Below are 68,777 nucleotides of genomic sequence, written 5' to 3'. Positions count from 1 at the left end.
GGGGCTGGCCACCCAGGTCTCCAGGCCTGGTGACAGGCTGCGTCCCTTAGGCACAGGCCAGTGCTCAGCCTCTCCATCATGCATGACTATGGAACCGCTCTGGCACATTGCCAGGTTGCCTTTTTCCTTATCTTCCCTCAGCCTGGCTGGGCTAGTCTGGGTCTCTGGGAGCCAGGGTGGTGCTGAGGAGTGGGCAGACTCCAGCTGGAACTTCAACAGGCCCAGGGTCTAGAGAAGGGCTGAGAGGAGAAGCCCAGCACCCCGCAGACCTTGGTTCAGCATCCTCAGCAACCTGCCTATCACCCCCAGTCTGCTATCCTCAACTGCTTGGTTTCCCCACACTGCCACTGTCCATTCTCATCCCTAGGAGCTTTACACATGCTGTGCCTTCTGCTGGCATATTCTGTCTCCCTTTCTTCCACTCAGTTAACTCCTTATCTTTCAGATTTCACCTGAGATGTCACCTCCCCCAGGACTCCTTCATGGCATGCCCCACTGTGGTAGGCTGAATAATGGTCGTCCAAAAGTTATCCACTTCCTGATCTCCGGAACCTGTGAATGTTCACTTATGTGGCAAAAAAGGACTTTGCAGATGTGATTAAGTTAATGACCTGGAGGTGGGGAGATTATCTTGATTATCTGGGTGGGCCCTAAATGTAACCACAAGTGTTTTTATAAGAGGGAGGCTGAAGGAGATTGGAACAGAAGAGGAGAAGACACACACGCAGAGGAGGCGGCAGTGTGACCATGGAGACGGAGATTGGAGTGATGTGGCCACAAGTCAAGGAATGCCAGTAGCCACTAGAAGCTGGAAGAACCATCAAATAGATTCTCCCCTGGAACCTCTGGAGAGAGTACAGCCCTGCTCACACCTTGATCTCAGACTTCTGGCCTCCAGAACTGTGAGACGATGCATTTCTGATGTTTAAGCCTCCTGGTTTGCGGTACCTCGTTACAACAGCCCTAGGAAACGAATACACCCCCTTTGGCTCTGTTGGTTGGTGCCCATCTGTGCTCCCCTTTTAGAACACTCCTGATGAGGAATATTAATTGTGTGTGTAACTGCAGACTCACCCAGCAGATTCTGATCTCCAGGAGAACAGAAGCAGGTCTGCTGTGTTCTCTGTCATATCCCCAGCACCTGGCACCAATGCACCAAGCCTGGCACACAGTGGGTGCTCACTACATAATAAAAAGGAAAGAAAGGGAGAGAGAGAGGGAAGGAGGGAGGGGTGGGCCATCCACCAAAGTTCTGGGTTTGCTTGGAGGAAAGGTATGGGAACAAACCCTAATGGCCCCCAGACTGGAAGAACAGTATTGACTGAGCCCTGCTTGCAGGTGGCAGTGAAACACCTGGAAGGTCACCAGAGGATCTGCCCTTGCCCCAAGGACTCCAAGGCAGGGGTAGGGGCTCTGAGCGGCATCAGCGTCAAGGCTTCGGCTGCAGTCGGGGTGTTACCACCGAAGGCAGCTCCAGCTCCCTTCATAAAAGAGGAGCCCTCTGTCTGTCACTGGCACTTCCTAACTTCCCCATCACCTGCCTCCAAGGCCCTCCCCGGGTCCCAGGAATGCAGACCTCACCTTTCTCTTTTATCCTTCTTGACCCCACTCAGCCTCAGCAGTTTAGGGCTATAAAGTCCAGCAGAGACCATCTTGTCTAACCTTCTCACTGAACAAATGGGGAAATTGAGGCACAGAGAGGGCCAGGGACCTGTTCAAGTTCACCCAGCATGAGATCAGCAACAGAGCTGAGGCTGGAAACTGGAAACCGGATCCAGATGTGGGCCTCTGCTCTGCCACAGGAGTCCCTTATAAACACTCAGAGTGACCTCTTCAAGGACAACCAGAATGACTTTGACTGCAGAGGGAGAAGGGATCCTTAGCCCCGCAGGGTGGTAGGAGCACAAGCCAAGTGGCCTCCGGACTTTCCCTATTCAAGACTCAGTGGGCTTTCTCTGCCATGTGGTAGATTCCACAGCCCAGCCCTCACATCCAGGTCAAGGCCACAGGGCCACTAACACATGGAGTGTCCTTTAAAACCACTGAGCTCAACTCCTCTTGTACAGAAGAGGAAACTGGGGCCCAGAAAGGGCAAAGAACAGAACCCAAGCCAAACAATGACTCCAATGCAGAACTAAAGCTAGAACTCGGCTCGCTTTGCCTCCCACTCTGGCTTCTACGGCAGGTGCTTTCCACTGCCTCCCCTACGGTCTTCACCCATTCCCTCCCTCTCCGCTACCCCACCCCGACTCTCTTCAGACGCAGGTGGAGAGCCCCTGTTCTTAAGGAGGAGAAGTTCCTCCCCCAGACCAAGAGGATGGATTATGATTGGTCTAAACCAGTCAGAGCAATTTTGCTTCCTTTGGACAGTGATAACTTGGGGGCAGGGGTGGCATTTGATGCAGCTTTGGCAAATGAAATGTAAGAGAGAATCTATCGGGAAGGCTATTCATCCCAAGTAAAAAGACAACGCTTCACTGGGAGAAAGCTTTTGTCCAGACTCCTTTTTCCTGCACTGGATACAGATGTCTAGAAGCACAACAGCCATCTTGGGACCACAAGGCAATAAGCATGAAGACAAAAGTCAGCATGCTTAAAGATGGTCGAGATGAGAGAGAGAAGTAAACTTTGACCACGCTTACAGTATCACTGAGCCTAAGACTGACAACCTCAAACTTTCTGGTAATGGGAGGAAATAAACCCCTCCCACTTGAAGGCACTCTAATAGGGCTTTCTGTTAGGTTCAGGCGGAAGAATGCCTAACTGAGAAAGACCCTTTTCACAGAATCCCTCAACTGCCTCTTGACATGGCCATGCTAGGTTCTAGCCTGCCTATTTTTTTTTTAAAGATTTTATTTTTTTCCTTTTTCTCCCCAAAGCCCCCCGGTACATAGTTGTGTATTCTTCGTTGTGGGTCCTTCTAGTTGTGGCATGTGGGACGCTACCTCAGCGTGGCTTGATGAGCAGTGCCATGTCTGCGCCCAGGATTCGAACCAACGAAACACTGGGCTGCCTGCAGCGGAGCACGTGAACTTAACCACTCGGCCACGGGGCCAGCCCCTCTAGCCTGCCTATTTTATGGACAGGTAAACTGAGCTACAGAGCCCATGTGGTTTAAATGTCCTCCCTCTAGTCCTCACAAACTCTGGACCCGGTGGAAAAGCAGGAATTTCCTTTAAAGTAGAAATACACTCTCTAAACAAGGACCGTCCCAGCACATTGCATGGGCCTGTGTTTGTAGGAAGATCAAATAGTCCTGAAGGTGGCCGTGGTTTGGGAAGCCCTGGCTGCTGCCCCACTGGTTCTTCTGGGCTTTGTTCTGGGAGAAGTGTTTCGGCCAGTGGTGGACAGGGAGGGAGCACGGTGGGTCTCGGTTACGTAACAGAAAACGCCTCCATTCAAAGTAGAAAAAAAAAATCCACTGTTGGAGACATTTACCGAAATCAAAGCTATCTTTAAGCTATCAGTGGAAAGCTGTGGCTGAATTCTACCAACTCTAGATGTACCCTGAAGCCCATTATTAAAGCCAAGCCACGCTATAGAGCACTAGAGCCTCATTCACCTCTGGGAGACTGAAGAACAGGGTCCCACGTCCAGGGCACCCTGCAGTGCAGCCAGTGTCGGCTTGGAGGTGCAGATGCCCTCTCAACCCCTCACCCTAGCAGGACCTCTATCTGCTGTAAAGGAAAGACAAGGCAGCTCCTGGAAGCCAGGAGGCTCTCCTGGAAGGAGGCTCCCCTGTCCATGAGCTTCTCAGCTTGCAGAGCCCATCACCACACGGGATCTGATCCACACAACGCTGTGTATTCAGGAATTAATTCTCCTGCAGTAACAAACCAACCCCACAATGTCAGTGGTTTCACATCATAATAAAAGTTCATTTCTTGCTCTCATCACAGACTAATGTGGGTGTTCCTGGTTGATAGGCAGATTTTCATGCGGTGGCTGAGGACCCCAGGCTTCTTGTACACCGTGGCTTCACCCTCTGCTGGGGCTCTAGACCTCCAAAAGATGGACAAAGAGCAAACGGACAAAGCACCACCGTTTCTTAAGACACACCTCATTTTAACTCAAGTTTCATTCAGAAGGACTGTCATATGGCCCAACCCCGGTGCAAGGGAGGGTGGGAAATGTCATTTCCAGCTGGGCAGCCATTTTGCAATAGCTCAACGTTAGGGCAGACGAAGCATGATTTTGGGGGACAGCTAACTGTCACTGTGACACCCTGTCAGATGGGCGTTATCCCCAGGAACCTGAGGCTCACTGCAGGCAAGTGACTTACTCGAGGTCTCACAGTTGGATCCATGATTACAAACTAGGTATCCACTCTCCCAGCTCCTTGCCCCATTCCACCTTGACCAGCCAGCTCATTACTTTGAATTTTAGGAAGAGTCTTAGGCCTGGTGCTTTATTTTCCAAAGCAGTTTTAACTTAAGAGCTTCACTTCATCCTCAAAATGTCCTAGCAAAAGAGGCAGGAAACAAGTAATCCCCGTTTCGCAGATAAAGAAACTGAAGTAGATCAGCTCTGAAGAGAAGTGAGAAGCCCAAGGGCACAGACACTGCAGACCTTCCGAGCAACAGATTGTAGATATTTCTCTTCCTCAGGCATCCCCAAGAACCACAAAAAGAGTCAGTCTGTGGGTCTTACATGGCGATTAAAAGTGAAGCCCACATTCTGGAGCTTGTCTGTCATGTGCATGCCTTAGGTGTATTAAAAGATAAACTGAGGCACATTTAAATTTTCAGGAGTTTATTTGAGCAAATATCAATTAGAGTTGGGCAGCACCAGACTGGAAGTGGTTAGGAGCCCTCTGCGGACAGGAACTCGGGGCAAGGCTTTTATAGGGCAGACGCAGAAGCAGGGCAAGGAGAATATTTGATTGGCTGTAACTGAAGAGGTTGCTTATTTGGGAAAGCCTGGTTGGCTGTTTGTGATTGGTTGGTCTTAAATTTCGATTTCTCAGCTACCAGTGCATTGACTCTGGCTCAGGTTTCCGTTTGCTCAGGTAGGCTACCAAGGCATCAGAGCCGCCTCAGTCTAACGACCTCCTTGTTGAATTAATTTAACAGGTGGTATTCGAACTTTCCCTTCTTAATTGGTGGTCTCCAAATGCATACCTCCAGCACCACTCCCTCCCCAACCTGTGTGACCCAAGGAGCGTCCTCTCCCCATTCAGTGTGACACCATGAGCATGCACGCTGCTGTGTGTGATGCCAGAGGTGTCCCCATCCCAGTGTGTGATTCCAGGAGTATCCAAACCCCAATCTGTGTGACCATGGTTGTATCCAAATACCAGTATGTGTGACCTCAGGAGTGCCCACCCCCAAGCTGTGTCACATCAGCAGGATCCACTCCCCAGCCCACGTGGTCGTGAATGTTCAAACCCCCATGTGAGTGACTCCAGGAGTGTTGATTCCCCAATGTGTGTGATCCCACAGGTGTCCACTCCCCAATGTGTGTGACCCCATGAGTGTCCAAACACCCATTTGTGTGAGCCCAGGGCCACCCATACTGCAGTCTGTGACCTCAGCAGCGTCCACTCCCAAATCTGTACTGAAGAGTGTTCATCAACTACTCTGTGTGATCACAGGAGTGTCCACACCTCAATCTCTGATCCCCGGAGTGCCAGCTCATCATTTCTTTGACCACAGGAATGTCCATTCCCCTGTCACTGAAATCACAGGAGTGTCCACAACACTGTCTATGTGACCATGGGACTATTCCCACCTCAGTCATTATGACCCCAGGAGTGTCCCCTCTTCTGTGTAACACCAAGGATGTTCACACCTCGGTGTGTGCGACACAAAGAATGTCCAGTCCACAATGTGTGTGATTTCAGGAGTGTCCAGTTCCCATTGTGTTTAACTTCAAGAGTGTCCCAAACTCCCTCTGTGTGACCCCAGGAATGTTTACTATCCAGTAAGTGTGACCTTTGGAGTATTCACACCTCTATCTGAGTGACCTCATGCCTGTCCACACTCCAGCCTGAGTGACTCCAGGAGGGTCCAAATTCCCATCTTTGTGACCCCATATCTGTCCATACCCATTCTGTGTGACTTCATAGTTGCCCACACCTTAGGCTCTCTGAGCCCAGGATGCCCACATCCCAGTCTGAGTGACGCCAAGAGGTTCCACATTCCAATCTGTGTGAACTCAGGGGTGTCTACATTCCAGGCTATCTGACTCCTGGGATGTCCACACCCCAGTATATGTGACCCTACGAATGTCCACTAGCCAGTCTGGGTGAGTCAGGAGTGTCCACTCCTTAGCGTATGTCAGCCCAGAAGCATCCATATAGAAATCTGTCTGACCCCCGGATTGCCCACACTCCAGTTTGCTTGACTACAATAGTGTCAACATGCTAGTCTATCTGGCCCCAGAAGTGTTTACAGCCCACTCTGTGTGACCCCAAGAGTGCAGTCTCGAGTGTGTGTGATTCCAAGAGTGTCCATTCCACAGTGGGTATGAATTCTGGAATGCCCAGACCCCCGTCTGAGTAATCCAAGGCTGTCCACACCCCAGCATGTGCTACCTCATGGGTGTATACCCCTGTCTATGTGGCCCCAGGAGTGTTCACACCCCATACTGTGTGACTCTAGGATTATTCACACCCCTGTCTCTGTGACCCGAAGGATGTCCAAACATCAGTCCGTGTGGTCCCAGGAATGTCCACACAGCAACTGCACAATGGCATGTTCCGAGACAGTACTAGATTCCTCAGTGCCGCCGCTCTCGCCCACCCTGGGTATGACCTGGGAGAGGCTGTTCATGCCTAATTCAGTGGATCATTTTGTCCCTCACTCCCTCCAACTCCAGTAAGTGATTTCTTCTATTCCTATTTCCCCTCACTCTCCCCAGTGGACCATTCAGCTTCCATATTCCCCTCCCCAACCACACACACGCACACACATGCACACACACATACACATCCATGTCCCCAAATAGACCAGCCCAGCCCAAGGCCCTGCAGATCTTGTAGAGAGCGAAGGCCAAGGCAGCCAGCCTCCTGATGCGGACCCTGCCCCGCAAAGAGTGGTGAAGAAGAAGCCAGGAAATGCACCACTGATGGGAGCAAAACCTTCCAGGACCTTGTGAAACAGCTCAATAGAAATTGGACACGCTTCTCCTCCCCCACTAGCATGCCAGCTCCACATGGGCAGACCATTTGTCTGTTTTCTTCTCTGATGTCTCCCCAGCAGCTAGAATAGTGTTCGGTACACAGAACATGTCCATTAGGTGTTGACTGAATGCATGAACTCTGACTCAGCAATTCTACCTCTAACTCAAACACTCACACACACGCACAGAGCTGTGTGCACAAGGCTGGTAGGAGCAATCAACTGGGAAAACCTTGTAAATGTCCATTTATACCCAATGACTGTTGCAGAGTGAAATGAACGGTGGGGGTTCAAGTTATACCACAGAGCCCCCACCGGACGTGACACAGAATGAGTGGGACCTGTGTGTACCTGTGGGGATGGGGGGCGCCTTCCACAGGACATGGCTGTTGACAAGGAAAAGCAGGTGGGAGCTGGTTATGGTGACTGTGTATGTGTGTGTGTGTGACCTCAGTGGTCATTTTTTTTTTTTGAGGCAGATTAGCCCTGAGCTAATTACTGCCAATCCTCCTCTTTTTGCTGAGAAAGACTGGCCCTGAGCTAACATCCATGCCCATCTTCCTCTACTTTATATGTGGGACACCTGCCACAGCATGGCTTGCCAAGCGGTGCCATGTCTGCATCCGAGATCCGAACCGGCGAACCCCTGGCCGCCGAGAAGCAGAACGTGCGAACTTAACCACTGCGCCACCAGGCCGGCCCCCTCAGTGTTCATTTTTGGAGAGTGGAGGTGGGGATGACCTGTGTAGTCCAGATACTTGATGTACTGTTGAAACCTTTTATACAAACCTATATTCATGTATTATTTGTGTAACTCTTTATAAAGGAAAATCACATGCTAAAAACAATATGCATAACACAAAGCATTTGAGTGTGTGTGTGGGGGGGTCTGGGGTGTGTCTAGGAACAAGAATCTGAAACTCACAAGCCCCAGGACCCAGACAGGTAACCCACTAGAGAGGGGGCTCAGATCAGGGTAAAGTGAACAACAATGAGGCTGATGAATGTTCCCTGACTCTCAGCGGAGTTGGGGGAGGGTGGGGTGAGGGATGGGTGGGGATGGGGAAGACCCCAGAGCTCACATCCCAAAAGAATTCAGAAGGATTGAACCCTGGGGATCTTGGCTTAGAAACAGACCCATAATAAGTCAGAGTGGTTATACCCTAACTCAGACAGCTCCCAACTTCACACCCTGGGCACAGACTCCCAAACAGATCAGAGATCTCACACTCTGGAGATACACCCCTAAGTTGATCAGAGGCCTCATATCCTAGAATAAAGGTCCCCCCGATACTTCGGGATGGGTGTTTTTTCTGTGTTCTTACAAGGTAATCCTTTACATATATACAGCTTGTTATGGACTGAATGTTTATGTCCCCCTCCCCAAATCCACATGTTGAAGCCCTAACCTGGAAGGCAGGGCCTTTGGGAGGCGATTAGGATTCAATGTGGTCATGAGGGTGGGGTCCTCATGATGGAATTAGTGCCCTGATAAGAAGAGACCAGAAAGCTTGCTCTTTCTTTCCACCACGTAAGGACAACGTGAGAAGGTGGCCGTCTGCGAGCCAGGAAGAGAGCCACCACTAGAACCTGATCATGCTGGCACCCTGATCTTGGACTTCTGGCCTCCAGAATTGTGAGAAAATAAATTTCTATTATTTAAGCCACCGTGTCTACAGTACTTTATCGTGGTGGTCTGAGCTGGCTAAGACACACCTTAAGCTTTTACTTTCAAGGCCCTGAACTTTATGTCAGAGTCCTTGTACTTGCACCGCCTACTTCTGTCACCACTAGCAGTCCTCAGTCCATGGCCCTCCCATTCCTGCCCCTTGATCTCCAGGCACAGAGCCAGAAGGTTGTCTACAGGCTCGAGGGCAAGGACACTTAGTCTGCCATGCTGTGCCGTCTGATATCCAGGCTGCCAGCCAGGATGTGGGGCAGGACTTCAGAGAAGCAGGTAAAAGGGGTGGCCCCTGGGGGCCTGGGGCACGGATGTTGGCACCTAGGCTGGGGATTCCCAGCAGGGGCCTGGTGACCTGCTTCCCTTCTATGTGGGTTATCCTGGGGTGCTGACATCCATTTTCCTATCCTTCTCTCTCTTTCTTCCTCTTTCATAGACAAGCAGAGGGCAGCAGAGGGACACGGAAATTCCCTGTGCTAACACACGGTCAGCCGTCAACATGTCTGCAGGAGTGGGCCTGGGCTGAGGGCTGGCTGCTCTGCTCCCTCAGGGTGGCTCAGGGGTGCCAGTTCAGCCAGGGACATCAGGATGGGGCCGTGTGGGGAGAGGCCAGGAAACACAGCATTGACCTTGAGGTTTGCCAGAAAAATTCCAGGGTTCCCTGGCACCTTGAAGAGGACATTGTAGAAAGATAGAAGCCTTCCTTGTGAAGGAGGCAGGAAGGAGGGTATTATCTTCTGGGTATTCCATGATATATATAGGGCTATTGTGAGGAATAAAATGGATTCTATTTTATATAGTGCTTAGAACAGGGCTTGGCACACAGTAAGCCCTATATGATTACTATGTCTTGATCATCATTTTATAAACCAGCCTCCCTAACTTGCCTCTGTACCATCTGGCCCTTGCCTTCCCCTCCTGCTCATGCCTCACTCACTCTTGAATTCTAAGGCACACTGGCCTTCTTCCTGTTCCTTAAGAAAGCCAGCCCTGTTCACCCTTGAATTTGCAAGGCTGGAGCTCCCCATCTGCAAAACAGGATCTGGGGAGTGAATCTGAGCCAGCAGGGTATTGGAAAATGGAAGGAATAGGTTGAGCTGGTTTCCAATAAACTATCAAAATGGGGGGTTCGAGTAAAGCAGTGCTTAGGGGAAATCTATAGCTCTAAATGCATAGATCAGAAAAGTTGAGGGGCCAGCCCCGTGGCCGAGTGGTTAAGTTCGTGCGCTCCGCTTTGGTGGCCCAGGGTTTCCGCGGTTCGGATCCTGGGCGCGGACATGGCACCACTCACTCATCAGGCCATGCTGAGGTGGCATCCCACATGCCACAACTAGAAGGACGCACAACTAAAGATACACAACTATGCACTGGGGGGCTTTGGGGAGATAAAGGAAAAATAAAAAAATCTTTAAAAAAAAAAAAAGAAAAGTTGAAAATCAATGACCTGAGCTTCCCTATCAAGAAGCTGGAAAAGGGACAGCAAATTGAATCCTAAGAAAGTAAAAGGAAAGAAATTACAAAGATAAGAGCAGAAACTGGTGAAAGAGAAAGCATTGGAGAAAATTGACAATGTCAAAAATTGGTTCTTCGAACAGATTAATAAAATATTAATTTCCTCTCAAGCAACTAAGAAGAAAAATATAAATTGCCAATACCAGGAATTAAAAGGCGGTGCTATTACAGATCCTATAGACGCTAAAAGGTTAATAAGATTTTTTTTAACATACAACTATATTTTCAATGGAGCACAAATGTCAGTCATTTTCTCATTCTACTGCCTCTGTGTCCCTGTAGATCTTCTGTATCCATGAGGACAGCAGAACTCAGCAACTTTGCTAATGCCTCCTCCACTCATGAAAATAGAACAGCACAGGATTTTTTTTAGCTGGGGCTCAGTGAAATCAATTGTTCAAAATATAATGGTTTGAATGGAATTGAACACAGAGGAATGGAACAGAATAAAATAGTATAGGGTGAAATGGAATGGAATAGAATGGAATGGAATGGAATAGAATAGAATAGAATAGAACAGAATAGAATAGGATAGAAGTTAGACTGTGTGCCAGGCACAGGGCCTAATCGTTGTAGTAGATATCCGCTAATTGAACAAATATTATTGAACATCTACTAGTTGTTTGGGACATAGTGGGGAACAAAACAGAGAGAAATCTCTGTCCTCATGAAGCTTATATTCTAGTCAGATATTAGCATGTGCAAAAGGCCCTGAGGCTAAAGGTACAAGGATGGCCCTTATGAGGAATAGGCAAAAGGACAATGTGGCTTGGAGTTCAAGACCAATTGATGAGGCTATAGAGATTGGGGATCATGGTAGGGAGTCTGGATTTTAACAGGATGACCACAACATCATCATCATCAACTCTTATAGCACTTGCTATGTGTCGGGTATTGTTCTAAGCCCTTAAAAATACAACTCTTTTTTTAAAAAATACAACTCTTTTTTAAAAAATGTTCACAAAAGTCCTATAAGATATATATAAAATCATGCCCATTTTACAGAAGGGGAAACCAAGGCACAGAGAGATTAATTAAATGTCAGTCTGGCTCCAGAGTCTGTTGTTTCAACCACTCTGCTACCTGTAGTGCCAGATCACAGGCACCTTATAATCCTGTGGTAGATGTAATGTAAATATACAAATTACCGTAGAATGCAAATCAAGAGAAAGATCTCATGGGAAGTGTGCTGAGGCCAGGAAATGGGTGGGGTGCCCTCTCACTGGGTGTCAAGGTGGATCTGTAAACACACATGCCCAGAAACATTTATTTCATCTGAGATGCTCCCTTCTTATCCTGTCCTCTGTGATCATAGCTTCAGAGTGGGAAAGGAGGGAACTGGGTTAAACTGGCCAAAGGAGGGCTTGTACTCCTAGGGCTGAGACTCCTCTGCGTCTTGTCATTTCTTGCAAAAGAGATGAATTCCAGCTTGGGGAGAACAAAGGAGGGTTCTGTCTTGGTCTCCATTTCCCTTATCTTCATCTCTATCCCTCTGGAAGGAGAAATAGAACAAGACAACAGTGGAGAGTGGTCATGGCAGATACACAGACTCTTGTGAATCCACACATGGGCAATAAGACTCTACTGAAGAGTCCTCCCAGAACTTCCCCTTTGAAATGGGGGTGAGGAGGAAGTATACTCATTGAGAAGGTGAAGAGAGGTGAGGAGAAAGAAACACAGGAAACATGGGTGCGACCAATGGCAACGTGATCTCTTCTAACTTTTTTTTTTAGTCATGGAGGGACACCAGTCAGACCCCTTCCCCATGTCTTATCCATAGACTTGACCACATCGTGATGACAGTAAAGAGCATCAAAGATACCACCATGTTTTATTCCAAGATCCTGGGCATGGAGGTCATGACTTTCAAGGTAATCACTTCCCCAAATGCCAAACTGCAGGTGGAATAAAATTTGATTATAATACTTTAAAAAATAACCTAACTCCAAAAGAAAAAAAAAAAAACTACAGGAAACCTGTGAGAAAAATTAAAAGGATTAAGGGAGGGGTTTCCAAACTCTGAATAGTGGAACTTCCAGAGAGAGAATGGAGAAAATTACCATAGAAATAATGCAAGAGAACTTTCTAGTTTTTATATGGAAAGGGTTGACTGAGTATCTAGCACATCAATACTTAGGTATGTTCTTGTGAAATGATAAAACATGAAAGTGAAAATGAAGATCCTAAGGTCTTTTAGAGAGGATAAAAAGAAAAGTAGTTCAACTACAAAGGGAAAAGAAATATGCAGCTATCAGATTTCCCAAGAGTCACATTAGAGACTAGAAGACAATAGAAGAACACCTTCAAGATTCTGAGGAAAAAAATTCAATCTAGAATTCTATGTCCAACCAAACTATTAATCAAGGTGAGTGCAGAATAAAACATTCTTAGACATAAAAAGGCTCAGAAATTCTGCCCACTTGCTTTGAAAGTTAAGAGTATGCTACATCAAAATGAATGATTAAGCCAGGAATAAGGAAGACATTGACATTAGGACACAGTGGATCCCAAGAGGAAGATCCTAGAAAGATACCTAGAAAACAATCAGTCCAGTTTGGAATAGGAGAAAGAAAGGTCCCAAACAAGAGAGATCCAAGGAAAAAAGGAGGTTTCCAGAGATTGAATACTTTCCTTGAGAATTGGAATAACTTCAAAAGTGGAAAAAGCAGAGACATTTAATATGTCTTAAATTGAAAGGGCCCATGAAATGGCAAACAGGGTAAAAATTTAAAAACTAATATGGAATGCTATGCACAACAATAGAATTATGCAACATCAGATTGGATGTATACACAGCAAGACGATCAGGTCTTAAAAAGATCATACTGAGTGAAAAGTGAAGAAATAGGACCAGGTCTACAGCATGGTAGCGTTAACAACTTACGTACACAAAACAATAATACACTTTCTATGATAACTTACGAAAACCAAAGGATGCACATCATACATGTTATAATGGTTGCCTAGGGAGGGGATAGGAATGGAGAATGGAGATAAAAAGAATAAATACACAAATAAAACTAGAGAGGGGCCTTGCATGGGCCAATGGTGACAATGAGGCATATGATGCCTCAATTCTCTGTCCCTGGACACATTGGAGTGAAATTGCAGTACATCTAGGATCAAGAAAAGTCCTAAAAGCTTCAGGAGTGGAGGGTGGATGTATCACCTGCAAAAGGATGAAAAACAAATTAACATCAGATTTCTTATCAGCAACACCAGATTCAGGAAGACAACGAAGCAACATATTTAAAAAGCTGTCGGAAAATAACCTGCAACCTCAAGTTCTATACTCAGCCCCACTATCATTCAAGTGAAATAAAGTTGTTTTCTGATAGAATGGATGTGGTATCAACCATGGTAATATAAAAAAAATATAAAAATGATGAAAGCAATGGCGGAAGTTGAGAGGCACAGGAGACGGAGGCAACATGAAGAGAAGGAGAGTAGGGCCAATGAAATACTAGCTGTAGTTCATCTATCGAAACATAAAGATGCAAGTGGGTTATTTAAAAATTGTAAAGGAACCAAAAGAGGAACTAAAAATGATGTGGAATTCTATTGGGAGGGGTAGTCATGTGGATAAGCTAAATTCTCATTTATCCTAGCAGAGAGAGGAGAGAAAATGTCTAAAGTTGCTAAATCAAGAAATAGTGGCACATCATTTAGGGACTGTGTTGGGAAGCACATAGGAGAAAACTCAACTACCAGTGGGTTAAATAAGATAGTTTTCTTTTTCTCTCATTTATCAACCAGTCCAGAGGAAGGCTGTCAGGGTTGGGGCAATGGCTGGGAAGAAGGAGGAAGTGAATGGGCAAAAAGTGCCAGCTCAGTGGGGCGGGGAGGTTCCCAGAAGCCCCACCCACAACCTCCACTGACATCTCATTGTCCAGTCAGTCTTCTCTGGCCTCCCAGCAAGGAACGCTGGGAAATGTAGGTTTTTAAAGCTGGGTGCACAATTGACCCCACTGAAATTTGGATTGTGTTTATAAGAAAAAAGGAAGAAATGTATATTAAGTAGACAAATTGCTGTCTCTGCCATAGATAGTATAAACATATTCTTTGGAGATATGGAAATAATTTCCAGAAGAAATAAACACAAACACACACACTGAAACCAGTTGCCTCTAGGGAATGAGACTGGAGTGGAGCAAGAGGCTGTTGTTTTTCATCAAAAGCCCTGTTCTTTTTCTTAACCTTGTTGAGGTAAGTAGGGGGTGGGGGGATTGCCTCACAGTCATCTTGGAGGTTGAGTTCTAGGTTGTCTTCTCTTCGTCAATAGGGAGACCGGAAAGCACTGTGTTTTGGAGACCAGAAGTTTAACCTCCACGAGGTGGGAAAGGAATTTGAACCCAAAGCTGCTCACCCAGTTCCTGGTTCCCTAGACATATGTCTGATCACAGAGGCACCCTTGGAGGAAGTAGTCCGGCACCTCCAGGTGAGCTGGACCTCCAGTCTTTTGGAGACAGCTGCTGCGGACGCAGTGGAAACAGAAGCATGAGCCAGGGAGGTCTTCCTCAAACTTCAGACACAACAGGTTTTGTCATAGCTAGATAATGCCTATATACAATTGTTTACTTATTATTTTTATTGACATAGTTTTTTTCACATAAACAAATGTATTTTAAGTTTTTTTAAAGATTGGCACCTGAGCTAACATCTGTTGCCAATCTTCTTTTTTTCTTCTTCTTCTCCTCAAGACCCCCACTACATAGTTGTATATCCTAGTTGTAGGTCCTTCTGGCTCTGCTATGTGGGACGCTGCCTCAGCATGGCCTGATGTGTGGTGCTAGGTCTGCACCCAGGATTCCAATCGGCAAAACCCTGGGCTGCTGCAGCAAAGTGCATGAACTTAGGCACTTGGTCACAGGGCCAGCCCCAAACAAATGTATTTCAAAAGGAAACTTTAGGGCCGGCCCCGTGGCCGAGCGGTTAAGTTCTCGCGCTCTGCTTCGGTGGCCCAGGGTTTCGCCAATTCTAATCCTGGGCCCGGACATGGCACCACTCATCAGGCCATGCTGAGGTGGTGTCCCACGTACCACAACTAGAAGGACTCACAACTAAAATATATACAACTATGTACTGGGGTGCTTTGGGGAGAAAAAGGAAAAATAAAATCTTCAAAAAAATTTTTAAAAAAGGAAACTTTACATCACCCTTATAAAAAAATTATACCTGAATTCTTTTTACATATATACACTTATATAAAAAGAAAATGTTCAACCAAGTAAATGAAAAACCCATTATATCTTGGCACAAAGGGAAGGTAACTGTAAAAACAAACAGCTATAAAAGCATCACAATGTCATTAGATTCTAGTCACTTCCGTTCCCCGAACTCTCTGGGCCTGACATTCCAAAGTGAGAGTTGGCAAGTGGTTAAGGAGGTACTAAGGACTTCTTAGCATCCACCAGAGACTTTCCTCTTGGTATAATCAGAAGGATTGAAAGAGGAACGAAGAGGGAATGATTTCTGATTCACTCTTATTTAATTTTATGTCCCTGTAACACTTAAAATGATTTCATGTAAAGAGGTCATCAGGTCTCCTTTTGGAAAAACAGATCGAGGTCTTGAATATATTCTGTGTAAATATCCTAGACTCCTTCTTTGGAAAGTATCAGTGAAAAAGTCTGGTTTAGAAGTAAAGTGGGGAAAGCATAGGGGTTAAGAGTGTGGACTTTGGCTCAGACTGCCTGGGTTTGTATTCTGACTCTGTCACTTACTAGATAATACTAGGTACTTTTATTGTCCCCATTTTACAGATGAGGAAACTGAGGTACAGAGCAGTTAGGTACTCTGCCCAAGGCCATACAGTTAGTAAGTGGCTGGAGCACAATAAGGGAGGGGAGAATGGTAGGAGATGAGGTCAGAAAGATACAGGGGTCTTCCAGGCCACTGTAAGGAATTAAATTTTGGTCTCACACATGGACTGTGATGAGTGACTTTTGCCTTCTCCTCCCACTTCAGGCTTGTGATGTCCCCATTGAGGAGGGTCCAGTCCCCAGAACGGGGGCAAAAGGGCCTATTATGTCCATCTACTTCCGAGACCCTGACAGAAACCTGATTGAAGTGTCCAACTATATCTCTCCCTGATTGAGGCTAGCCCTCCTCCATTCTCTTCCCTGTGATGTTGCCCTCTCCCTTCCTTCCTGAAAACCCTTGCCCAGGCCCACAGACCTCCAAGGACTGAGGATGTAGGCACTTCAAACATTGTGCTGGGGAGACCTGAGATGGGTTTGGGACCAAACCTACATGTCTGAATGTCCTCCATTAAAGCTGCCCCAATAAATTAATAACCTCTCAATATGAGCGCTTCGTTATTATTGTCTTGGCATTATGCATGAGTGTTGGTCTAGGGTGTGAGGTCTCAGAGCTGCTTGGGGGTCAGTGACCAGAGTATGATACCTCTAAGAACCAAATCAAGGGTCATCCCCTTGGGATTCAAGGCCCTTGACAGATTTCTCCTTGTCAGTGAGCCTACCTTTTTTCATCCTTTTGGAACTCGCCTCACTCCTTCCAAGTGCTGTCTGCTGTTTCCTCCACCCCATAGGCTTCACTGAACCCCAAGATCTCTATGATTCACATGGGACCTTCAAGGATTAGCCCAGATGATACTACCTCCTTCTGGAGTGCCTTTTCTGGTCTTACACCCAGGGCATGTGACACTTTCTACCTTTGGATCTGGTAGGTCCAGACTCATCTCAACTGAGGCTCAGCTCCTGACAGAATAGACGGGACAAGGACAAATTTTCTCTGTTTCTGTCCTCTCCTCTCACCACACCTTTCACTCATTCAGTCAACTAATAAACATATATTGAGCACCCACTGTGTGCTTGCCCCCGTGCCAAGCATTGGAGAGACAGTGTTGAACAGAAGAGATAAGCATATTTATGTTTGTGGAGCTGCCATTCTAAAGGGAGAGATACAAAATAAATAAAATTAAGTAAGGAAAAATTAAGTATGTCAGAGGATGATATATGCTTTGGAGAAAAAGAAAACATGGAAAAAGAGAGAACACAGATAAAAATTGCTGAGATGATTTCCAATGTGTAATGGGATGGTCAGGGAAAACCTCACTGAGGAAGAGACATTTGAGCACAGATCTGAAGCGATGAGGGAGGGAGCCGCACTGATAGCTGGAGGAAGAGCATTCCAGGCTGAGAGAACAGCTAACGCAAAGGCCCTGAAGCATGAATGTGCCTGGTGCGTGTGAGGAACAGCGAGGAGGCCAGTGCTGCAGGAGCAGAGTGAGTGAGAGGGAGCAGGAGGAGGTGAGATGGGAGAGGAGGTGGAGACACATTGTGTAGGGCCTCCTGGACCATGGAGAGGGCTCTGGCTTTTACTCTGTGTGAGAGGGGAGCCATGGGAGGGTCAGGGTCATGAACAGAGGAGGGCTGTGATCTGCATAGGATTTAACAGGTTCCCTCTGGCTGCTGGGAGGAAAATAGGCCATAGGGGTGAGGGTGGAAGCAGGAGGACCGTGAGGAGGAGGCTATTGCAGTGGTCCAGGCCAGCCGATGCTGGCAGGGGAGGTGACAAAAAGTGCTTAGATTCCAGAGAGACTTTGAAAACAGAGAGTTCACCATGAGAGAAAGTGTCAACTAGAGAAGAGGCTCATAGGCATTTAGAGTTCTGAAACAAGAGGAAGAACCAGCAAATGAGGCAGGCAAAGAGGGAGAGAAGGGTACAGCTTCCTGAGTGAATGAGTGATGGATGAAGGAGCATGTGTGAGAGTCTCTTTGAGGTGATGGAGCCCCTAGTCTTGCGGACGCTGTCTCTAAACGGTCTCCAGATGGTAGTTCAGCCATTCCCTCTGAGTGAACCCCAGGGAGCCCCCAAAATGCTGGGAATAGAGGATGTGTAAGGATGTGAGTTTCAGCATGTGAAAGGCTTTGCCAAAAGCTGTAGCAGGTTTTCTGCTTATTTTTAAAAGAGCTTGCCTTGGGCCCAGATGTTATATGCCTGGAGATAAATGATTTACAGAAAGAAGGAAGGGAGGGAGGAAGGGAGGGAGGGAGGGAGGAAGGAAGGGAGGAAGGAAGGAAGCAAGGAAGGAAGGAAGGGAGGGAGGGAGGGAGGAAGAGAGGGCAGCAGATGGGTGGATGAATGAATGGGTAGGTGGATGGGTGGATGGACAGATGGGTGGATGGGTAGATAGATAGGTAGATGGACTGATATCCCCTGCCCCCAGAGAAACTCTTTCATGTAGGTGCACAGAGAGAAGAATATGAATTTGTAAATTGCAGTTTTGCTATAATAGGGAAAAGACTGGAAATAACCCAAATGTCCATCAACAGATAAATGGTTAAACAAACTATAGTATATCCATTACATGGAATACTACTCAACAATAAAAGGAATGAATTTATGAGGCCAGCACTGCTTGACATCAAAACCAAAGACATTACAACAAAAGAAAACTACAGACCGATATCTCTTATGAATATAGATGCAAAAATCTTCAACGAAATACTAGTAAATAGAATTCAGCAACATATAAAAGGATTATATGCCATGACCAAGTGGAATTTATTCTAAGATTGCAAGATTGGCTCAACGTACAAAAATCAATCAACGTAACATACCATATTAATGAAACAAAGGACAAAAATCACATGACCTTCTCAAAAGATGCAGAGAAAGCATTTGACAAAATTCAACAGCCTTTCCTGATAAAAACACACAACGAACTAGGAATAGAAGAGAACTTCCTCAACCTGATAAAGGGCAACTACAAAAATCTACAGCTAACATCATATTTAATGGTGAAAGACTGAAAACTTTCTCTCAAAGATCAGGAACAAGTCAAGGATGTCCCCTCTCACCACTTCTATTCAATATTGTACTGGAGGTTCTAGCCAGTGTACGTAGGCAAGAAAAAAAATAAAAGGCATCCATATTGGAAAGAAAGAAGTAAAACTATTTCTATTTGCAGATGACATGATCTTGTACACAGAAAACTTTAAGGAACCCACAACAAAGTAATTTGTATAAGCTCAGCAAGGCTTCAAGATACAAGATCATAGAAAACCTAACTGTATTTCTATACACTAACAATGAAAAACCCAAACATGAAAGAAAAAATTCCACTTATAATAGCATCAAAAAAAGTACTTAGTAATAAATTTAACAAAAGATGGGCAAGACTTGTACACTGAAAACTACAAAACATTGTTCAAAGAAATTAAAGATCTAAATAAATGAAAAGACATCACATGTTCATGGATTGAAGACTTTATGGTGTCAAGATGTCAATATTCTCCACATTGATCTACAGATTTAATGCAATCTTTATCAGAATCCTAGCTTGCTTCTTTTCAGAAATGGACAAACTGTTCCTAAAATTCATATGGAAATTCTAGGGACCCAGAATAGTTACAACAATCTTGAAAAAGAAATACAGAGTTGGAGGACTCATACTTCTCAATTTAAAAACTTACAACATAGCTACAGTAATCAAGACTGTGTGGTACTGGCATAAAAACAGATATACAGATCAATGGAATAGAATTGAGAGTCCAGAAATAAACCCATACATTATGGGCAGTTGATTTTTGACAAGTGTGCCAAGACAATTCAATGGGGGAAAGAACAGTCTTTTCAATAAATGGTGCTGAGACAGCTGGATATACACACGCAAAAGAATTAAATTGAACCTCTACTTCATACCATATACAAAAGTTAACTCAAAATGAATCAAAGACCTAAATGTAAGAGCTAAAACAATAAAACTTTCAGTAGAAAATATAGGCAGAAATCTTCATGACCTTGGATGAGGCAATGGTTTCTTAGATATGACATCTAAAACATAAGCAAACAAATAAAAAAAAAGATAAATTGGACTTCATCAAAACTAAAAGCTTTTGCGCTTTAAAAGACATTCTCAAGAAAATGAAGAGACAGCTCACAAATAGGAGAAAAAATTCGCAAATCACATATCTATACAAGTCTAGCATAGCGAATATATGAAGAACTCTTACAACAATAAAAACACAAATAAGGGAATCAAAAAAGGGTAAAGGATTTGAATAGACATTTCTCTAAAGAAGATATACAAATGGCCACAAAAGCACATGAAAAGATGTTCAACATTAGCAGTCATTAGGGGAATGCAGATCAAAACCACAATGAGACACCACATCACACCCACTAGGATGGCTAGAATCGAAAAGAGGGACAACATCAAGTGTTGGAGAGAATGTGCATAAATTGGAAGGCTTATACAGCTGCTGTGGAGAACACTTTTGCAGTTCCTCAAAAAGTTAAACACAGAATTACCATATGACCCCACAATTCCATTTCTAAATATATATCCAAGAGAACTGAAAACATAGGTCCACATAAAAACTTTTACATGAATGTTCATAGCAGCATTATTCATGATAGCCAAAAATGTTCATTAATCGAATGGATGGACAAGCATAATGTAGAATGTTCATACACTGGAATATTATTCAGCCATAAAAAGGAATGAAGTACTTAGATCCATGCTACAACATGAATAAACCTTGAAAACTTTATGTAAAGTGGAAGAAGCCAGTCACAAAAGGCCACGTATTGTATGACTCCATTTATATGAAATGTCCAGAATAGCCAAATCTATGAGACAGAAAGTAGATTAGCAGTTGCCAGGGATTTGGGGGAGGCAGAAATGCAATGGGGACTGACTATTAATGGGTACAGGGCTTCTTTTTGGGGCAATGAAAATGTTCTGGAATTGGATAGTGGTGATGGTTGCACAACCTTGTGAATAGAGTAACCACTGAAATGTACACTTTAAAAAGGCAAATTTTATGGTATGTGAATTACATCTCAATAAAAAAAGGATGAACTATTGAACACACAACAACCTGGTTGAATATCACAGACTGTATGTGGAACAAAAGAGGCATACACTATATGATTCCATTTATATTAAATTCAAAAACAGGTCCAAAACCCCCAGTATCATGTGTTGTTTGTGGGTACACATATATGTAGCAATGAAATAAAAATACTCATGAAAAAGATAAACACCAAACTCAAGGTAGTGGAAAGAGAGAAGGGAATGGAATTGGTGCAAGGACTACAACTGTACCTGTAATATTACATTTCTTTTAAAAAGAATCTGAAGTAAATAAGGCAAAATATGTGTTTTGACAAAGGGGAATACTCATCATAGTATCCTTTATACTTTTCTTTTAAAAAACAAAACAATTTGGTTCTGAGGCACATGTTTGACTCCTTAGCCGGGTTTGGTGGACGTTTCTCTCAGGGCTATTGACACTGAGGGAACTCGGGCTCCTTCCCAGACCTGGTGGACTCCATAGTCTGGTACAGGCACAAACAGTCCAAATACCATGGGCTTGGACCAAGCTCTGGAACACCAGAAGATGCTGGGAGGGAGGGAACCAGTCAGGGAAGGCTTCCCGGAAGAGAGGACTGTCGGGGCTGAGTCTCAAATGGAGGCCTGACAGAGAGGACGCTGACCCAGACACCCCACCCCCACCCCTCCCGTGCCCTCGTCGGTCTCCCCCAAAGCCTGGCCTGGCCCCGCCGATTCCCTTATCTGCCCACTCCCAGCTGCCTCCCTGCTGGCTGAACTGTCGCCGCAGACTTCTGGGCCTGTGCCCCCTCCACCGGGATGGGGGAGGGAATGGGGTGAGGCCTGGCCTCAGAGCCTCAGGGTTTTGGCTCTTGATGGAGGCAGGGTTCTGAGGCCCCCACTCCCCCTCCACTCTTTACTTCCCTTCCTGAGCCCTCTCTCTGCTCTAGTTATGAAGAAATGGCCTGTGAGTCCAGCGGCCAAACCCTTGTCTGAGATATGCCTCCAGCCTGCCCTTGCAGAGGAGGACAGATTTCTCTACCTCGCTCCGACATTGCACCCGTGGTTTCTAATAATAACAATGAGGAGGGTTACCATTACAGAGTTCACCATTTATGGTGTGCCAGGCACGCCCTGTGTTCAGTGGCTGCTCAACAACATTCGATGTAGGTTCTGTGCTTGTACCCATTTTCCAGGCAAAGAAACCAAGGTTCAGAGGGTGGCTTGCCTAGGAATCACGCAGCAAATCAGTGTCAGAGCTGAGACAAGAACCCAGGGCCTTGGACGAACATCTTCATTTCTCTGCGCCTACACCCAGCCTGGGAGATGGGGGCAATTATGCACACTTACATCACAAGGACCTGGTGAGAATGGGATAAAATCACGCATGGAGAGCACTTAGCACAGTGCCTGGGGTGGCTCAGCAAACAATGCTGCTGTTGCTACTAATGTAATATTAGTGCTGGTTAAAGTATCAGTATCAGAATTAGTATCAGCACTGTCATCATTATTGTTGTTGACAGAATTCAATGAACAATTCTTAGTTTTAGAATTGGTATCACTATTAATAATAGTTCTGGTGTTAGATTAGAATTAGTTATTAGCATGACTATCACTATTAAAATTATATTGGTGCTAGTATCTAATAATATTAGAACTAATATTAGTATTAGTACCTAGACTTAGTATTGGTGTTGGTGTCAGCATGTTATAAGCATTAGTACTAGAATTAGTAGTAGTGCTAGTAAAAAAGGGCCAGTACTAGCCCTCGTATACAGTAGGCACTCAGTAAATAAATAACAATACATAACATTTATTGAGATTTCAGATTCAAGTGAGTTAAAATCACTTACTGGATTAAATCTCATTTAGTCACCCCAATCACCCTATGGAGTAGCCACTATTATTACCCCAACTTTACAGATGAGGAACTGAGGTCCAGAGGGGAATGTAACTTGCCCAAAGCCACATGGTCACAGGGTGGTTAGGGCGGTCTATAAATGAGGGTGGGCTAGCTCCAGAGTGGATGTCCTGAAACCACTGCCACTGAAGTTGGAAGTCTTTGTCCTTGTTCTTACTGATGAGAGCTTGGCAGTGGGTGTGGCACACAGCAGGAGCTCAATAATTGCAAAGTCATGGCCTTGCTCTCTTCCCTCCTCAAATCTCCCATTTTGTATATAAGGACACTGAGGCCCAAGGAGGGTAAGAGGAGGATGGTAAACTCCCTCTGGAGTGGGTCCGTGGGTGAGCAGACTCCACTGACTCAGGGCCTCATCCTGGCCCTCTGCCCTTGGTGGGTCTCTGTCTTCCCATCTGTAGAATGGGTGGTCAGGAGAGCTCCCTATCCCAGGGAGTCCTGGGGCCAAGACTGGGTAGTCTTACACCTGCCTTATGGGATCCCAAGTTGGACACCTTCTGTGTGCGTGTACGTCCAATGATTTCACACAGAGAAAGTGCTCAGAACAGGCCTGGTATGGTCTATGGCAGCATCAGACACTGGTTGTTGTCACTGTTGTTACTATGCGGGGGAGGCAGGACAGGGAAAGAAGGTGGGGACTGAGGTGCAGAGGCCCAGCAACTCTCTGGAGGTCCCTCTCAGCAGGTTGAGGGCAGAGCCACAGGCCACATGGGTCCACATCAATCCAAACCCCCCCATTCCACCCACCCCAGCACCACCTCCCACCTGGGGTCTCATGGACTTCCTCTTGGACTCTGAATATCTGTCTCTGTCCCCCTCTCTACAACATCATCTTTGTTTCCCTCCTCAGTTTCTCCACACCTGTCCTTGGCTTCTGTCATTTTCAGGCTTTATCTTTCCCCTTCTGTCCATCTCCGTCTGTCTCCATTCTCTTTGCCTCTCTCTGTATCTGTCTTTAACTGTGTCTCTCTTTTCTTTCTGTGCCCTCTGCCTCCTTCCAGCTCTGTGTCTCTTTCTGTCTCTGTTTATCTCTTTGTATCTCTCCATTTCCATCTATCTCTGTTTCTGTCTGTCTCTCTGCCTCTCTCCCTTCTCTATCCCTTCAATTCTCCTTCCCTTCCCTGACTCTATCCCACTCCTCAAGGACCCACAGAGGAACCAACCCCCGGTCCCATCTGTTTCCCGCCTCCAAAGAAGCATGGCGGGCAAGAAGTTGAGGCCACTGTCCCTGGGTGCCCCCCAGCCCCGCCCCCCATCCCAAGACAGCCAGTTACCGCGGAGCCAACAGCCACCGTGGCCTCCATCTGATAAGACTTATCTGCTGCCCCAGGGCAGGCCGGAGCTGGCGTAAGCCCCAGTGGGGTGCTGAGTGACTGTGCCCCTGCCTTTTCGCGCCAGCCCTGGCCTGGCCCTGGGGCTGAGCCTGGGTCGTCAAGATGTCCCATGGGCTCTAGTTCAAATCTCACCGAACTTCTTTGAGCCTCATTCTTCTCACCTGCAAAATGGGTATAGTCACATCCCTCCTCTCCCTGTGGCCAGAAAGACTCAAATACATAAGAGCCCAGCCTGCACCCTGCACCTGGCCCAGCACACAGTAGGGGCTTTACAAGCACTCACTGAATAGCCCAGCGGAGTCATGAAATCATATATGCTATTTTCATTTTAGCTTGGCCTCAGCCCATTTTGTTTGGTTGGACACTGAAGTCCACAGGAGCCCAAGTCAAACAGGGTCCAAGAATCCACAGTGTGGGCAGGTGGGTGGGAGAAAGGCTCCCCACTGCCCAAGAGGTGCCCCACCAGCAGGGGGCCCGCCCCCTCCCCTAGCCCGCCCCACCCACTGGGGCACCAGCCACTCCCTGGGGAGGAGGGAGGAGGGAGAGGGGAGGGAGGGAGGGAAGGAGGAAGGGAGCCTCAAAGGCCAAGGCCAGCCAGGACACCCCCTGGGATCACACTGAGCTCGCCACATCCCTAAAGCAGCTGAACCCTCCGCACCAACCAGCCCAGGTCAGTCTCAGCTCCCCAAGAGTCCCCAGCAAGGCAAACTCTGGGCCTACTGCCCCTTATCTTAAGGCTACTCCCCTGGCCTGCTCCAGCTCCCCAACCCACCTTTGGTCTCCAAAGTGTCTACCACCCCTGAATTCCTTGACAGCTCCTCCAGACCATCTCTGTCTTTCTAACCCTCATCTCTAGCCCAAATATACCCCCTAAACCCCACCTCTCTCCGCTCTGACTCCCATCAACTCCTTCCAAGATATCTACGTTCCCCGGATCCCTTAACTCTGCTCCCCATACCCCATCTCTGCCCCCTAAACATGCCTTCATCCCCCCAAATCCTATCTTTGCCCCGAATCTGACTCTCACTCATCTGAAGTTGTCTGTTTCCAAGTTCTCTCCAAAAGCTCATTTTTGCTCCCTCACACCTGTCTGCTCCCCAAGCCCTTGTCTGTTCCACATCTTTATCTCTGCCCCAAATTCTCTCTCTGACCCCCGAAACCAGTCTCTGGCCTGCCAAACTCTAGCTCCATCCTCTTACCCCCTCTCTGCCTCTCAAACCCATATTTGTTCCCTGTGACTTCTCTCTGACCCCCCCAAACCATTTCTCTCCCTCAACTCCTTGTCTGTGCACCAAAATGTCTGTCACTCCAAACGCCAAGTCTACTCCTCCATATCATTCTGCCAAATGAATCCTCATGTCTGCCTTCCCTAAACCCCATCTCAGCTCCAAAATATGTCTCTGTCCCCCAAATCTCTTCTCTAGCCCCAAATATTTCTCCCCTCCATCTCGGTTCTCAAACTCCTCCTGTGTTCTCATAACCCATCTCTAATCATCAGACACATTTCTGCCTGTCCAAATCCATCTTTGACCCCTAAACTCCATCTCTGCTCCAGCAAAACCCTTAGACCCCCAAAATTTGCCACGACCTTCAGAATCCATCTCTGAGCCCCAAACTACATCTTTAACTTCTCAACTTTATCTCTGATCCCCAACCTTGTCTCTGCTTACCTAACCTATTTTTGATCCCAAAATATGACCTTTCAAGGTTGTCTCTGCTCCTTAAACCCCATATCTGCTTCCCCCAAACTCCATAGCTATACCCCAAACCCCTTCCTGACTTTTCAACCCCCTAGCTGGCCCTCAAACTCTACCTCAAACCTTTCTGAGACCCATCTGCCCCCAGACCCGATCTCTGCTCCCATCGGTCCTGAGGGACCCTCCCTTGAGGGCTGGGATAGGGATGTTACCTGGGGTGAGGGGCTGGGTCGAGGGAGAGTTGAGGGTGCCAGCCTGCTGCTTGCCGCCGTTGGGGCAGCACTTACTCTAGTGGGGCAGCTGATAAGAAGCTTTCATATCCCCCAGCCTCGAGATAAACTTTATCTCTGTCCGGAGAGTGATAACTGGGGGTGGGGGGGCTGGGTCCCTGCCATGGGAGGGGTGGTCAGCCCCAGACCCAGCAAGGTGTGAGGTGCAGGGACAGGAGCTCGGGGGTGCAGTGGGGCTGGAGGGAGATTATGGGGAGTGAGGTAAGGATGAGGGGGTAAAGGAAGAGAGGTGATAGAAACAAAAAGAGCAGGACACACACAGGGAGACAGAGAGAGCGGGGGAGAAAAAGAGACAGAGACATGAAGAGAGAGAAAGGAGAAACAGAAAGCAACTCAAAGAAAGAGTAAGAGAAACAGGAGAGAGAGGGAGACCCAGGGAGAGAAAAGGAGAATGAGACAGGAACACAGAGAGAGAGATACTCACAGACAGAAAGAATCATGGAGAGACAGAGCGGGAAGAGATGGAAAGGTAGGTTTGAAGATGGCTTTCTACTCTATCTCTGTCACTCAACTCTACAGACAAGGAAACTGAGGCCTTCAGATTCACAGGGCAAGTCAGGGGCAGGGGTAGGTTTCCTGGCTCCTTATCCAGGACTGTGTGCAGTGGGGTATGGTCAGGGATATGGGAATAGTAAGAGAGACATGGAAATAAGGCCAGAGTGCCCAGAGAAAGAGAGAGGGAAGAGACAAACAAGCAGAAAGAGACAGAGTGGGAGAGATGTAGAGATGTTCAGAGAGATATAAGTAGAGAGGGAGAGAGAAGAGAAACAGAAAGAGAAAAAAAGAGAGATAAATACAGAGAGAGATAATCAAAGAGACAGACATGGAAAGACAGAGAAATGGAGGGGAAACAAATTAGACATTCAAAAAAGCACATAAAGAGAGGGCAAGATACATCATGGTAGCATAGAAAAATGAGAGAGAAATACAGAGAGCCAGACTTCAGAAAAAAGAGTGTCAGGGAAAAAGAGACGCAGGGAGACAGAGAGGTAGAGACAAAGACACACACAGGGAAGAACAGAGGCAAAAGGGCAGAGACCAAGCTGCCATCTCATAGGTGTGAGCTCGGCCTGTCACTACCTCCTATCTGGCAAATGGGGAAACTGAGGCCTGGGGATGGTGGGGACTGAAGGAACCCAAAAGCAGAAGTATGGCAGACCTCCCCACGGGAGAGGGTGTGGGTAGAGGGAACATCTCCCACCTGTCCCCCTCCTCAGAGGAAGCCAGTGGCCTTCGGGTGATTTCAAAAGTTGGGCGGGGATGGCAGAGATAAGCAGTGAGAGGTACTGACCTCCCCCCCCCCCCCGCCCCCGCCAGGGAGCAGAGAGGAACTGAGGGGGCCCTCTGTCTGCAGACCCAATGGGGGGGGGTGAGTCAAGCCGGAAACCATGGGGTTTCTTAGAGTCAGAAGTCAAGATGCAACAGATAGGGATGAAGTTGGGGAGCACACAGGAGGGTGAACCCCAAGGTCCTGAGGGGTGACTAACGGGTTCAAGGGACTCTGGTTCTGCACTCCAGCCCAGCCCCTCAGACTCCTCTAGAGGGAGCAGGGAGGGGGGATGGGGCAGGAGGAGAAGAGGAGGAAGTGGTGGAGAAAAAGAGAAAATGAGGAGAGGGAGAAAGAGATGAGCAGAAAGGGAGGGAGAGGAGGATGAAGAAAAAGGAGGAGGGGAGAGAAGAGGGAAGGGGAAAAGATGAGAGGAGAAGAGAAGAGGAGGATGGGGAGGAAAGAGGAGTGGAGGAGGAGATATAGAAAAGGGAAGAGGGAGAGAATGTGGCTGAGAAAAGAAGAGGGGAGAGGAGCAGAAGGGGGACCAGGGAGAGAGGAGGAAGGGGAATGGGAGAGGAAGAGGAGGAGGGGAAGAAGAGGGAGGAGGGAGGGAAGGGGGACGAAGGGGGAGTGGAAAGAGGAAGAATAGGGGGAAGAGGAGAGGAGGAGATAGAAGGGAAGTTGAGTGAGAGAAGGAAGAGATGGAAGGGAGAAGGAAGAGGAGGCAGGGAGGAGAAGAAAGACAAATGGGGCAAGAAGGGGAGGAGGGTGGAGAAGAAGGAAGGAGGGGGAGGATGGAGAGTGAGAGGAGGGAGAGGAAAATGAGGGAAGGATGAAGGAGTGGGAAGGGAGGAGAGAGAGAAAGAGGAGGGGAGAGGAGAGAAGGAGGAGGAGGCTACTAGGGAGGTGGAAAGGAGAGACATGGAGACTGAGGGACGGAGCAGGAGTAGGGAGAAAGGAGGGAAGAGGAGGGGAGTGGAGAGGGGAGCAGAGGAGGGTTTCTGTGTCTGAGTACCCCTCCTGTCCTCACAGGTCAAACCCCAGAGGCCCCATGGAGTTCTCTAGCCTGGGGGCCCTGGGGACCTCTGAGCCCTTGCCCCAGTTTGTGGACCCTGCCCTGGTGTCCTCGCCACCAGAGTCGGGGGTCTTCTTCCCTTCTGGGCCTGAGGGCTTGGATGCAGCAGCCTCCTCCACTGCCCCCAGCACCGCCACGGCTGCAGCTGCCGCACTGGCCTACTACAGGGATGCTGAGGCCTACAGACACTCCCCAGGTAACTCCTCTGGGTGGCTGTCTTAGCACCAGCTCCATGCTGTTGGGGTTGCCATGGAGACCCTTAGCTAGGGCAGAATCCCACTAGGAGGTCATCTTGAAAATAGCTGGAAGCCTTCACATGGCTGTGCTGACCACTTCCCCTAGTTAAGTCTAGACCTGGGAAAGCCAAAGCTCCTCAACCTGCCGTATTGGGGTAGCCATATTGGGAAGCAACGTTGGAAGAAGGTGGTGGTAGCCCTAGTTGTCAAGTGATCCATCAGGCTCCAAATCCCAACAGTCATCCTCAAAGCCCATTTGGAAATGGGTGTAGGTTACTGGAGTTGCCCAAGTGACCAGTGGGGCTCAGGATCCAAGAGTCACCCAATGGCCAGCAGCTGTTCTAGTCACTTGTTCTAGAAACTTGGCCACTGTGTTGGGGCTGTTGGGCACCACAGCACCCTGAAAGCAGAATGGCTTTAGACTGTTCTCTTTTTTCCTCCTTCCCTCCCATACCCACCCCCCAATAGTCTTTCAGGTCTACCCATTGCTCAACTGTATGGAGGGGATCCCAGGGGGCTCACCCTACGCCAGCTGGGCCTATGGCAAGACCGGGCTCTACCCTGCCTCGACTGTGTGCCCTACCCGTGAGGACTCCCCACCCCAGGCTCCAGAAGATCCAGATGGGAAAGGTGGCAGCAGCTTCCTGGAGACCTTAAAGACAGAGCGGCTGAGTCCGGACCTCTTGACGCTGGGGCCTGCACTGCCTTCATCAATCCCTGTTTCCAGCAGTGCCTATGGAGGCCCTGACTTTTCCAGTACCTTCTTTTCTCCCACTGGGAGCCCCCTCAATCCAGCGGCCTATCCCTCCCCCAAACTTCGTGGAACCCTGCCCCTGGCCCCCTGTGGTGAGGTCCTCAAAAAGGGACAGGGAGGTTGAGGTGGGGGAAGGGGGAGTCCAAGACAAAGCTGAGCTGAGCCTGGCTCCCCCTTCACCTCTCTCCACCCCACCAGAGGCCAGGGAGTGTGTGAACTGCGGAGCCACAGCCACTCCACTCTGGCGGCGGGACAGGACAGGCCACTACCTGTGCAACGCCTGTGGCCTCTATCACAAGATGAATGGGCAGAACAGGCCCCTCATCCGGCCCAAGAAGCGCCTGGTAAGACCCCAGACCTGCCTCCCCTTACCCAGGACCTGCTGTTCTCACTCTGCACAGGGATCCCTGTCCTCATAGCATACAGAAGCCCTGTCTTCATGCTCTACAAGAACTCCCACCACCCCTTCCCCATCCATACAGGAACCCAGCTTTGTACAGGAATGCCTATCCTCAACCTGCCCTTATAGGCTGCAAGCAGGAACCACATCCCCTCCCTGCACCGCAGTTTTCATCCTCAGCTTCACACTGGGATGACTTCAAAACCTCTGGGGCCTGGGGCCCTATCCTAGATGTATTGATTTAATAGCTCTGGGGTGCTGCCTGGGCATCAGCATTATTTTTAACTCCCCAAGTGATTCCAAGGTTTGGCCAAAGTTGGGAACCACTGATGTAGTCCTCCACACAATACCAAAAACCCTTATCCCAGCCAGGAGGCCCTGTCCTCATCCCATACAGAACCCACAGTCCCCGCCCTGTAGAGGAAGCCCTGCCTTCAAGCTGACCCTCACCTCTTGGCCCTCTACCCCTCAGTGCACTGATCCCCACGTTCTCTCTTCCCTCAGATTGTTAGCAAACGGGCAGGTACCCAGTGCACCAACTGCCAGACAACCACCACCACACTGTGGCGGAGAAATGCCAGTGGGGATCCTGTGTGCAATGCCTGCGGCCTCTACTACAAGCTACACCAGGTGCTCCCTGCCCCCTCCTCTTCTCCCCAGTCCCACACCATGCTTCCCTCCTCCTCATGCTCCTGTTTCACCCCAAACTCACTTCCCCTCGTAACCCTCCCTCTCTTCTCCTTTTTCTCTTCTCCATCTGTTATTCTCATGCTCTCCTCCTCCATTCCCCCTCCACTATCCCCACCCCTCCTCCTCCAATCCTTCATCTCCTTTCTCCCTTCCACTCCCTCTCTTATCACTCCTTCTTGCTCCTGTCTCCCTCCTCCATCTCTGTCTCCTTCCTCCTCTCCTCCAGCCATCAGCTAACTTCCACTCCCCTGCTCTAGACAGGGGACAGCTCTTATTAGCCTTGGAGGCTTTCCCAAGCTCAGGGCCTCACGACTTTGGGATTCCCTAGGACAATACCTGTGCCAAACCCTGGGCATGCTCCCCTAGTCCTTGAACCAATTCCCTATTCTTAAGAAGTGGGGTGGAGAGGGTGTCCCTGGTCAAGACACAGAGGCAAAGGTCTGGAGTTGGGAAACACCCATGGCCTCCCTTTCTGCAGGTGAACCGACCACTGACCATGAGGAAGGATGGTATTCAGACTCGAAACCGCAAGGCATCTGGAAAAGGGAAAAAGAAACGGGGGTCAAGTCTGGGAGGTACAGGAGCAGCTGAAGGACCAGCTGGCGGCTTCATGGTGGTGGCTGGGGGCAGCGGCAGTGGGAATTGTGGGGAGGTGGCCTCAGGCTTGACACTGGGCCCCCCCAGTGCTGCCCATCTCTACCAAGGCCTCGGCCCCGTGGTGCTGTCAGGGCCTGTTAGCCACCTCATGCCTTTCCCGGGACCCCTGCTGGGTTCACCCACAGGCTCCTTCCCCACAGGCCCCACGCCTCCCACCACCACCACCACTGTGGTGGCTCCACTCAGCTCATGAGAGCACAGAACATGGCCTCGGGGTAGGGGTATTGTCCCTCTCCTCTTGTAGCCAGCAATCTATACAACCCACCTTCTGGGCCCCAGACACCCCCTGGCCTGGACCATCAAAGCTTTTGTAAAATAAAACCACCGAAGTCCTGAAACTGGGGGTGTGAGTTTGTGTGGGACTGAATAAAGAGCAGTGGTAGGTGGGGTGTGTATCAGTGTCTGTGACTTTTTGAGGGAGTGTATGGCAGCAATGTATGACTGTGTGAGTGAGATGGGGCATATCTGGCACTCCACAACTGTGGGCTATGATGTGGGATTGTAACAGTAGACATGAAACTGCATGTGACAGCATCCAGGTTGTATGAGACGGCATGTGTATCCACACATCCTGGTGAGAGACAGTGTGGGAGTGGCTGATCACACTGCCTGGTTGTGACTGTGAGAGTGAGGTTGTGTGAGAGGGGGTGTGTGACACCAGGTGGCTGAGAAGGACAGGGCACAGGTGACTGTATGAGAGGGTGTGGAAGTGTGTGTGTGACAGCACGTGCTGAGGAAACGTGAGGGGTTGTGTTTGCGTGAATGTGCGCCACTTGGGGTGATCTGTGAGGCAGTATGACAGCATATGTGCTGGGCACAGAATTTGATCCATAAACATTTCTAGAATGTTGAAAAAGAACTGTGACAGTGTGTGAAGCATAACAGTGTGACCATGAGGGTCTGCATGTCAGGATGTCTTTGTGGGCCTGGTAACAGCAGTATTTCTATGCAAGTCTGTGTGGGGGCACATATCATGTGGCATGTGCCATGTCAGGGTGTCTCTGAGTGGCTGACAATGTGAGCAGCTCGGTGCAACTTGTTTGTGGAGGCGTCAACACGTATAGTTTCAGTTGGCATAAGTTAGGGACCCTCTTCCAAGGGACAAAAGACAAGTTCAGGCCAGGAAGTGGGGGAAGGGGGGGACTGGAATAGTAGCCGTCCAGAAGGTCAGAAGGCCAGTGCGGGACTGTGGGGCTGTCCGGGGCCTTCCTGTCACCCATTTCTTATCTCTCTCAGCCCAGCTCAGCCTGTAGCCCTGTGGGAAATGGTAGAGAACCAAAGAGGGAGATTAGGAGGACAAAATAACCTCTGGGGGTGATATTTAGACCCCGTAGGTGGGGGAGCTCCCCACAGTGCCAACTCCCTGCCCAACACACCTACTTACCTGGGTGAACTGCTCCCCTTAAAGCAGAATCTGTTCTTCCATTGAACAAACCCTTACAGAGGAGCCTGCACTGAGTCAGGTGACCTCCTAAACCAGACAGGTTAAGTGGCTCAGCCTCATAGCTGGTGGCACGGGGCAAGCCAGGCTCCACAGCTTAGCCTCCACGCTACCCAGCAGCTCCCAACAGCAAGCAGCGCCATTTACTGGGTGCTCACTGTGGGTCAGCAATGGCTGGGAGGCTTCAGTTGCTTTAGTTCATGAACACCTGGAAAAAAGGCAGAGGAAAGTATATTCATATTCATTTTCCTCATGAAAAAGTAACGCTCAGAACCGATGAGTAACTTGCCCTGACCACACTGAATTTAAGGAGTGGATTTTGGATTGGTGGCACCACCCCAAAGTGAGTCTTGCTCATACTTAATTGGGCTGCTTCTCCCCTAGAGCCCCAGAGATGTGGACTACAGGCCCACGCCTCCTGAGTGTAGTGGGTAAGCAGCTGTCCTCGACAGAAAACCACTCCTTCAGCTAGTTGCCACACTAGCCCACTGCAGAATCACAGTAGGCCATGCTCATTACAGGGATTGTCCAGAACTGCCCCGGCCCTCTGAAAGCCTCCTGCCTGGCTGCCCCACAGAACTCCAGCCCCCACACCCTGTAGGAGCCCTTGTCTTCACCTTGCACAAGAACCCCTCTCAGAATCTGGGGTGGAAATGTGCCTGGCCCCACCTTGTTCAGGAACCCCGGTCCTCGCCCCCTAGAAGAACAGCTGTCCTAGCCTGGTATAGGAACCTAGCGCTGGAACTCTTAAGGGAACCCTTTCTCTAATTATCAACAGAAAACCCATCCTGACCCTGGACAGGAACACCAGCCCTCACCTTGGATAGGAGGAACCCCTGTCCTCCCATGGCATGGGAATCTCGGCCTTACTCTGGTTAGGAATCTCTGAACTCACATTAAGGAAGCCCCTGCACCACTCCTTACAGAAATGCCTGTCCTGAGCCTCTTCTGAGCCTCAATCTCTCTATAGAAACTTTGTCTTGACCGCAGACAGGACATCTCTGTCCTCACACTGTACTGGAGCCGTGTCCTCCAGGTAACACTTTAAAAACACTTCACTCACAGGGGCTGGCCCCGTGGCTGAGTGGTTAAGTTCGCGCGCTCCGCTGCAGGTGGCCCAGTGTTTCGTTGGTTCAAATCCTGGGCACGGACATGGCACTGCTCATCAAGCCACGCTGAGGCAGCGTCCCACATGCCACAACTAGAAAGACCCACAATGAAGAATATACAACTATGTACCGGGGGGCTTGGGAGAAAAAGGGAAAAAATAAAAAAAATCTTTAAAAAAAAAACACTTCACTCATGATAAAATCTAGTTCTGAACCACTGACCTGGCTCTTTCTGCAGAAATCCCTGTCCTCAGTCTCTTTAGGAACCCTGATTGAGAGTAGAAGCTCTTGCCTCCATTGTTGACAATGACCCCCAACGTGACTGTGCACAACAAACCCTGGATCTCACCCTACCCCATGGAGTCCACAGGAGCTCAAGATCCAACTCTCAACATAAACCTCAGTCTGGAACCTAAATAGAAAACCCTTTCCTGACCCTGTGTCAGGGACATCTGTCCTGACTCTGCTTTAAGCTTTGATCTCATCCTATACAGGCATCTGTGCCTCATCTGGCACAGGATCCCCTGCCCAGATGTAGTACAGGGCTCCCAACTTTCATCCTGTGTTAGCTCCATGGCCCTGACCTCTATGGGAAGCCTTGCCTACAACTGTACTGCAACACCTGACTGGTCTCTCAACAGAAATCCTTAACTTGACTCATTTACGGGAATCTATGACCTAATCTTTTACAGGAACTCCTAACCTTGCTCTCTGGAAACACTCTCCTGACCCTGCAGGGGAAGCCCTGAGGTGATTCTCTATGACAGCCCTTGCCCTGGCCTCGTCCCAGAAGCCCCATCCTTGCCCTGTCCAGAAGCCACTGTCCTGACCCAACAGAAGAAACGCTAATCTGAATCTCTGAAGGTAACAGTGTCCTACCTCTGCACAGGATCTTTGTCCTGACTCTGCATGGGACCACCCTCTGAGTCCCAGCAGGAAACTGTGTCCTGAGCTGATACAGAAAACCCTGCTCTCACACTCAATGGGAACCTTTGACTCTTGAGAAGCATCCAACATAGAAACACCTGCACTGTATAGGAACCTCTGCTATGACCTTGTTAAATAACCCCTAACCTGAATCACTATGATCACCTGTCCTGAACCTGCATAAGCACCCTTGACCTAACCCTTAACAGGTCACTTGATCTGTCTCCAGGAACCTAGCTCTGATCCTATACAGAAATACCTGGCCTGAGTGATCCTCTGGCCTGACCCTCTACAGAAAACCACTCTCCTGGCCTCTAAAGGAACATGTAATCTTAATCTGCACAAGAAAAAAACGCCTTCACACCCTTCCCTCTCGATCTACAATGTCTCTAACCCTCATATTTTCCTACAAACCAGCCTGACCAGGTAATAGAACCATTCTCCTGAGCCCAGACAAGAAACACTAACTTGACCATATAAGGAAACCCCTACACCTACACAAGCACCCCGTCCCAATACTTTAAAGAGAATTCTCAGGGCCGGACTGGTGGCTGAGTGGTTAAGTTTGTGCACTCTGCTTCAGCGGCCCAGGGTTTCGCTGGTTCGGATCCTGGGTACGGACATGGCATCGCTCATCAAGCCACGTTGAGGTGGCGTCCCACATGCCACAATTAAAAGGACTCACAACTAAAAATACACAACTGTGTGCTCTGGGGATTTGGAGAGAAAAAGCAGAAAAAAGATTGGCAACAGTTGTTAGCTCAGGTGCCAATCTTTAAAAAAAAAATCTCTCTAGCAGTGCCGTCTGATAGAAATATAATGCGAGCGACATGTGTAATTTTAAATTTTCATGTAGTCACATTAAAAGAGAAAAAAAGATGAAACTAACTTTAATAATATAGTTTACTTTACCCAATATATTCAAATATTTCATTTCAATATGTAATCAATATAAAATTATTGAGATATTTAAAATTTTTTTCATGCTAATTTTTTGAAATCCAGTGTATATTCTATAACTATAGCATATCTCAAGTTGGACTAACCACATTTCAAGGGCTCAGCAGCCCCGTGTGGCTAGTGGCTACCACATTGGACAGCATAGCTCTGTGGAGTCTATAGAATCCTGTAGCAAGGTACTACTATAGGCTCTTCAAACCTGTTCCCTTTCTTCCTGAACTCAGTCGCTTTTCCAACCTCCCTTACAGTTCAATGTGGACATGTGACAGAGTTCTGACTAATGGAGCGTGGGGAGTGACATACAACACTTCCAGGCTTGGCCCATAAAAACCTCTCACGCAATCCTCCACTCTCTCTCTTTCCCTATCTACCAGCTGAATAGTGAGAACTCCAAGGATTCGGAGGAGAGCAGAGCCACAAAATAGAAGAGCCTGGGTCCATGAATGAGCAGTAATAAAAATTCACATTGGATTTTGTATGAACAAAAAATAAACACTTATTAAGCCCCTGAGATTCTGGGTTTGTTTGTTATAGCAGCTAGCATAATTTAGCCCAATTAATAACAATCTCTTGCTGAATATGGACACGAACACCCGATCCTAATGTCTATATGAAGACAGCTCTGAACCTACACAGAAACACCTGTGCTGACCCTGACCTGGACCACCTGATCTCTCTGTAGGAACCTGTCATAATGCAGTCTAAGGAGCCCCATCCTGAATTTGTAGGGAACCCCTAGTGTGGAGCTCTCTAGAAACAACTCTCTTGTCCTGTATAGAAACATCTGCTTGATTCAGTAGAGGAACAGCACTATAGACACTAAAGGAATCCCAAGTCTCACTCTGTCCAGGAACATTTGCTTGACCCAACAGAAGAACACCAGAAGTGACCTGACCCCTGTCCATAAATCCCTATCCTCACACCTCACACAAAAGGAATACCTCTCCTCAGGAAGCATGGGACCTCTGCACTCATCCTGTAAAAGAATCCCAGCCAGATAAAGGAAACCAAAGACCGACACTCTACAGCAGGGGTCAGCAAACTATGGCCTTCAGGCCAAAGCCAGACTGCAGCCCGTTTTTACATTTTTAAAGGGAAAGAAAAAAAAGGAAAGAGAGAAAGAGACAAAAAGAAAGAGAGAAAGAAAAATATGCCACAGAGGCCCTCTGTGGCCTGCAAAGCCTAAAATACTTACTATCAGGCCCTTAAAGCAAAAGTTTGACGACCCCTGCTCTACAGGAAGCTCTCTTCTGACTATACAGAAAAATGGCCTTGGCTCTTACAAGCCTCCCTACTCTTACTTTGCAGGCATCACAACTCCAGAATGTTCCTCAGTGTGTATCACTGTGTATATCCTCTCTTTGGTGTATGTAGAGGTTTAAAGGTCTTAGGGCTGTCACCCTCTTCCACTGGGACTAAAGACATGTTTAGGTAGGGAAAGAGTGGAAAAGAAGAGAAGGCTGGAACCGGGGTTTTCAAGAGGGTTCAGAGGGCCCAGCTACTGGGCGGCAGGGCTGTCAATCTGTTTGTTAGTCAGCGATGCTGAACCCCAGACCGCTTATCTCTCTGGCCCCAGCTTACAGCCCGGTAGGAAATGGTGAAGAATGAGAGAGGGAGATTAGGAGGACAAACCGGCCTCCTGCGGGGCTGACATTTAGACATGGGAGGGAGTTGGGGGGCATTAGAGGGCAACTCCTCCTACCCCCCAGGCACACACTTTCTATTGCAGCTTGGGAGCAGAGGTTACCCGGTGGAGGGGGCTGGCAGGGAGAGCTGCCGTCCAAGAAAAACTCCCCTCCCCGAGTCCATTCTGGCCCGGGGCACTATTATTATCACAATTTTCCAGATGAGGAAACTGAAGCAGTGATGTTCAGTAACTTGCCAAGGTCACATGGTTAAGTCGCGTCACCTCAGTTTCCTTATCTGCAAGGCCGCCTTAACAATGGGAACTACCTCACAGAATTGTGGCTTACAACAATGCCTGTCACGTAACGCTGGCTATCATTACAGTTACTTTCCCCTACTAAGACTCCTTCCGCCTCACTATCCACCTTCGCGGGAGAATATTAACAGCTAACATTTGGTGAGTGCTTCCTCTGTACTACCTTAGTGAATATACTAACTCAGAAAATCCTCATATTTAGCCTCATCACCACTCCTATTTCGGCCGCCACCAGCCATCGTCCAGTTTCAACCGCGCTCGCGGTGCAGAGGCCAGCCCGCCCGCGCCACGTCATCACGACGCGCCGTGCGGGAAGCCGCGGGAAGGAGAGAAGAGGCCCCTTCCTAACTCTCCCGCTTGCTTGCTTGCCCTGTTGAGTCACCGCATGGCACAGTCGGCGCGAGCCTGAAGGGCTCACAGGTACGGAGAGACGGCGGCCACAGCGGCCAGGACGTCAGCGGAGGCGGTTGGGGGAGGGGCGAGTTTGAGCCTAACCGCCGCGTCGAACGGCCGGCGCGCGCTTCACGCAGGCGCAGCACGTCCCGCGTCGCGCGCTGACGTACAGAGCCGCCGTTTGTGAGCTCGCGGGAGGCGCGGCCCACACGAAAGGCGCGGCCTTGCAGCGAGCTCTCCGTTGTGGGCGGGATCAGGGCGGGCAGTAAGAGAGACCCGGCCCAATGGAAAAGAAGACCTCGGGCACCCGCGGCGCCACAGGTCGCCGGGAATTTGGCGGCGGGAGCCAAGGGCGGAGTTTGAGAAAGGGGCTGCGCTCAGTGAGTGGACCTGAAGCGATTGGTCGGAGTCGACGGCGGGGGCGGGGTGGGGGAGGGGACTGGCGGGAGTGGGCTCCGAACTGGCTGAAGGGGCTTGGTGACGCGTTATGGGTAGGGTTTGGGTGAGGGGGTGGGGTCTGGTGGAAGGCCAGGGGAAGTCCCCCGAGGAGCAGGGCTAGTTGAAACGTTAGGGGCGGGATCTGGCCAAGTGAAAGGTGCCGGTCCGGCCTGATAAGGGGTGGAGTTAAGTGGCTCGTTAAGGGTGGAGTCGGGGCCGGGGCTGGGTCTGGCTGAGTGAAAGGGTGGGTGATGATCCCGGGAGATTGGCTGAAAAGGGCAGGTTTGTGAAGGGGTGGGGTATGGGCGAAGCTTAGAGGAATGAAAGGGTCTGGGAATGGGGCTGAGTAGAACGGAAGGGGCGGTGATTAGCTGGAAAATGAAGGCCCTAGAACGGGCTCAGCCTGGGCGTTAATTGCTCAGTGAAAGGGAAAGATGGAAAGGAGAAAGAATAGTGTTGGAAGGGTGGAGCCTCGTGGAATGGAATGGGCGGGACCAGGTGGAATGGACACCCCAGAGGAGGAAGAGGGCCTTGAGAGAGGCGGAGTTTAGAAGGCGGTGGGGAACGGGATAGCCTAAGGGATGGAAACTAGTATAGGGGGCGGGGCCTGAGAAGGGGCTGGGATATGGGGTCCTCAGGACACTCCAGCCCCTTCACAGTCACCTGTACCCCAACCTCTAGAACGTCGTCAGGGGTGAAGCCTCCCCGACCATGACCTCTACCGGCCAGGATTCCACCACAACCAGGCAGCGAAGGAGTAGGCACAACCCCCACTCCCCCCCCCACGACTCCAGCGTCGCCTCGGTGAGGCCTTAGACCTGCCCTGATTAGCGGGAGGGGGAGCAATGGACTGTGCCCTGGACTCTGACCCTTCTCTGTGTTTGGCAGAAGAGGAGTGTTAAGAAGGGTGCCACACTCCGCTCCAGCCCTAATCTAGCGGAGGTAAAGAAGAAAGGCAGAATGAAGAAGCTCAGCCAAGCAGCCGACCAAGACCTAATCATGGGGCTGCAAGGGCTGGTGAGAGAGGCCTGGCTGCAATTTAGCTCCTGTGACAATCAAAACCCTGAGGTTCTCCATGCTGGACAGTATGGGATGTTCCCTCTGAGTCAGGCTCTAAATTGATTGGTATCTCCCATTTTTTTCCCTGCAGGATCTGAACCTTGAGGCCAAGACGCTGTCTGGCACTGGCTTGGTGTTCGATGAGCAGCTAAATGAATTTCATTGCCTCTGGGATGACAGGTGAGGCTGGTTCCTCCAGGCCATCTCCAAATGACACAAATATACACACTTAGAGCCTGTTAGCAAGAACAGATCCTTTCTTACACTAGCCTGGAGACAGGAAGCAGATGATTTAGGGAGATGGGGCTCAGGCTTGAAAGGGTTCTTTTCATTTATCCAACAAACATTTATTGAGTGCCTACTGTGTGCCAGGAGTTAGTGATACAAACATGTCGGACAAGACAGAGTCCCTTCTCAAGGAACTGATAGGGGAGTAGGAGAGCAGATCATCAAACAGCCAACAGCAGTGTGAGGTGTTATTAAAGGAGGACTTAAGACCAGAAGATTCAAGAGTGTTTAGTAGGGGACCCTAGACTAGCATCCAGGGTTCCCAGAAGGTTTTCATGAAGAAGGGACGTTTGTGCTGAAACGGAAGTATTACACCTCCCATTCGCTCACACATGTTGTAATCCATCAGCAAAGTCTTTGGGCTCTGTGTTCGAAATGTACTTCGTATCTGATCTCTCCTCACCACCTTCACTGCCACCTCATCATCACTCACCTAGGCTTGCAGAGGCTTCCTCACTGGTCCCCTGCTTCCACCCTCATCCCTGCTGTCTGTTCTCCACACAGCAGCCTAAAAAAATATGTACTAGATGATGTTTTCTTTCTTAAAATCCTTCAAGGGCAGACCATTCCCCTGAAGGTAAAGTCCAGATTCTTCATCCAAGCCTCTAAGGTTGCACATGATCACGCTCCACATTGCCTTGGTGACCTCATCAGCCAATCCTCCCACTCATTTGCTTCGCTTCACTTCACTTCACCCACACTGGTCCTCTTGCTGTTCTTCCAACATGCTAGGCACTCTCCCATCTCGAGTCTTTACCCTGGCCGATCTGTTTTCCAGAGATTCGTTTCCACCTTCTCCTTGCCCAGTTAACATTCTCATCTCAAGGAGACTTTCTCAGAGAGGGCTTTGCCTGGCCACTCTCCTTCCCCCACACCTGATCTTTGAGATATTCCTAGCCCCATGTCATTGTTTGTTCATTAGTGTACTTATGTGTTTACCAGTTTAGTATCTATCTTCTCTATCCAAACAGAAGACTCATGATGGCAAAAAGACTTCATTTATTGCTGCACTTCTACCATTTCCTGAGGAGTTAGGGACACAGCAGTAAACAAACAAACAAAACCCCTGCCTTCGTGGAGATTACATTTTAGAGAGGGAGACAGGCAGTAAACAGACAAAAAGGAAATGATATAGTGTGTTAGAAAGAGAAGTGCTGTGGAAAAACATGGAGTGGGAGGGAGAGTAGCAGAAAGTGCAGTGGAGGGGACTCTTCAGTTTTAAATAGGATGGTCAGGGAAGGCCTCGCTGAGAACTGGTCAGGAATCTGAAGGAGTTGAAGGAGTGAGCCATGGAGACGTCTGGGAGAAGAGTGTTCTACGCAGGGAGATGAGCTAGCTGAAAAGTACTTGGTTTGATTGAGGAGCAGGGAGAAGACCGGCGTAGAAGGAGAGTGAGAGAGGGGAGAGTGGTAGATGGGATCAGAGAGGTGATGGGACAGATTGTTCGGGGCCTTCTGGAGCATGGGGAGGACTTTGGCTTTTACTCGGAATGAGATGGGAGCCACAGGGAGGTTTTGGGCAGAGGGGGCATGATCTGATTTAGGTTTTAACCAATGTCTGGCTGCTGTGCAGAGAAAGGACTGTTGGGGGAGCGAGGGCGGAAGCAGGGAGGCCAGTGAGGAGCTGAGTGCAAGATCCCAGGCGGAGGCTGTGTGACGAGGAGAGGGGCAGACTGGATAAATTGTGAGAACAGAGCCAACAGGCGCCAGGGATGACTCCAAAGTTTCTGGCGTGAGCAGTTGTAGAAGGGTAGATGGAGAAGATGCGGCAGGAGCAAATGTGCTCACCAGTGTCCCCATATCTATCTGTGTCTGTGTGTGTGTGTGTGTGACTCTATTTCCGTCAACCCAGCTTCCCTGAAGGCCCTGAGCGGCTCCATGCCATCAAGGAGCAGCTGATCCAGGAGGGCCTCTTGGACCGCTGTGTGTCCTTTCAGGTGAGTCTGTCCATCCCCACCCTGCCGCCAGCCAACAACCTGGGTAGAGGGCAGGAGCTGGCAGGACCTGGTGGCCAGTGGCTTAGCCCCTTGTTCCTTGTGTCTCCCCAGGCCCGGTTCGCCGAAAAGGAGGAGCTGATGTTGGTTCACAGGTGAAGGCTTGGGAGCCTTGTAGGGGTAGGGAAGAGGCTACCCTGGGCCAACTAGGGCAGGCTGGATGCTTTGGGAAGGAATGTCATGGGTCCCATGGCCTTGGGCAAGTTGCTGAGCCTTTCTGAATCTCAGTGTCATCACCTGTAACATGGGGGCTAGTAAACATAAGTTCCTCAGGAGGGTTCAGTATGCGTCTGGTGCTTAGAATGGTGCCTGACATATCATCAGCCTATGATGAGCTATTGTTGTTATTATAACCTGGTGTGTAAACACATGGTGGATGTGTGGGCAGAGTGATCAGGGAGTTTCCCTGGGAGGCTGCAGGAACCTAGAGCAAGAGGGCTGGGTTGTCAGTGTGGCTCCAGGAAAGCTAGTTTGGCAGAGGGGGTATCTGAGCTGAGCTTTAAGAGAAGAAAAAGAATAAGTCAGATGAAGAGAAGGGCTGAGGGAAGGGAGGTACAGACAGCTGGAACAGTCAGGCCAAAGGCCTGGACATAGGATTTGGTGTGGCTAGAGCAGAGGACAAGGGATATTACTGGAAATGAGGTGGGCTAGGGAGGATGCAGGGAATGTGTCCTGTATCCCAGCTGTTCCCCCACACTGACAGTTGAGGAGGCCTGACATGTCCGGGAGTCTGATGCACAGAAAGCTCAGCTGGGGAGGGACAGGGCCCTGGTTCAGGGCCGAGGAGGGAAGTATACCCTTGACTCTCATCCCCCGTCTGTGTCCCCAGCCTAGAATATATTGATCTGATGGAGACGACCCAATACATGAATGAAAGGGAACTCCGCATCCTAGCAGACACCTATGACTCAGTTTATCTGCATCCGGTATGGATCAGAACTGTGAGGACAGAGGGTGGTGGCAATCCTGAGGTGCCCTATCCCCACGCCCACCCCACCCTGGGGGAAGCAGCTGAATGACAGGGTTGCTCTCTCCCTCACTCCTTCTCTGACTCCCTACTATCTCTCCAGAACTCATACACCTGTGCCTGCCTGGCCTCAGGCTCTGTCCTCAGGCTGGTGGATGCTGTCCTGGGGGCCGAGATCCGGAATGGCATGGCCATCATCAGGTAGGACCCGCCAGCATTTGTCTTCTTACATTTTAAAAAATTCCTTCCCTCAAATGTAAAATATATTGGTATGGACAGTATATCCACATGTTTCAAGAGTCAAAAGGTACAAAAGGGGGTATAGGGAAAAGGCTCCCTCCCATTCCTGTCCCCCAGACATCTCCTTCCTCTCCTGAAGGCAGGCACTGTAACCGACTCATGTCCTCCCAGAAACAGTCCGTGCCTATTGATGGAATAAATACCGTATTCCGTTGGTTCTAAGATGCGTAGTGGATTTTTCATATTTGTAACATCTTGAAATCCAAATGCATCTTACCAACAGTGGCGTCTCAGAATTCAGTTGGTAGCATTTTCTGCTTCGTTGTTGGCATATAAAATCATGGTACATCTTATCATTGTTGACCTCCCAGAATTGGTGAAATGTACAGGATACAGCCTTTCTCTTCCCTCCCCTTTTTTAGCCACAAATGGTGGTAGCACTCGACATGCTCCCTTCCCTACCATGCATTTTTCATTTCTACATCTTGGAAAGCTTTTCTCTAACAATGTGTAGCTTACACCCATGTAGAACACCATTGTGCAAATGCACAGTAGGGTAACCAGCCCCCTACCCTTGGGCATTTTGGTTCTCCCCAATCATTTACTGTCTCCAAAAAATGCAACAGCAAATATCGTTGTCCATTTATAAACATGTTATTTCACCCTTTTTGTTATATAGGTTGCGGGCTAAGTCCCCAGGAGCAGGATGACTGGGTGTGAGGGTGTATGCATTAATAATTTTAATGAACATTACCAAATTTCCTTTGGAGAGAGAGCAGTAGACTGGGGGTGAGCATCCGAGGGCCCCATTTACTCAGTTCGTGGCAGATTTGCAGGCATCGGCACTGAGGGGGAGTTGGTGGTCCAGGATTAGAGAGCAGGGGAGAGTCCATCTCTGCACAGGAGGACTCCCCCAATCTGTGGCCTTCTCTGTTCTGCCTAGGCCTCCTGGACACCATGCCCAGCACAGTCTTATGGATGGGTATTGCATGTTCAACCATGTGGCCGTGGCTGCCCGCTACGCTCAACAGAAGCATGAAATTCAGAGGTCAGCAGCAAAGCAGCAGGGCGGGTGTGATGGGGTGGCATGAAGTGGGATATCCTGGTCTGGGCACTTTCCCTGGCTGTACCTTGGTCCTCTTACAAAGTGCCCCCCTCTCTCCTGCTCACAGGATCCTTATCGTGGATTGGGATGTACACCATGGTCAAGGAACACAGTTCACCTTTGACCAGGACCCCAGGTATGCTCCAAGTGCCACCCTAGATGCTAGACTCCCGGCCACCCCCCACTCTTATAGGCCCAACCGGAAGGAGCCTAGGAGGGAAGGGAAGGCATTCACATTCATTGGGCCCACCTTGGGACTAGGCTCTGTGCTGCTCTCTGTGTGTCTGCTCTCAATTTCACTCTCAGGCAGGGACTGCCGGGTTCCCCATTTTACAGAAGGGAGAACTGAGACTTACAGATTACAGGGTCACACAGAGAAGAAGTGAAAGAGATGAGATTTGAGCCCAGAGATCTCTGGAGGTCTTGTTCGTCAGTTTACCCTGGAGCTGGAATGAACCTCAAATTACTACTTTATTTTCTCTGATTATAACTACTGCAAAGTATTTGTTTAAAAAAATTAAATAAGACAGAAATGTCTAAAGCAGTGAGTCTCCTGTAATTCCCATCACCTCAAAAATAACTGTTGATAGTTTAGGTTATATCCTTACAGAATTTTTCCTATGATGTATGAATATTTGTTATTATCATTATTGTTATTAACACACTGCCTAATGGGACAATCCTCTACATGTCCTCCAGCAACTTGCATTTTGCATTTAACAGCATGTTGTGGACACTTCTCCATGATAGTGCCTCTAAAAAAAGGCACCACCTCAGTCTTTGTAAGGGCTGTACAGTGTTCCATTGTATGGCTGTACCTCTGGTCATTTAACCACGGGACATTTATGATGCCTCCCAGTTTTTGCCATTACAGACAATTCTACAGTGAATAGTCTAGAAAATATATAATTTTACACTTCTCTGAGCATATCTATAGGATGAATTTCCGATAGTGGATTGCTAGGTCGGAGGGTCAGCATGCTTTCAAGTCTGGGTTCTACTGCCAGACTTCCCTTCAGAAGGGTGGTACCAGCCTATGCTTCCTGCAGAAAGTGATGGAGCGGGTCCTTGTCAATAGAGGACAATACTAAGGACTTGTGGTTTTATCCAGCCTCTATTGAACCGACTGCATAAAATCCACTTTTTCCCCATAGAGCCTGAGCTCTTGTGGCCTGTTATCTAGGTTGGCTGTTTTCTAGACAATGCTTTATTATTTTCTGGCATTCAGTGTTGCTGGCAGATGTCTGATGTCCTATTTTCTTTCCTTTCTGAGTAACCTCTTTTCCTCTCTGAAGGTTTTAGGTTCTTCTTTTTATCCCTGGTGTTCTGAAATTTTACCCCGGCCCCCTCATTCTGCTTAGCAGTGGACAGACATTTTACATCTGAAGACTCATGCCTTCCTTAAATCCTTGGAAATTTTCTTCTCTTAGATCTTTGATGATTTCTTCTACTGTATTCTCTCTGGTCTCTTATTGCTAGTCAGATGTTAGACCTCCTGGGTTGATCCTCTGTGTCTCTTATTTTTTATCTTACGTTTTCTGTCTCGTTTTCCTTTTGCTCTGTATCCTGGGGGATTTCCTCAGCTTTACCTTCAAGCCCTTCTGTTGAATTATGTATTTAGATATTCTTTAATCTCCAAAAGCACTTTCTTCCTCCGTGTTTCTATGCCATCTCATTCCTGATCTTGTTTTTATAGAGTACTAGTTCAGAGCTCTCTTAAGTTTTCTTCAGTTTTCCTCAAATGTCTAGTGATCATTATTTGGCCATTTATACCTAAGAACGAAGCACTGTTGCAGGTGGCTGTCCTGGGACTGCTCTGCTGTGGCGCATGTTTCCTGAAAGGCATTTCCCTGGGACAGGGGCGGGAAATGTCCACTGATAGGTCTCAACTTTAGGGAGTATGGGCAGGGAGCTGGGATCCTGCCAAATGCCAGAATAAAGGGGGTCTCTTCTTGGGTTGACATCTCTTTTTTTACCCTCAGCCTTGCCAAAGTTTGTCAATTTTACCTTTCAAATCTAGCTTTTGGCTTTTTTGGCCATCTTCACTGTTACATTGTTTATTTTTTTATATTTCATTTTTTCTGTTTTTACCTTCATTAATTTCTTCCTCTTGTGTTCTTTATTTTGGTCATTTCTGGCTTCTTCAATTGAGTGCTTCAACATTTATCAACTCATTGGCCAATCTCGTTTTATCTATACCTGCACTCACTGCTGAACCTCCTATATTATTTTGAAGCTAATCCCAGACACTATATCATTTCTTCTATAAATATTCCAGAATATCTCTCCAAAACATGGGGCATTAAAAAAAAAAAAAAGCATAACCATAGTATCATCTCTAAGCAAATGAATAAGAATTGCTAAATATCATTAATCATTCTTTTTGTTTTAATAAATGCATTGGAAGCTACAGCTGTGTTCTTTTGTGGCTATATTATTGACTGTGTGCATGGATATGAAGAATTGTGAATATATTCATGGCATCTTTCCTCATGAATAATAATGTATAAATAAAAAAATATTTATCCATGCCCTTCAGTCTCCCAGCTGCCCATCTCTCAGTCTCTTAACTCCATCAGCAGGGTCCTTGGGTGGAGACAAATTGGTCAGTCCTTAAAATACTATTATGAAGACAAGGAAACAAGTAAACTAAAGCTAAGTAGCTAAAAGAAACAAGTAAATTTAGTGAATTGGTCATTCAATGAATTAGCTATTCAGAATTGATTTTGTTGGATCTGTGCTTGACCTGGATCTGTGCTTGATTTCTCCAGAAGGGAAACCTCAGGTCACCTTGGGTGCCCTCCCCAACCTCTGGGGCCCCTGGAGCCTCAAAGACTGCTTTCCAGAGATTTGTTGAAGTCTCTTATTGTCTGACATCCTTTCTCCCATTCTCAGTCTTTCCTGGTTGATCCTTATTTACGATTCCTTTCCTATGTTTTGACTGGGATCGCAGGAGAGCAAGGAGGAGGAGGGAGGTCGTAGGAGAGCTATCAGTCCACCGTCCTTTCACTGCAAGTCAGTCGAACTTATTTTAAAATCTCCTTGTTTGTTTTATAAACTCAGTTTCCTTGAGTATTCTTTTGTTTGTTGACTCTGGTGGCTCTCTTGTGAGGTGAGCGATCTTTAAATCTTTTCCTTTTTCCTTTTTTCCTCCTGATGATAATCTTTATGTTCTACTGTATATTTATCTATCAGAGTCTAAAGCAAAACAGTCATCCCCCATCTACTCAAGACCAGAGCTTTCACATGGATTTCATTCCCCAATTTCAGGATTTTTTTCTTCAATTTCAAAAATCCTTTTATACCAGTTGCATTCAATTTCACAACTACATGGTCACCATTTATTAAAATGTGACTATTAAGTTTGACTAGATTCATTGCTTACCACTATTTCTTGCATTTCCCTAAAAAAAGAAAAAAATGCTACCTTAAATCCTTTCTGGAACAAGGCAGGAGGCAGATGAACAGACGGATGGATGAGAGATTATTCATTTTGATTGTCCCAGTCAGAATTAAGCCCTCCCACAGTCCCCTGCCTGGCTTTCTATCAGAACACGTACCATCGTGTCTTATCAGTATCTGCTCTGTGTGTCAGTCCCCCTCACTGCTCTGAGTGTTCGATTTCTCCCCTATAAAATAGAAGAAGTAGTGGAGGTGGCCTGTAAGGTCTTGGGAAGGAGGAATTGTCCCCTCACTGGCCTCATGGAGCCCCAGCCGGCACCCCCACTCCAGCTCCACACACACAACCAAGTCCGACCCATTCTGACCTCCCCACTGAGTCTTCCCCTGAGTCTCCCCACTTCCTTCATGGGAAACACTAAGCTCCCCAGCCTTGCCTGATGCTCTTTTCAGCCTTAGCTGGCTCCTGTCACTAAGAGCCCCATGCCCTGTGTGGGTTTGTCCTGCTGTTACCACCTTGGTCACAGGGGCAGGTGGATGGACAGACATGATCTAGAGTCCTCCACGGGGTCAGGAGCCCTCGGGGGCTGAGACAGACCGGATAGCTCTCAGGGTCTCCGAGCTGGAACTGGGTGGGCACTGAGGGGGGCAGCAATGTTTGCCAAGGGAGGAGTTCTGGTAAGAGATCAAGTGAATCAGTGAGTGAGGTAATGGATAAATAAATAGAAGAATTAATGAATGGGAGGCTGAGTAAATTGGCAACTGAATGGAGGGATAAATTAATGGAAGAAGGAGTGAATATATGAATTAAAGAATTAATGGGGAAAATAGTGAGAGAATGGATGAGTGGTTGAGTAAACCGTGATAGCTCTGAGTTAGGGATGTCTGGGGGATTGACTCCTCAACCCCCCGACCTCTTTTTTCCTCTGCCCCAAGCGTCCTCTATTTCTCCATCCACCGCTATGAGCAGGGTCGGTTCTGGCCCCACCTTAAGGCCTCTGACTGGTCCACCATAGGTTTTGGCCAAGGCCGGGGATACACCATCAATGTGCCTTGGAACCAGGTCAGTGTCTGCCCACTCTTTGCCCCCAAAGTGAGCCCCTCACTTCAGCTGGTTCGGGGCAGAGGGCAGAATGTCCCCATCCTGCTTCTCTGTCTGCAGGTGGGCATGCGAGATGCCGACTACATTGCTGCTTTCCTGCACATCCTGCTGCCAGTCGCCCTGGAGGTCCTGGGGGTCTGGGGTGTGTTGGGGCAGGGGCGATGTCGAGGGATGGGCCATGAAGGCAGGTGGCTTCATGTAGTCCCTTCCCCCCTCAGTTCCAGCCGCAGCTAGTCCTGGTGGCTGCTGGATTTGATGCCCTCCAAGGGGACCCCAAGGTAAGGCAAGCTCCCTGGGATGGCAGTTGGGCAGAAGGGGGCTACCGAGAGCCAGACTGACCCTCCACATCCCCTCAGGGTGAGATGGCTGCCACTCCAGCAGGGTTCGCCCACCTGACCCACCTGCTCATGGGTCTGGCAGGAGGCAAGCTGATCCTGTCTCTGGAGGTGAGTGACTCACTTCGCCTCTCAGCCCATGGATCCTGGAAGACGTGAGAACAAAGCACTCAAGTCTGGCAGGAGTTCCTATCCCAGCCTTTCCACTTACTAGCTGGACAACCTCAGCTAAGTCACTGAACTTCCTTGTGCTTCTGCTTTCCTTATGTAAGGTGGGCATAAGAATAGCAGTAATCGCCTCAGAGCACTGTTCAGTGAACGGAATGAAGTCACTCTCTAAATTCCTTGTTGCTTGACATGCGGTCAGCACTCTAATATTATTATTACTCTTCCCTGGTAACGTCTGGTTCTTTCCTGACCGCCCCCCCCCCACTCCTTCTCCCAGGGTGGCTACAACCTCCGCTCTCTGGCTGAGGGTGTCAGCGCCTCGCTCCACACCCTTCTGGGAGATCCTTGCCCCATGCTGGAATCCCCTGGTGCCCCCTGCCTGAGGTGAGCCCAGATGGAAGAGGGGAGAAGCGGGACCCTCACTGCCCACCCAGGGGCCATTTGGTGACATTTTCCCCTCCTCTGCCCTCCAGTGCCCAGGCATCACTCTCCTGCACTCTGGAAGCCCTGGAGCCCTTCTGGGAGGTCCTTGTGAGATCAGGTAAGAGGCAGGAGTGGGCTTGGTGGGGGGTGGAGCCTGGAATGAGCCAGAGTGGGAGATTCTATTTCAGACCCCACTCTGACTTTCCTGGGCTGCCTTGGTGGGGGAGGGTCAGGCCCTCTCTGTCACTGGGCCCTGGTTTCAGGCTTCCTACCCCTTTTTATGTTTGGGTAAACTGAGTTCCAGAGTATTACGGGGGGATTCAGGGTGGGGGAGTAGGGTAAATGTGGCCTCGTCTTGCAGTTGAGACCATGGAGGAGGACATTGTGGAGGGGGACAACGTGGAGGAGAAAGAGGAGGGACCATGGCAGCCCCCTGCACTCCCAGTCCTGACGTGGCCTGTGCTGCAGGCTCGCACCGGGCTGGTCTATGACCAGCGGATGATGGGTCACTACAACTTGTGGGACAGGTGCGCAGTCAGAGGGCAGGGCTCAGTGGGCAGGGGTGCCCCTCCCCCTCCTCAAGCGCTAAGCCCTGCCTCTGGTTCTCTGCTCCTAGCCATCACCCCGAGATGCCTCAGCGTGTCTCACGGATCATGCGCCGTCTGGAGGAGCTGCACCTTGCCGAGCGCTGCCTTACCCTGCCCGCACGTCCCGCCACAGATGCTGAGCTTCTTACCTGCCACAGGTCAGACCCCCATGTGTGGGGTGGGATCAGGCCTCAGTACACACATGCTGCCCTGGGGGCTGGAGCCTGGGCTCTCCCTCCCCAGTACCCGGAGCTGCTGTGGGACAAAGGAGGGGGCAGAACCATCTAACTGTCCCTGGTGCCCCCTCCGTGCCTCCAGTGCTGAATATGTGGGTCGTCTACGGGCCACGGAGAAGATGAAAACCCGGGAGCTGCACCGTGAGGGCGCCAACTTTGACTCCATCTACATCTGCCCCAGCACCTTCGCCTGCGCGCAGCTGGCCACTGGCGCTGTGTGCCGCCTGGTGGAGGCTGTGCTGGCGGGAGAGGTGCATCCGCCTTGGGGTGGGGAGCTCTGCAGAAGAGGTCCTGGGGGGGATGGACAGAGGCGGCTCTGAGAGAGTTGAGCAGGGCCTGTGGAAAGGGGCCATGGAGAGGAGTCCACAGCAGGGAGGGGACCCCTGCTCACCTGAGGCCTTGCTCACTGGGAAATGCAGCCAGGGGCATGGAGGCTGCAGGACTGGGGGCCCTAGCTGCTGGTGGAGTAGTGGAAGGGGCAGGAGAGAGGGAAGAGAAGAAAGGGGAGGGAAAGCCCTGAGGGTGAGTAGTCTAATCTTTGCTCCCTGCCCCTCCTCTAGGTTTTGAATGGTATTGCTGTGGTGCGTCCCCCGGGACACCACGCAGAGCAGGATGCCGCTTGTGGTTTCTGCTTTTTCAACTCTGTAGCTGTGGCTGCTCGCCATGCCCAGGCCATCAGTGGGCATGCGCTGCGGTAAGGGCTCCCTGGGGGCCCCCAGCCCAGTGCTTACTCAGCAGGCCCCGTGGTACAGTCTCTAGGACTTCCCCAGAAACACCCAAGGGTCTAGTTGCCTAGCACTTCCCCAGAAAAGGACCAAGGATCTAGCATCTCAGTGCTTACTCAGATAGGACCCCCAGATTGTGGCAGGCACTCAGGTGCTTAAAAAACAGGATCCAGGGCCACCCCCGACCCTACCGCCCTCCCCTTGCATAGCATTTCTGCCCCCTGATGGCTATCCTGACAGAACCCAGGGCCCAGACCCCTGGTGCTTACTTCCAAAGAGCCAGGATCCAGCCCCCCACATTTACCCACACAAGGCCTGGGTCCAGCTCTGAGCACTTGCTCGCAATGAAGGGCCCACGATGAAACCCTCAGGACCCAGGCTCTGGCTTTCATCCTTCCTCTGATAGGACCCACAAGCCTGCCACCCAGCACTTTCCCCAGGGACCCAGGGTCCTCCAGACAGACCCCAGGGGTCTAGCCCCTGCCCTCTCCCCAGGCAGTGAGTGTCCTGGGTAACTGAGGAGCTGTCCCCTCCCCAGGATCCTGATCGTAGACTGGGACGTCCATCACGGTAATGGAACTCAGCACATATTTGAGGAGGACCCCAGGTGAGAGGCTGGGGCAGGGGGCGGGGTGTGGGCAGGGAGGTGGGCAGGCTGTGCCTCGGGGTGCCGGGGGCTGCTAACCAGCCATGGCCCCCCTCCCCACCCCATCCCCGGCAGCGTGCTGTACATTTCCCTGCACCGCTATGATCACGGTACCTTCTTCCCCCTGGGGGATGAGGGCGCCAGCAGCCAGATGGGCCGGGCTGCAGGCACAGGCTTCACTGTCAATGTGACCTGGAACGGGCCCCGCATGGGTGACGCTGACTACCTGGCTGCCTGGCATCGCCTGGTGCTTCCCATTGCCTATGAGGTATGGGTCAGGATGTATGTGACACGACTGTGTGGGTGGCAGTGGGTGTGCATGTGTCTGACTTCCAGATGACTGATCCTGTGAGATGGCCTGTGTGTGGCTGTATTTACGGCTGTGGTGGGGATGTGACTCTGTGATGGCCTTTGCATATGTCTGGCTGTATACAGTGGCTATATGTGATTGCCTTCCCTGTGTGTAACTGTGAGGGACTTCTGGGTGTGCAGGGGTGGTCTGCGTGTGCCTGGCTGTATGTGTGTCCTGTATGTACACCATCACTAGTGCCTGTGTCTGATAGTGTCCCCGTGTGACTGCCATGTCTGTGGAACTGAGTGTGCAAGGCAGGGAAGGGTTTGAGTCTGTGTGTGATACTCTGCACAGGTGGCTATTTGTCGCTACTATTTCTGTGTGTGATGGGTATGATACTGTATGTCACTGCATGTTGCTCTCTGACAGCTACTGGTGACTTTCTGCATGTGGGAGGCTATGCGTGACAGTCGCCTTTCTGTCTGTGTCTGCCATTGCTGTTTATGTGTCTCTTTCTGGCTGGACGTGGCCTATATATATTTGCCTAACTGCATGAGCGGGCGTAGGTGACCACCTTCTCCGTGTGTATTGTGTGTGTGTGTGTGTGTGTGTGTGTGTATGTGTGGTGGATCGTATGGGTGTGACTGACTCTGAGGGCAGATGAATGTGAGGACCATCTCTGTGACCTTTGTGTAAGCATGCATGTTCAGATGTGTATGCGTGTCTGACTATGCATGGTGGCTGTGACTACCTTCTATGTGTACATGTGTGCCTCTGTGCAAGCAGCCACCTCCTATGGGCACAACAGTGTATGTGTGACTGTGTGATGATGGCGTGTGTATGATTGTGTCTGTGCAGGGGTGGCTGTGTATCACTGTCCCCTTTGTGAGAAACTATGTATGTGTGTGTGACTAGTACAATGTGTAGTCTGGTCTGTATGGGCCTGTCTGATTGTATGTGAGTACATGTGGCTATATGTGACCATCTTCTGTGTGTGGCACTTGTATTGTGTGCCTGTGTCCCATGTCACTGTCTCTTGACTTCTGAGCCTCCACATCTCATGTCTCTGTCTCGTATCTCTCTGTCTCATGACTCTGTCTCATATCCCCATCCATCCATTTCTAGAAATGTCTCCATGTCTCTGTGTCTCATGTCTCTTAAGTCTGTGTTTGGTGTGTTTACATCTCTGTTAATCTGTCTCCATGTCTCTGTGTCTCTCCGTCTTGTGTCTCCACATCCTCCCCTTCCTATTTTCAGGGCTCTGGTCTTGTGTTTCCCAGTCTCCAGGTCCCATGTCTCCCTCTCTCTGACTTGCATCTCTATATCTTCATTTGTCCTTGTCTCCGTGTCTCTGGGTCTTCCTCAGCTGCTGCCTACCCATGCCCCCACCCTCATGCCCATGCATCTTTTCTCTCCTTGCCTTAGTTTAACCCAGAACTGGTGCTAGTCTCAGCTGGCTTTGACGCTGCACGGGGTGACCCACTGGGTGGTTGCCAGGTGTCGCCTGAGGGCTATGCCCACCTCACCCACCTGCTGATGGGCCTTGCCAATGGCCACATTATCCTAATCCTAGAGGTAACTCTCTTGGGCCCTCTTCCCGCAGTGGGGAGGGTGGTTTGGAAGACCTGGAGTCCTGTCCTTTCTGCTGGCTGCCTGCAACACTTGGGGTAATTTCTTAAAATCTCCTTTGAGTGTCCCCACCTGGGATTCTTGGCACATAATGGGCATTAATAATAACACCAGCATAGGGGCTGGCCCCGTGGCCTACTGGTGAAATTCGGTGCACTCCACTTTGGCAGCCTGGGTTTGGTTCCCAGGCACAGACCTGCACTACTTATTGGTGATCGTGCTGTGGCAGCAACCCACATACAAAATAGGGGAAGACTGGCACAGATGTTAGCTCAGGGAAAATCTTCCTCAAGCAAAAGAAAAAGAGGAAGATTGGCAACAGATGTTAACCCAGGGCAAATCTTCCTCAGCGAAAAAAATAATACCAGCATTAACAACTTTAATTGAGCACTCACTACGTGCAAAACACTCTTCTCAGCACTTTAAATATATTGTTAATTTGTTTACTTGACAAAGAAGCTTTCTGAGGTAGAGTCTGCTGACCTCATAGTTTTCCTCTCTCAATATCAGGGAAACTGAGGCACAGAGAGGTGTAGTGACTAGCCCGAGGTCACACATTTAGTAATGGCAGAGCCAGGGCTTGAAAAGCCAGGCAGCTTGGCTCTAGAGGCTATGCTTTTACCACTCCTTGAACTGCCTCCAACAAGTTCCTGAGAAAAATTCACTGACCTTTTGTAAATTACTCAGTGCCCCCGCCCCCGTGCCTTAGTTTCTTCATCTGTAAGATAAGGCTGGCTAACCATGGGAGAGTGCCTGCATATGGTCAGCACTGTATGAACTCTGTAGCTTACTATTATTATATGTTGTTCATATACTAGTTTAACTCTCTTGGCAACTTCGTGTGCTATTACTTTTACTACTTTACAGATGAGGACAATAAGTCACAGTGAAATTAATGGGCTGGTAAAAAAGTCCCACAGTGTGCCTAGGACTGCTTCGGGCAGGGCAGGGTGGCAGTTAAGAACATGGACTCTTTCATCAGATAGTCCAGGTTCCAGCCTCAGCACCACCTCTTACCAGCTGTTATGACCTCAGACGAGTCATCCAACCACTCTGAGCCTCAGCTTCCGATCTGTAAAAAGAGCAGAAACTGGAGTTCCAAAGGAGTGTGAGAAAGAGTGTGACCTGTACCAGGTCAGGACAGGGGTTCGTGTAGAAACACCAGCTGTTCCTGTACCAGGTCGGGGCAGGGACTTCTCTAGAGGTGTGGCCAGGGGTTTCCATACTGTGGAGACAGGTTCCTGTACTGATTGAGCAAATGTGGTTGTGAGGAGTAAGTGAATTAACATGCATAAAGTGTTTAGAAAAGGGTCTGGCACACAGCAAGCGCTTAATCAATGTCAGCTGTTAGTAATGTTACCGTCAGTATTGTCGTTACTGTGGTTATTATTATCTTGCACTTTACATCACAGTTTATCCCTCTTAACAACCACCTCACACAATGGGTGCTGCCCATCTGACAGATGTGGGTTCTACTCACTTGTCCCCAGTACCCACCCTCCAGACTTGCGGGGCTCTGAAGAGGGGTTGGGAGGCAGGATATCTTGCCTCCCAAATTCCCTGAGGACCCTCCTCATACCTTTCCCTCCCCTTTTCCTTAACAAAGGGTGGCTATAATCTGACATCCATCTCAGAGTCCATGGCTGCTTGCACCCGCTCCCTCCTTGGGGACCCACCACCTCTGCTGACCCTGACACGGCCCCCACTAGCAGGGGCCCTGGCCTCCATCACTGAGACCATCCAAGTCCATCGCAGATACTGGCGCAGCTTGCAGATCACAAGTGAGTGGGCATGGGGAATTGGGGATTATGGGGGGCTCGGGAGAGGGCAGGAGAGGGGATAGTACCCACACTCAAGGATCTCCCTCCCATGGTTCCAGAGGTCGAAGACAAGGAGGGACCATCCAGTTCTTTGTTGATCACCAAGAAGGCACCCCAACCAGCCAATCCTGGGTCAGCCAAGGAGATGATCACACCAGAAGGGAACATTCTGGATGCAGGCAGGGGGAAGGCCACCTCAGTATCACCTGTAGAAGAGTCTACTGCAGGCCAGACTAAGTCAGAGACAGCTGTGGTGGAGCTCACTCAGGACAAGTCCTTGGAGGCAGCCACAGAGGAAGCCACGCTGGACCAGACCACCTCAGAGACAGCCACAGGGGAAGCCACGCTGGCCCAGACCACCTCAGAAATGGCCACAGGGGATGCCACGCTGGACCAGACCACCTCAGAGATAGCCATGGGGGGAGCCACGCTGGACCAGACCACCTTGGGGGCAACCCCAGGAGTAGCCACAGTGGACCAGACCACCTCAGAGACAACCACAGGAGTAACCACGCTGGATCAGACCACCTCAGAGGCTGTCAGGGGAGCTGAGCTGATCCAAGTCCCTCCAGCCTCAAGCACTGACAACCAGACTCCCCCAGCCTCACCTGTGGAAGGAGACCCACCCCACATATCCCCTAGTAAGCTGATTGGGAATCTCAGGACCTTGGAACTAGACAACGAGGCTCAGGTAATGCCCACCGCACCCAGGTAGGGGGAAGTAGGGGCAAGAATTGGGCATCTCGGATACATCTCTTGCCTCTGTGTGTCCAGGAGGCACCAGAATCTCAGAGCCCTGAAGAGGAGAGACTACTAGGAGAGGCAACTGGAGGTCAAGACATGGATGATTTAGTGCTGATGCAGAGCTTTGGGGACAATGCCGACACTGACCAGGTGAGCTCAGGGAGGGGCTGGGACTGTCGTTTCCATCTCTTGCCCATTTGTACCTCCAGGTAGGAGCATGCGATGTAGGAACCTATAATGGGGAGTTGGAGTCCCCAGCTTACTCAGTTTCACCCACCCCAGGCCATGTTTTATGCCGTGACACCACTGCCCTGGTGTCCTCATTTGGTGGCAGTAAGCCCCATACCTGACACAGGCCTGGACGTGACCCAACCTTGTCAGGACTGTGGAGCACTCCAGGAGAACTGGGTGTGTCTGTCTTGCCATCAGGTATGCAGCAGAGGAAGGGGATGGGGTGGAGGTTGGCCCAGGAGTAAACTGCAGGTAGGTGCTGATCCCTATCCGACACTCGTTCCCCCACCTCAGGTCTACTGTGGTCGTTACATCAATGCCCATATGCTCCAACACCATGAAGGCTCAGGACACCCTCTGGTCCTCAGCTACGTCGACCTGTCTACCTGGTGTTACTACTGTCAGGCTTATGTCCACCACCAGGTAGACCCTGGGCAGACCCTCTAATGTGTGCACACTCACACCCCCCATGCACAGATACCTTCTGTGATTGGGTAAGGGGAGAGTGGAGACCCTTCTGCATGTGGGTGGGGTAGTCCAGGAAACAGGGTGGTTGAGGGCTGGAGTGAGGGCAGCCTCTTGGCCGAGGTAGGGGGGGTCCTCACTCTCTCTTACCTAGCCTCTCTTGCCTCCTCCTCCCAGGCTCTCCTAGATGCGAAGAACGTCGCCCACCAGAACAAGTTTGGGGAGGGCATGCCCCACTCACACTAAATCCCAGGACGTGCTCCTCTTCTCCACCTTCTGAGGCCCAGGATAGACTGGCCTTAGTTCATCCAAGCTGTACCGTGGATGAGGGGCAGCTTCACTCCATCCCATCCTGGGACCCTTTACAACTCCCCAAGGGTGCTGATTTAAGTATAAATACTTATAAGAGGACTGTGATAATCAATTGTGGATCTACCCCTGCTCACAGCCTGCTCAAGGGACTCTATCTACTCTGCCCCAGAAGGACAGGGGGGCAGCTCAGTGGCCCCAGGAGGTACTTTGGAGAGGGGGGGGGTCAACTGGCAGGTATGGCGGGGTTGCATATGTAATAAAGTACAAGCTGTTACAAAACCTGGAGAAAGCCTTCTAACTTTGAATGGGTGGGGAACCCCATACCCCTGGCCAACAGGGCTGATGAGTAATGAAGGGACAAGGATATGGGTCTTTATCAGGTCAACCCCCTGCACATCAGTGCTCAAAAAACTAACTGGAAATATAGCAAGCAGCTTGACTGGCTCCACTACAGATTAGAAGGTGGAATCCATGAGAAAATGAGTGCCTGCTATAGAAATAGGAGCCTCACAGCTGGTCCCAGCTGCACCCTGGGCTGAGAAGGCAAAACTGTCAGAAAGCATCCTCACCAGAGCTTGGTCTTGCCACCTGTCTTTTGTCCTGATTGGGGCAGTGGGGGAGGTCCAGGTTTAGCATACTTAGATTTGGTCCTCCTAGGTAGCTTCCTGGGGGAAGGAGTGCCTACCATTGACAAGGGCTGGGGAATTGGAGGCTCATTTGAGGGTTTTAATTCTCCCACCTAATGAGAATTTCTTTGGCCACTCAAAGGAGTCAGGGCTGAGGTTTCCTACACTTTTATTCAAGCCCACCTTATGACCCTAAGATGACCACCAGAGCCCTGCCCAGTCAAGAAGGCGTGTGGGGAAGGGAAGCAGCCAGCTCAGTCATCCCCCTTTTAAGGAGCATTTTGGATGCCCCGCCCAATAACTCCTGCTTACAGCTCATTGGTCCAACTGTGTCACATGACTGCCATAGCTGCAAGGGAGTCTGGGAAATGTTTGACTTTGACACACATCCACCTCGAATCAGGTTCTTACTACCCTGCAGAATAACCCTTCTCCTGCAACTCTTTCCCTCCAGGACCGGAGAGAACCCTCTCCCAGGCGACCAAAAGGCCTGCTTGAGGCAGCACAGGCTCCGTGGCTTCAAAGAGGCCTTCACAAAACATTTCCCAAAGCCTGGCCACTCAGGTCAAAAATCTGACACCCTCCACACACTAACAACACTCAGTCACATCCCAGATGGGGGCAAGGTAAGGGTGCAGCAGGACTCAGGGGCACACAGCGAGGTCTGGCCGCGTGCAGCGCACCCCCAGAAGACCTCCTTCCTGCGCACTTGCCGGCTGGGCGTGACCCTGCACTCACCCCGCGGGTGGGCGGGGGCCCGGGAGGAGGGGGTGCGCCGAGGGGCTTGAGGGCAGGCCTCCGTGCGCATGCGTCCTCCCTCCCCCTCCCCCTCCCCCCGCGCTGGGCCAGGGTGGGAGCATCTCCTCCGGGTCGGTCCTGTCAGAGCTGCGGCGGGTTCGGGTCCCAGCGCAACTGCCTCTCCCGGGACAGAGGTGAGCCGGGCCTCCCGGGCCCCCAGCCCCAGCCGCACCTGGGAGAGCTTTCCCCGGAGGGCTGAGGGGGCGCGGCCGAGGTGGGCTGTGAGGGGTCCTTCCCCTGCCGCCTCCCCTTCTCAGGGGCCCGCCAGCCCCTCACTCGGCGGCTTTGTGGAGACCGAGCTGGGTGAGGGTACCCGCGCCGGGCGGGCAGCGGGACCGCGGGACCACGACTCGGGGTTGGGGTCGTCCCTTCCCCGCCGCGCCCTCCGCAGCAGGGGGACCGGGCGAGAGAGTTCAGACGGAGCGGGGCGCGCTGTTGGGTGAGACTCGGGCCACTCGCCGGCCCGAGCTCCGCGCCTCACCTGGCGCAGCCCAAGCAAGTGTGGCCCGGCGAGGCGGGCCGCGCCAGCGCGAGGGCGCGGGGTCGCCGGCTCTCCCTTTTGGTGGGGGCCGCCCGAAGGCGGGCCGGGGGCAGTGGTTTGGGGGTCGCGGGGGCCCGAGGGTCCTCTGATGGCACTCTCGTAGCGCTGGCACGGCAAGTGGCTCCGAGCGCCCTGAGCCGAGGGCCGAGCGTCTCGGGCGGCTCCGACGGGCTGTGGCCTGCTGCTCCCGTCGGCGGGTGGCCGCGCTGGGCAGCCGCGCTCGCCGGGCGTCGGCGGGCCGGGGGCGGTGAGCGGCTCCGGCCGTGCTGAGCCCGCGGCCGCTCTCACGGCCTCAGCATCGTCGCGGCGACCTTCGCCGAGAGGGAAGTGCGCTTCTCGCACGTCCCCTGCCTCAGGCGGCGCCCGCAGGTTTCTGGCGGCCCGGGCCCCGAACTGAGGGGTCGGCCTCGCCCTGCCCGGCCTCTGACTCTCAGCGGACCCCGCCACTTAGTTCCACCCTCAGAGAAGGCGGGAGCCCGTCCTCCCCTCGTGTCCCCCGCCATCGCTGCCCCGGGCTGCTGCAGTGGTCCTCGCCTCTTCCGTCCTCACCCCCTCCCCTCACTCTGTCCGCGCAGCTAGGTCTTCTCCCTCTTTCTGTCCCCCAAGCGCTTGGGGACCCCCAGGGCTCTGTCCTCTGCTTACCTCTCTCCTCATCATGGCCCCCTTCTTTCTGGGCGAGCACATCCCATAACTATTTTCAGGGACTTCTCTGGGCAGAGGGTCCCATAACTGGATCCCCATCTGGGACCTTGCCCCCACCCCCACCCCAACCTCCATATCCCAACTCAACAGAAGCCCCATGGACACCTCAAACCCACCATCTGCCCCCCAACTGCCTCTGCTCCCGGGTTGCCAGAGAGACCTGTGGCAGCAGCCATTATGATGCATTTCCTGAGACCACACACTGAACTAGGACCGGGATGTGTATTGAATGAATTAATGGTGATTTTCTATTAATAGCTCACACTGAGCACCTGCTGTGTGCCCATCCTCTTTAACTGCATGATCATTTACTTCCTTATCTTGTTTATTATCTCTTACTTCCAGAATCTAATCCCCCCAAGGGCAGGGACTTCAGTCTGTTTTGTTCACTGCCGTATCCCCACCCCCACACCTCCCACTCCCGCCCCCCCCACTCCTCACCCCCCCATCCCTACACTCATCACAATGCCTGGCATGCAGGAAGATTCTCAAGTTGAATGAAAATTAAATTATAATAAAAATGCCCAACATTAACAAAGCACCTTCTGCGTGCTTACCACCTATTGGGGAAAGATACTTTACTGATTTATCCGTGTTGTTGTCTGTCTTCCTGACTAGAATGTCCTGTCCAGGAGGGCCAGAGTTTGTTATCCACTTCTTTCCCCACGTCTTTGTCCTTGCCACACAATAAGTTCTCAATAGCTGTATGTTCAGTAAGTAATAAAGACTAGATTCTAATGGTAATGGCTAACAGACCTCAATTTGCTTATTTATTTGGTTTGTTGTCTCCCCCTTTTAGAACATAAGCTCCCTGGGGGCAGGAATGTCGCTCAGCATGCAATTTGTGGCAGGCCCCGTGCCGGGCTGGGGTTCAATGGAGACACAATCCGAAATGGAAACCGACGGATTCCCTGCCCTCCCTCCAGAATGTGGAGGGACCGCTAATGGGCAGCAGGGTTCTTTTGGGGTGATGAAAATGCTCTAAAATTAGATTATGGTGATGGTTGCACAACTCCATGAAATATGCTAACGAAAATTGAATTGTACACTTTAACTAGGCTAACTTTATGGTATATAAATTATATCTCAATAAAGCTGTTTAAAAATCCTTCTTTCACAGACTTTATGTCGCAGAAGGGAATGAGAGAGAGAGAGAATAAACAACATAAATAACATAGATAGCATATCAGAAGGTGATGAGCACACACTAGGCACTCAATAAGTGTTGATTCAATGACACCGAGCTGTCCCCTTGCCCCCAAATGGTCTTGCCTAATCTCCCCCCTTCCCCACCCCCCGTTGTCTTTCTTCTCTTCCTCCCCGTGCAGGGTCTGCTGTCTCCATCTCTTCCCTGAGCTGCCTGCCGGGGCCATGGCGCTGCCAACAAATCCTAGCACGGTTGATCTGGGCCTGGGCACGTGGAGCCCTAGCTCCCAGGAGGAGAGCTCCACGGCTCAGGGCACCCCCAGGGGTGCTGAGAAGCAGCTGCCCGAGTACAAGGCGGTGGTGGTGGGCGCGAGTGGCGTGGGCAAGAGTGCGCTGACCATCCAGCTGAACCACCAGTGCTTCGTAGAAGACCACGACCCCACGATCCAGGATTCCTACTGGAAGGAGGTGGCCCTCGGCCATGGAGGCTGCATTCTGAATGTGCTGGACACGGCAGGGCAGGCCACTCATAGGGCCCTGCGTGACCAGTGCCTGGCTATTGGGGATGGTGTGCTGGGGGTCTTTGCCCTCGATGACCCTTCGTCTCTGGCCCAGCTGCAGCAGATATGGGCCACCTGGGGCCCTCGCCACACCCAGCCCCTCGTCCTTGTGGGCAACAAGTGTGACCTCGTCACCAGCACCGGAGATGCTCATGCCGCCGCTGTAGCCCTCGCGAAGAGCTGGGGGGCCCCCTTTGTGGAGACCTCAGCCAAGACACGGCAAGGTGTAGAGGAGGCCTTTTCCCTGCTCATCCATGAGATCCAAAGGGTCCGGGAGGCCATGGCAAAGGAGGCCGCGGCCCGGCCCCGGGGGGGTAAGGGCCGGCACCGGAAGGCCACATGCCGCTGTGGCTGCAGCGTGGCCTGAGGGTCCTGGTCAAGAAAAGTGGACCCCACCCCCCCTCCAGGCCAAGGTGGTGGTTGCTTCACGTGAGACCTGTTGCACAACTAGCTGTGTGGGACACTGTGGTGTACTGGGATAAAGGGATCCCTCTTAGGAAGGTTTTCATTCGGTGAGGGGCTTTTTGGCAATGTGGGGTGTAGTGTTGGTTATGTTATGTCAAATTGAGAGATTTTGTGCAAAATCAAATAAATGGTGTTCTTAGGTTTGAAAGCTGCCTCCATGCAGAGAGTTCTGTGGGTGGGAGTGAGACTGGGGAGAATGTTACTTGAATTGTGGGAATTCTTTCATTCAAGAAATGGGGGGAGGCCCACTGTGTGCCAGGCTCTGCTTTGGGTGCAAAGGATATAGAGGCAAACAAGACACTTAAAAACCCCTCCCCTTGTAGGAATGACGTAAGGCTATGTATTAAAGGCAGGGGAAGGAATAAAGAGTGACGGGGAGGTCAAAGAAAGCCTTACTGAGTAGGTAACATTTGTGCAAAAGCTTGTCGATAACTGGGGGCGAAGGGAATAGCCAGCGCAAAGGCCATGACCACAAACCAGCTACCACCTCACCGACTTCCAGTATCTTCAGGGCTAGGGCAAGAGTGCAGCTAGAGCAGCCTCTACACTATGTAACTAAATGTTGAAACCTTACAAATCCAGCTAACAAAGGTAAACAAAATACATCCTAGCCTCCTACCTTGACCAGTACATTTTCTTAATGACTGAAGGCCCAGGTTCTAAGTTCCGGACTCCAGCTTTCCATACCATGATATGAGGGCGTTGAGAAGGCTGACCCCCCCGGCCCGCAGCCCATCCCGATATTAGGAGGCGCTCGTGTGTCCCGTGCCAGCCAGCTCAGCCCAAGCTCTACTCGCATGCCTCACAAACAGCCACCCCTTGGTCCTCAGGAGGAGGCACCCTCGGAAGATGCTGCTGCAGGTCTTGAAAAGTGGCCTCAAAGCCTTCTGGGCTCCCCACACCCCAGTGAGGCCCACCCAAAAGTGGGGCACAGGATCTGGGTGGGCACTGCCATTGTCTATACGGACAATGAGGAGAGGCATAGACTGGGGGGGGGGAGTCTCTAAAGTGAGGGGCCCAGGGCAGGGGTCCCTCTGCCCTTCTCTGAGGGTGGCCATCACCACCCAAGCCATTAGCTCCCTAGAAACTGCCACTCACACAGACAAGCACATAGCTGCTTCAGATCGTATTTATTGTGGGGCCAGGGGTGGGGATCTTGGGGTTCAAGGGCAGCAACTGCGGCTGGCGGGGAGCAGTCGGGGTGTCGGGGGAGGGGTGGTCCTGGGCGCGTAGGATACAGGCGGTGCTCAAGGCGGCAAAATGCGGCGCGCCGGCGCCTGGGGCGCGGGGGTCTCCAGACGCTTCACGCGCAGCAGGGCCCCCAGCACGCCTTCAGGGGGCACCTCAGGGCCTAAATCCTGGTCCGCGGCGCGGCGGAGGCGGCGCGGGGCAGCCACGGCCTCGGAGTCCGCGCTTCCCGCAAGGATCCGCCCCAACAAGTACCTGCGGGGGAGCCAGAGCGGAATGCGGAGAGGATGTGTCCGCGAATCAGCGCCCGGGCCCTAGGACCCAGATGGCCCTGCAACCCCATACTGCCTGGGGACCTGGCCATCTCCAGCCTCCTCCCCACCCAGGCGTCCCCAACTCCTTGCGGTCAGGAGACAGAAGTCCCGCCTCCCATCCCATCCCCGCCTATAGAAACTGTAGTTTCTTCGCCTCCCACTCCTCTCCCCAGAAATCGGGCATCCTAGCCTCCTCCCCGGGACCGAGAGTCCACGTCCTCCTCTGTCCCCCCAGCCAGGAATCTCTGCCCCCACACCCAGGGTCCAGGACCTCATTCCCCGCTAGGGTCCCAGGACCTAGGTGTTCGCACCTCCACCTGGCGAAGCAGGCCCCCGCAGCCCCTCGCCCTCCTCTTCCCTGGATGCAGGCGCCCTCCCCCTGCCCACCCCTCGCCCGGGTACCTCAGGAGCTCGGGGTCCACGTCGGGCGTCTCGTCGCCAGCGTCCTCGGCGTCGGGGCCCGTGGGGCCGTCGTCGTAGACCGGAGGCCGGGGTCTGAGCGCCGCGGCTGGGACAGGAGCGGGGACCAGTTGGGCTGCGAGGGCGGCAGGGTCGAGGCGGGCGCGGAGCAGGGCGCGGGCGAGCTGCGCCGCGGGCGCGTCGGGGTCGTCCTCCAGGCTCGGAGCCGCGTCGCTGGTGCGCGGTGTGCTCCAGACGCGCAGCAGCTGCGCCAGGACGCGCGCCTGCTGATCCTCGGCCTCCTGCGCCTCCGCCCGCGCCCGCTCCTGCCTTTCGGCCTCCAGCAGGTGCGCCAGCGCCCGCGCCAGCTCCTGCACGGCCCCCGCCGCCTCTCCCCGGGGCACTGCCCGCCGGAAGCGGCGGGGAGCGCCAGCCTCAGCCATGGGCGGCGAGGCTGCGCCCAGGCTGCGGGACTCCTGCGGGAAGATGAGGTGGGGAGAAAGGTGTCGTCAACATCCGTCAGGCCAGCCAGGGACCCGCAACCCGGGGGGATCCGTGGACCTCATCAAACATCCTCAGATGCCACTAAAGGCACCGTGGCCCCTCAAATATCCCCAGACACCCCTAAGGCCTCTGGAGATGCCCAAGACAGCTATAGATTTTTCTATATTAACTTTGTGGGCAACAGGAACCTATATTCGCATTTTATAGGTTCCTATTGTCCACTTCTTTTACCCAAAAGGTAGCAGACTGTTTTGCAGCTTGCTTTTTGGAATCTATATCTAGCTCAGTACGTTACAGCATCCTTTCTCTCTCCCTTTTTCTTTCTTTCTTGGGCATTGAATCCCTTTTGTATGGTTGTGCAACGGTTTATTTAACCAGTCTTCAACTGATGAACATTTAGGGTGCTTCCAATCTTTTGCTATTCTTATAAATAATGTCGGAATGGATAACCTTGTTCGTGTGCCACTTGGCACGTGTGCAAGTCTATCTGTAGAATGAATTATCCAGTGACTAATTCTCAGTTCAGACAGTTTTGAAATGATTTCAGTAAGTTTAAAGAAATAACAGGATATCAAAAGTGTGAGCAAGGAACAAAAGACCATAAAAATGACCATGAAGATTTGAAAAAGAAACATAGAGAACATCTAGAAATATAATTTAAATAGAATTAAAAATTAAACGGGCAAGTTAAACAGCAGACTCCACACAGCAGAAGGAAGCAATAGGATTGAACAGAGCTTAGAAACAGATCCACGCATACTGGCTTTTGCCACGTGACAGAGGGGGCACTGCAGAGCAGGGGAACAAGATCGACTCCTGCAATAATCTTGCAGGAACAAGCGAGCCACATTTGGGAACAATGGAAAGGAAAAGATAAATAAATTTGACTACATTACAATTAAGACTTTCTTTTTATCCCAAGACACCATAAAAAGAATGAAAAGTAAAACCAGAGTTGAAGATGCCTGCAATACAAGTAGTCAGGGACGGATTAGTAACCAACACACGAAGAAGGCCTAGAAAGCAGTAAGGAAAAACCAAACTGATACAAAAATGGGCAAAACTGATGAGCAAGTGGTTCACAAAAAAGGAAACAAAAACAGTTACTAAACGAACAAAAAATAGTGAACCTCATTAGTAATCAGGGAAATGCAAATTAAAATGCCAGTGAGATAGTATGCATTATACATCCAGAAGATCGCCAAAAATCAGAAAGTCTAATAATGTCCAGTGTTGACATGGATGTGGAAAAAATAAAAACTCTCATATATTGCTGGTGGGAATTCAATTGCCAAAATAACTTTGAAGAACAATTCGGCAATGTCTAAAAAGACATTTTATGACCCACTCCTGGGGTGTTATACCCCCGAGTAGCTGGTGTACATATACCACTGGACACAGTTCAGGGAAAATTACAGCAGCACTGTTTGCAATAGCATAAAAGTGGACAGAAGGAAAAAAAGAAAGAAAAGCCTGGATATAATCCAAATATCTATGGACGTATTGAGAAGGCATCTACAAACCATGATCTACTCATATACTCCTGATATACTCATAGGATATGACATGATGCAGCAATAAAAATAAGTGAATTACAGCCACACACTTCAGTGTAGACGACTCTCACAGCCAAAGGAGAGCAAAAAAACCCACGCAAGTTGCAGAATTCCACTGCAGATTCCCCGAGACCACCAGACAGCCTGATGACTTCCTAGTGACCCCTAGTGACCACCAGGAGCCAGATGCCCAGTTTGAGTCCATTTCTGCGAGGAAAAACTAAACAAGATATTGTTTAGAGATACACAGATATGTGACAAGCTACAAAAAAAAGTAAAGGATCAAGGAACAGAAAAGACAGGATAATGATTATGGAGGACAGGAGCTGCTGTGGGGAGGGGCACCCGGGGGCTTCCCACTGTTGGTCAAATTGAGTGGCGGGTATACATGGGGGTTATTTTATCATTATTCCTTACATCGTACATATACGTTAAATCTATTACGTCATATATATATATATATATAAAATATTTAATAATTTTAAAAATCCCCTATCCTTGACGCAGAGCGTCCTGAAGAGTTAGAGGAGGATGTGCTCCAAGTGCCCTTGATGCCCACTAGCCCTCAGCCCCCAGGGAATCACACACTCACAGGGACTGACAGGCCTTGAGATGTCACATATGCAACCCAACCCTGCCACATTCACATGCAAGGAACTGCACACGTTCACATCCACGGCTGCTCCTGCAGTTACAATCGCCAAGCTACCCAGATGCCAGGACACGCACCACCCTTCAAGACACAATGCAGCACAATGACATCATGGCTCCTCTCCCCACAATGACACAGCTCCACAAAGAAACAGGGAGAAATGGCCTCATGAACACATACAAAATCCTAGTCACTCAGTCCAACTGAACCAAAATGGGATGTGCACACGGAGATGCAAAGACCACTCCTTCTCAAACAAAAACAAAATCACACACACAGAAAGACACGCCCATAGGTCATGCCATCACCATAGGATTCGCACATACGAACGTCGCTGAGAAAAGTCAAACACAGAAGCATCCTCAGCATCACACACACTGCACACCCGGACCAACAACGGCACCTTTGTATGGACCCTAGGAAGCGCTCGCACCAAAGGACACACACTTACAAGGACACCAACATCCTCATGCCCCTGTCATCACATCATGCGCACACATACCGATGCACACACTCCCTTCCTTAAAGCACGCTAGTCCCATGGACAGCGCCACTGGCGGCGGGGAGGCGAGGCCAAGCCCAGAGCCGAGTGCGGAGGGATGGGCAGGGCGTGGCTGCTGGCCGAGCTCCGGACACTGCAACCCGTACACCCAGAGACCCAGCCCAGCATGGCCTGGACGCGGACTGGAGGCTGGACCCCAGGCCACCCTGGCCGATCTCTCTGCATGTCCCGGGAGCTGGGCCCAGCGAGGATGAGGGGCCAGCAGCCGAGCACGGACCCTCGCCCGTAGCATCCTCCCCCCGACCCCCACCCGGTGCCCGACCGGGGTCGCACCTTTACTGGCCTAGCGCAGAGCGCGGGGGGTGGCCGAAGTAAGCCCAACAGCAGCAGCACCAAAAGGCCGACGCCCCCGGCCCGCGGCCCGCGGAGCAGCGGCGACCCCGCCATACTGCCCCAGCGAGCCGGGCTCCGGACGGGCGGACTGGCTGGCAAATGCGCAGCGCTCGGGCTAGCGGGCAAAGCTGCGGTGCTCTGCGGCTGCGCACACCGCGGAGCCCTGCCCTCCCCTGCCCACCCCCTCCCGCACTCTACGCAGGCGCGGCATCCGAGCTCCCGCAACCCCTCTGTCCCGCCCGTCGCCATGGAGATGCCTAAGGGGCAAGGTGGAGAGCAAGAGCCTGCGATGGCGGTTGCCATGGCAGTCCGAGGGCAGTTGCCGGGGCAACAGACCTTGCTGTCGCCTTAGCAGACAGGCAGAAAAAATTGACTCGGAGGAGTGAAATGGGGGCCCGGTCCCCATCTTTCCCTCCTTAGGGAGGAGATATATGACATTGTTCATCGGATAAACAGTTACAGATCGTCTACTATGGGCCAGGCCCTTTACAGGGCGATGGGTTCAATCCAGGTGATGTGACCGTGAACAGGTCAGTTCACCATTCTAAGGTTCAGCCCCTCACCTGCATAAAGGGATTACCAGTAACTGCCCCTCAGAGAAGCTTTGAAGGTTTAATAACAGTGACATTCAGAAGAGCTCAATAAATGCTCCTTTCTATCCTCTCGTTTCTTTGTCAGTATCATCATCTCTCCAAGGCTCTCTTTCTGCCCTTGTGTGCCCACAGCTCACTCTGTCTTCCTCTCCCATCTGCCTCTCCCTTTATCTCTGCAACCCTCCTCCTGCCTCTGTCTTTTACTGTCTGAATCGACTAGTTTTCCCATAGATTCGTGGATAGATACATAGATAGATTTTACCCATATATTGTTTCAGAAGGGATTTCAAGCCAGTTAAAATGATACATCAAAAGAAACAAAACTTTGTTAAAATTTGTGTATCCATAGGGGAAAAAATGTTGGGAAAGGAACATTAGTGGTTATTTCTGGGTGGGGCGATAAAATGATGGTTTATCACTTTC

At 50.4% G+C, this 68,777-nt stretch overlaps 5 protein-coding genes across 16 annotated transcripts; 4 read left to right on the top strand and 1 right to left on the bottom strand.

The window, feature by feature from the left end:
- Window positions 1-8,958: 8,958 nt before the first annotated feature.
- Window positions 8,959-16,618, top strand: GLOD5 (glyoxalase domain containing 5). Its single transcript, XM_014835270.3, has 4 exons — window positions 8,959-9,078; window positions 12,048-12,185; window positions 14,597-14,752; window positions 16,282-16,618. Exons 1-4 carry the CDS (start codon window positions 9,016-9,018, stop codon window positions 16,405-16,407), a joined length of 483 nt encoding a protein of 160 aa, XP_014690756.1. The 5' UTR covers window positions 8,959-9,015; the 3' UTR covers window positions 16,408-16,618.
- An 8,318-nt stretch (window positions 16,619-24,936) lies between these two features.
- On the top strand, window positions 24,937-31,778 carry GATA1 (GATA binding protein 1). Its single transcript, XM_044763664.2, has 6 exons — window positions 24,937-25,040; window positions 28,660-28,898; window positions 29,407-29,784; window positions 29,891-30,036; window positions 30,597-30,722; window positions 31,261-31,778. Exons 2-6 carry the CDS (start codon window positions 28,679-28,681, stop codon window positions 31,630-31,632), a joined length of 1,242 nt encoding a protein of 413 aa, XP_044619599.1. The 5' UTR covers window positions 24,937-25,040; window positions 28,660-28,678; the 3' UTR covers window positions 31,633-31,778.
- A 6,319-nt stretch (window positions 31,779-38,097) lies between these two features.
- Window positions 38,098-57,699, top strand: HDAC6 (histone deacetylase 6). Of its 12 annotated transcripts, none has more exons than XM_044763657.2 (29): window positions 38,573-38,591; window positions 39,331-39,453; window positions 39,538-39,591; window positions 39,800-39,888; window positions 41,848-41,932; window positions 42,044-42,084; window positions 42,819-42,915; window positions 43,060-43,157; window positions 44,140-44,244; window positions 44,369-44,437; window positions 48,637-48,763; window positions 48,863-48,928; window positions 49,021-49,080; window positions 49,159-49,248; window positions 49,583-49,689; window positions 49,779-49,846; window positions 50,090-50,255; window positions 50,345-50,473; window positions 50,634-50,802; window positions 51,112-51,245; window positions 51,815-51,883; window positions 51,998-52,190; window positions 53,640-53,789; window positions 55,450-55,624; window positions 55,723-56,354; window positions 56,438-56,557; window positions 56,690-56,836; window positions 56,933-57,061; window positions 57,281-57,699. In XM_044763657.2, exons 2-29 carry the CDS (start codon window positions 39,361-39,363, stop codon window positions 57,347-57,349), a joined length of 3,531 nt encoding a protein of 1,176 aa, XP_044619592.2. In that variant the 5' UTR covers window positions 38,573-38,591; window positions 39,331-39,360; the 3' UTR covers window positions 57,350-57,699. The 12 variants fall into 12 exon arrangements, with proteins under 12 accessions (XP_044619597.2, XP_044619595.2, XP_044619592.2 ...); XM_044763656.2 differs by having other exon boundaries at window positions 39,538-39,666; XM_044763658.2 differs by lacking the exon at window positions 38,573-38,591 and adding an exon at window positions 38,651-38,702 and having other exon boundaries at window positions 39,538-39,666.
- Window positions 57,700-61,434: 3,735 nt separating this feature from the next.
- On the top strand, window positions 61,435-62,319 carry ERAS (ES cell expressed Ras). Its single transcript, XM_044763665.2, has one exon. The coding sequence runs from the start codon at window positions 61,454-61,456 to the stop codon at window positions 62,153-62,155; it is 702 nt and encodes a 233-aa protein (XP_044619600.1). The 5' UTR covers window positions 61,435-61,453; the 3' UTR covers window positions 62,156-62,319.
- Window positions 62,320-63,362: 1,043 nt separating this feature from the next.
- Window positions 63,363-68,004, bottom strand: PCSK1N (proprotein convertase subtilisin/kexin type 1 inhibitor). Its single transcript, XM_044764111.2, has 3 exons — window positions 67,702-68,004; window positions 64,158-64,630; window positions 63,363-63,696 (listed from the first exon to the last, which is right to left on the bottom strand). Exons 1-3 carry the CDS (start codon window positions 67,813-67,815, stop codon window positions 63,501-63,503), a joined length of 783 nt encoding a protein of 260 aa, XP_044620046.1. The 5' UTR covers window positions 67,816-68,004; the 3' UTR covers window positions 63,363-63,500.
- Between the last annotated feature and the right edge of the window lie 773 nt (window positions 68,005-68,777).

This window comes from Equus asinus, chromosome X, assembly GCF_041296235.1.
Source record: "Equus asinus isolate D_3611 breed Donkey chromosome X, EquAss-T2T_v2, whole genome shotgun sequence".
In the NCBI taxonomy this organism is placed as follows: Eukaryota; Metazoa; Chordata; class Mammalia; order Perissodactyla; family Equidae; genus Equus; species Equus asinus.
This window is presented reverse-complemented; position numbering and strand designations above follow the sequence as displayed.

What these genes read in the sequence shown, in the direction of transcription:
- GLOD5 (XM_014835270.3), top strand. Translation starts at nt 9,016, where the DNA reads ATGCTGTGCCGTCTGATATCCAGGCTGCCAGCCAGGATGTGGGGCAGG. An exon ending in TGGAGGTCATGACTTTCAAG is followed by an intron (nt 12,186 to 14,596) that starts GTAATCACTTCC and finishes CTTCGTCAATAG; the next exon opens with GGAGACCGGAAAGCACTGTG. An exon ending in AAGTAGTCCGGCACCTCCAG is followed by an intron (nt 14,753 to 16,281) that starts GTGAGCTGGACC and finishes CTCCCACTTCAG; the next exon opens with GCTTGTGATGTCCCCATTGA.
- GATA1 (XM_044763664.2), top strand. Translation starts at nt 28,679, where the DNA reads ATGGAGTTCTCTAGCCTGGGGGCCCTGGGGACCTCTGAGCCCTTGCCC. An exon ending in TCCGGCCCAAGAAGCGCCTG is followed by an intron (nt 30,037 to 30,596) that starts GTAAGACCCCAG and finishes CTCTTCCCTCAG; the next exon opens with ATTGTTAGCAAACGGGCAGG. An exon ending in TCTACTACAAGCTACACCAG is followed by an intron (nt 30,723 to 31,260) that starts GTGCTCCCTGCC and finishes CCCTTTCTGCAG; the next exon opens with GTGAACCGACCACTGACCAT.
- HDAC6 (XM_044763656.2), top strand. Translation starts at nt 39,361, where the DNA reads ATGACCTCTACCGGCCAGGATTCCACCACAACCAGGCAGCGAAGGAGT. An exon ending in TCATGGGGCTGCAAGGGCTG is followed by an intron (nt 39,667 to 39,799) that starts GTGAGAGAGGCC and finishes TTTTCCCTGCAG; the next exon opens with GATCTGAACCTTGAGGCCAA. An exon ending in ACCTTTGACCAGGACCCCAG is followed by an intron (nt 44,438 to 48,636) that starts GTATGCTCCAAG and finishes CTCTGCCCCAAG; the next exon opens with CGTCCTCTATTTCTCCATCC.
- ERAS (XM_044763665.2), top strand. Translation starts at nt 61,454, where the DNA reads ATGGCGCTGCCAACAAATCCTAGCACGGTTGATCTGGGCCTGGGCACG.
- PCSK1N (XM_044764111.2), bottom strand. Translation starts at nt 67,815, where the DNA reads ATGGCGGGGTCGCCGCTGCTCCGCGGGCCGCGGGCCGGGGGCGTCGGC. An exon ending in TCTGCGCTAGGCCAGTAAAG is followed by an intron (nt 64,631 to 67,701) that starts GTGCGACCCCGG and finishes ATCTTCCCGCAG; the next exon opens with GAGTCCCGCAGCCTGGGCGC. An exon ending in GTGGACCCCGAGCTCCTGAG is followed by an intron (nt 63,697 to 64,157) that starts GTACCCGGGCGA and finishes GCTCCCCCGCAG; the next exon opens with GTACTTGTTGGGGCGGATCC.